At 42.4% G+C, this 72,089-nt stretch overlaps 1 protein-coding gene across 1 annotated transcript; it reads left to right on the top strand.

The window, feature by feature from the left end:
• Nucleotides 1-13,140: 13,140 nt before the first annotated feature.
• LOC117193934 lies at nt 13,141-30,390 on the top strand. The gene is made up of 3 exons (XM_033398598.1): nt 13,141-13,160; nt 13,804-14,699; nt 30,184-30,390. The coding sequence occupies exons 1-3, from the start codon at nt 13,141-13,143 to the stop codon at nt 30,381-30,383; spliced, it is 1,116 nt and encodes a 371-aa protein (XP_033254489.1). The 3' UTR covers nt 30,384-30,390.
• The last annotated feature ends 41,699 nt before the right edge of the window (nt 30,391-72,089 follow it).

Genomic DNA, 72,089 nt, shown 5'->3' with positions numbered 1-72,089 from the left:
AAGGGACAAGGATCGGATCTGGGCCAGACACAGTGGCAGGATAGCGCAGCCTGGAATCGTAAATCGCTGCGACATAAATTCAGTGCACTTTCTAACGTTTTGTTTGCCTCTAGGAGCATGTGGACGAGGACGAGGAGGCGTCCTCCTACCTGGCTGGATGGCGGCGGTACCTGACACAAAATTTTCCCTGCTTCTGCTTCTGGTTTTCCGGGCCAACGCGCACGCTAATCTCTGTAAACAAATCACTGACTCTTTGTGTCCTGCGCCTGCCAGCCTGCCTGCCTGGGCGGCGTGTCCTTGGGGACATGTTGCTTTAATTGCTGCCAGACGTCGGAATTTATGGCCATCAATAAAGTGTCAACTTTTGTGTGTGTGTTTCTGTTTCTGCCAAAGCGAAAAACGGCCAGAATAAAATGCGCTTCTGGCTGTAAATCATCGCGAAGCGACTTTCCTGGAAACTAGCTGTGGCAAGGGAATCGGCCACTGCCACAGCCACACAGCCTCTGACTCTACCACGGACTCTGCCTCTGTCTCACTGGCTCTGTGGCGATGCTTAACTTACCTGGGACACGCTAGCCTGAGACGCTGCTGGACTGGCTTTGGACTGAGTTTTGGCATTTGCATTTCAATTGAAGCGAGTAATTAATGTATCGCATATCTGTAGAATTTTAATTGCCAAGTCAATGCACTGGCCCGGGGACCAAGATCAGATGCATCTGCATGTGCAGCAAAGTCTTCCATTTTTTTTGGATGTGCAACACTCGAGGGCAGGGCTCTCCACTCCGATGGCTCGATGTGGTGTAAGAGGCGCGCGTGTGGTCTCGTCACGTACCACTGTGCTTAGCCCCGCAACGCCAGCTGCCGCACAGAGGACCCATGAATTAAAATATGAAAGGGTTCTTTTCTCTGCCATAAAACTAAAACCAAAACTATTCACGTTGTAAGCTGACAAAACCGCAAAGCCGAAGGAGCATCGCCCCGGCATCCAACTGACCAACCAAATCCCTGGAAAATCATGAATCCCTGCCCTCCACTGGCTTCCCGGAGTTCCTTGATCCGGGCTGTATTACACAGTGTTTGTGGAAAACCAACAGGGGGAAAAAAATGGGAAAACAAACGCAGCAAATGCTCTTGGACTGCCTCCGCTGCCTCTGCTGCACGTGATGATTGCATCATTGTAACAGCTTAGTACGTGCTCTACTACGGGCTTGTAGCATAAAAAATGGCATACAATTCTGGGGCATTCAATGCAGTTCCAGGAGCCCCCCATCCCATCCCAATATTCATCCTCTCCACTCCGGAGCACTAGAAACATTTGCAAGCAGTGTGATTTCTGTTCTTTTTGAACAGATGTTTGGTGAAGCCAGATAGAAACAAAAAAGGAATCTGGAAATGTCTTGTTTTGCCAACTTGTAGTGAGGTCTACAAGAAGGTCACAACTGGAGGATAGAGGGGGACAAAGGACTTGATACTTGCGTCTTGGGATTGGGTCACAAAACGGGTCATGATCCGTTTTTACTTGGAGCAAATTCCGGCAGTTAAAAGGTGTGTTCCTAAGAGTTCCCTGTTACGACTTCCATAGTCCCTTTTATAGTGAGATCTACAGTTCGTTCCCAGTGACGCCTCAGCGTCTGGCCCGAGTTTTGTTCTTTAAAGGCAATGCCTAAAGAATATTTTTATACGCTGACCGATATCCGCTTTATTGTTATGCAAAATCCGGACATTGAATTCATAAAAAGTGATGTTAACGAGGGGGAACGTTGTGAGTTGCTGCGGACACCGCAACTCTACAGTGATACCCGATACTAAGTCAGTATGGCTCTCCTCCGGCAGACGCTGCTAATACTAAACGACACGACAAAGAGTGCGTGCGAGAGAGACAGAAAATCAGTCTGAGCGTGACGTCGGGCGCTGCGTAGCCAGTGCAAATTGATTTGTTCCTTTTGGCTATAAAAATTATCTGATCTGATCCAGATTCAGCAATCTGATAGATATGGTGGCTATCTATGATTCTGCGTTTTATACCCGTTTTTTATACCCGATACTCAAAATGAGTATTGGGGTATATTAGATTTGTGGTACAAGTGGCTGTGTCTAACGTCCAGAAGGAATCGTTTCCGACCCCATAAAGTATATAAGTTAACACCCTAAGAGTTCAATACTCTTATTTTCAATTAAAACAGAAAAAAGTATAAAAATTCTTGCCCAATAGTTTATTACCCCATTGTAATAACAATGCGCAAGAATTCTGTCACAATTTACACAAAAAGTAAAAACCATTTCCTGCCTAAAACAAGAACCGAAACATTGTATTTCTGGAAGTGCTTATGCGCTCCACTTCAAGTCAGCACTTCACGAGAAACCATCGCCCCCACCCCGTCTTCGACGTCGCGACTGCGATAATGTCGACAATGCATTTTTGATGACTCCGCTGTTCTTCACCTCCAACATCGACCAGCAACATTGACTTCCTATTGCCGGTCAATAACTGCAACTCCGCTGTCGCCACTGACGCCGCCGCCTACAATAATTCTGAAGACCCCAACAATTCGGCCTCTGCCGAAGTTCCTCTGCCGCGTTCATCGATAGGTTTCTTTAAGAATTATAATTCTAGATTTAAGCAGTCACATTCTGATATTCAATAAAAGCACTTCGCTTAAGTGAACAGAATCAAAATAATCTTTTATTTTGTCCTTCGAATAAGGATAAAATTAACTGGCGCCCGAGCAGGGACCTGACTAGTGAACAACACAGCAAAAAGTTTAGTACGTTCGCGAAAACTGCAAAAACTTGCAGCCGTCGGTCTCAATAATAATTACCGGTGTGACTCACAATATTTTGTAATATTGTCCGGTATAACCCATCGGTGACTCCAGTTCCTGAAAGTTCCGTACTCAGGAAAACCAACCAAAAAGGAGCGAAGTCCAGGAACCTCAGTAAGGTGATACCATCATAAAAGGGACGAGTTCCGGATCGCCCGTTGGAGGAGCCACATCCAACATGTTAAGGTAAGTAAAACAAAAACAAAACGACGAAAACCAAAAAACATTTTTTTCAAGTGAAAATAAAATTAAGTGAAGGAAAAAATTCACAAAAGTGAAACAATTTAAAAAAAAATAAATTTTCCGCGCGATAAAAAAAATTATAAAACGGGAAACAAAAACCCCAAAAGGAAAAAGAAAATAAAAACCCAAACCTACGAAAGCTAAAACAAACAAAATACCTATTCACATATTTCAAAAACCATATTCATATCTTACAAATACTTAATACTTGCACATAATGGCAAATCCTAATAACCTAATCAGACCTGCCGTTCTGGTTCAAGACCCCAAAGCTGGTACAAATATGAGTAGGCAAGGAATTACATCCTTGGTAACCAATTTAGTGAACACTTTATTCGAACGAGCCTCACCTAACCCTAACACCGACTTCCTCAACGCAGTTGATCAAGAAGTAAACCCTGCACTTCCTCACCATGCGAGTGACTACGACAAAATCCCAGACTTAGTGAAAAGTATTCGGGAATTTTCGGGAAGCTTAAACGAATTTAGGTCCTGGAAGAAAGGAGTAGATAGGATTCTAGGGGACTTTGCAGACATAGTAGGAACCCGAAAGTACGTTGGGATCCTTCAAGTCATTCGAAACAAGATGGTCGGAAATGCCGATACGGCATTAGAATCATACAACATTCCTCTTAATTGGAATGCTATTTCCAAATGTTTAACCCTACACTATGGTGACAAGAGAGACCTGAGTACATTAGAGTACCAGATGACCATGCTAGTGCAGGGAAATCAACAGTCAGTGGAAGATTATCATCAAGTCGTTTATCACCAAATGTCACTGATTCTAAATAAAATAGGTTGCATGGAATTAGGAAGGGAATGGGGGAGCAAAGGTAAAAATTTACACCGACCATCAACCCTTAACCCATTCCATGAGCGATTGGAATGGAAACGCGAGAATAAAACGATGGATAACATTTTTGGAAGAGTACGACTATCAGCTAATCTACAAACCAGGAAAAGCCAATGTAGTAGCTGACTCTTTGTCCAGAATCAAGGAGATAAACTCCATCACGACACAACATAGTAGCCAAAGTTCCTCCGAAAGGTTAATTCATAGTATGGAAATACCAATAAATGCTTTTAAAAACCAAATCTTTATTATTCCAGGAAACGAAAATAATTACAAATTTAGTATACCATTTCCAACATTTCATCGACATGAAATTACACAAAACACATTCACCGAAGCTGATTTATTACAAATATTAAAAAAATACCTTAACCCCTCCGTTATTAATGGAATTCAAGCAACCGAACATATTATGGGACAAATCCAAAAAATATACCCATCAAATTTCTTCCAATACAAAGTTAGATTCACACAAAGTAGAGTAGAAGATCTAAGTAACGAAAGCCAACAAGAAGAAGAGATCTTAAAAGTTCACAACAGGGCCCACAGGAATGCCGTAGAAAATTAAAAACAACTCATCGAAAAATTCTTTTTTCCAAAAATGAAACAGAAAATTTCCACTATAGTAAAGCAGTGTCAGATTTGTACGGAAGTAAAATACGACAGACACCCCACTAATCCCGAAATCGTGGAAACACCAATACCACAATATCCAGGTCACACTATTCACATTGATATTTATTCCACAGAAAGAAATTTAGTTTTGACAGCAATAGACAAATTTTCCAAATTAGCCCAAGGAAGAATCATCAAATCCAAATCCATCGAAGATATAAAACCATCCCTGCATGATATTCTGTTTTATTTCGGCGTACCAAAAAATGTAGTAATTGACAATGAAAAATCCTTAAATTCAGCTTCCATAACGTTTATGATGAAAGACCAATTGGGAATTCAGATATTTACAGCTCCACCCTACAAAAGCTCAGTAAATGGACAGGTAGAAAGATTCCATTCAACCCTCTCAAAAATAATGCGGTGTTTAAAAAGTAAAGGAATCTATAGCACATTTCAAGAATTACTGAATCAGGCCATTTACGTGTACAATTTCTCGATACTTTCAGTAACCAACAGAAAACCGTTAGAAGTATTCTTTGGTAGAAACGTAACAACAAATCCTGACCAATACGAAATAAGCCGACAAAATAATATTGACAAACTTAAAAACAAACAGGACTCGGATTTGAAAATCACAACAAGAAAAAAAAACCGATAATACTATACTCACCAGGTCAAGAAATATTTGTAAAAATAAACACACGGTTAGGATCAAAATTGTCTCCAAGATTTAAAAAAGAAACAGTAAAAGAAGACAATAGCACTACAATTAAAGCTGTGTCAGGAAAAATTGTTCACAAAAGTAACATAAAAAGTTAATAACTGTCCGATATTCAAAGGTCCATGTCCATGTCCGTATTAAAATGACTAAAGGTTATATTATATGAAATAACTACATACAAAACTAGTTCATGTCATAGATTTAACACTAATAAAACAAACTCTAGACCAAACTCTTTGGTACATAGAAAAATACCTAAAAAATAATGATTTTTATAATACCTTGGACAATGAAATAAACCAAACTTACCTTATATTAAACACACTTACACCCACTCGGCACAGTAGATCTATAGATATGATCGGCACGGCATGGAAATATATAGCCGGAAGTCCCGATCATGATGACCTAAATATGATCCAAAATAATCTTAATGATATAATTTCAAATTATAATAAGCAAATAGTAATAAATACACAATTTGAGAAACGAATAAACAAACTCACAGAAATAAACAATAAACTCTTGAATACAATAAAAAAAGACAATTCATTCAGCAACGAAATAGCCATTAGTCTACAAATTCAAACCCGACTTATAAAAGAAGAACTAATCAATGTAAAATATGCAATTCAATGGGCAAAAATAAATATAGTAAACACATTCCTTCTTAACGAAAACGAAATAGAGACAATTAAAAAAAACTTTAAGGAAATACTAACCCCACTCTATTCAATAGAAGAAATGCTTGAGTTTGCAGACGTCTCAATTTTATATAATAAAAACACATTACTCTATATTATTAAGATCCCTAAGTTAGAAAAAGAAACCTATAAAGATATCATTATTCGACCGGTCGTCCGAAAAAACCTCATTGTTAATTTACCTTTCCAAGAAATATTTATTAATGAATTGAACACTTACGGAATTAATAAACCATGTAAAGACTACAATAACGTAAAAATTTGCAAAACAAATAATGTAATCAACTTAAACCACGATAACTGTATTAGTAGATTATTGATAGGGAAAGATTCCTCGTGTAACTACAGCAATGCAGAACACATCGAACCTATAGAAGAAATAGATTCCGACTCACTCCTCCTAAATAAGTTCAACGGAACAAAAAAATGGCAAAACGGCTATGAAAAACTAAAGGGCACGTACTTACTAAAGTACTGGAACGATACAATAAACATTAACGAAAAGAAAGTTACAAACATTCACAAAACTATAACCAAACCACAAACTCCAATGGTACAAGTAGGCCCATTGCAAGAAAAACGCATAAAAATACTTTCTCTCAAAGCACTCGATGAACTTCACATCAACAATACGAAACACTTAAACTTCCTTCAAACTCACTCCTCAATAAATAGTATGACTCTTATTACGCTATTTACAATTGCAATAATACTGATCATAATATCACATGTGTGTCGAAAACCACAAAAAGTGATACTCAACATTCCTCCAGAAATACCAGACATCAAAATCAAAACCGATACAAAGATACCATCGTAGAGGATGACTGTATGTTCTAAAGTGTAAGATCTCAATCAGATCGTATAATTATTATAGCCAGAATCAAGAAAACAATTTCATTATTTCTAGCTCTGTCTCTCTCTAACACACAGGTTTCCTGGTCGGTTTTGCCAATTGCAAAATATGAGTTCAAGGATCTCAGAACCTATAAGAGCCAGAGCAACCAAATTTGGTATCCACACTCCTGTGATATCGGACCTTGACCGTTTTGTGTCAAAATTTCGCCACACCCCCTTCCGCCCCCGCAAAAGACGAAAATCTGGGGCATCCACAAATCTCAGAGACTATTAAAGCTAGAGCAACCAAATTTGGTATCCGCACTTCTGTTAGATCTCACTATAAAACGTATATCTCGAAATTTCGCCCCACCCCCTTCCGCCCCCACAAAGGACGAAAATCTGTTGCATCCACAATATTGCAGATTCGAGAAAACTAACGAGGGGGAACGTTGGGAGTTGCTGCGGACACCGCAACTCTACATTTATACCCGATACTTAGTCAGTATGGAAGTGCGGATACTAAATTTGGTTTTTTCTAGCCTTAATAGTCTCTGAGATTTGTGGATGCCCCAGATTTTCGTCCTTTGCGGGGGCGGAAAGGGGTGTGGCGAAATTTGGACACGAAACGGTCAAGGTCCGATATCACAGTATGGATACCAAATTAGGTTGCTCTGCCTCTTATAGATTCTGAGATCCTTGAACTCATATTTTGCAATTGGCAAAACCGACCAGGAAACCTGTGTGTTAGAGAGAGACAGAGCTAGAAATAATGAAATTGTTTTCTTGATTCTGGCTATAGTAATTATACGATCTGATTGAGATCTTACACTCTAGAAAATATAGTCATCCTCTACGATTCTGCGTTTTTGGTTTTATCGTATCTTTGAAAATGTGGATGCCACAAATTTTCGTCCTTTGTGGGAGTGGAAGTGGGCGGGGCGAAGTTTTGAAATATTTTTGTAGCAGTGACATATCACAGAAGTCTGGATCCAAAACATCGTTGCTCTAGCTCTTATAGTCTTTGAGCACTAGGCGCGGAAGGGGACGGACAGACGGACGGACGGACAGACGGACAGACGGACAGACAGACAGACAGGGCTCAATCGACTCGGCTATTGATGCTGATCAAGAATATATATACTTTATGGGTTTGGAAACGATTCCTTCTGGACGTTACACACATCCACTTTCACCACAAATCTAATATACCCCAATACTCATTTTGAGTATCGGGTATAAAAACGCATAAGACCTGGAATTCCGAGCAAAGCCATGACTTTCGCCCGCTCCCCACAAAGCCAGGCCCTATCTTATTTTGAGCTCCACAAAAGAGCGACCGCGAGAAAGAAGAAGTTTCTCAAATAATTTATGAGAAATGCGAGCATTTAACTTCATTAGATCGACATTTAAGGGGCCCCATTAAAAACAGGAGAAGAACCGAAACCGAAAAGTATCTTTCGCTTTTTGTTTGCAATTAGTTCGAAGCAGAAGCCGCATAAAAACTGGAACTGGAGCTGGAGTCGGAGCTGTAGCTGCTGCAAGTTCATTGAGGAAGCATCGAACCCAATATCAAAGGCGCACATACATTTATTTTTAAAGAAATGCCGAGGAAATGCACCCCCAACTGCGTCATTGTTGGCGGTTGCATTTGTCAAGCGGCAGCAGCAGCAGCAGCCGTCGAGCAACTTGCTCCCAGCGTGTGTTCCCCGTGCAGCTCCACACACAAAAAGAAATTGAAATTAAAATATTTTGGTAGTTTATGTGTGCTGTCGATGCTGGAGCTGTGCCTCTGCCTCTGGCTGTGCCTGGGGAACACCCACCGAAACGCTAGAGTCGCTCGATGGAGAGGTGGCTGCCATGTGTAAACATTTGGTGGCCCTGTCAAAACTAATTTGGGTGCCAGCCCCCCTTTCAATGGCGGGGAGTCTGTGCGTGATCAACCGAGGCTAGAGAGCTTCACAGCCTTACACTTGATGGCGAGAAGTGTTGAAAATATCATAAATTTCATTGCCATATGCGGAGATTGGGGCTGCGCCCCCCTCCCCCTGTGCAGATGTGGCCGCATGTGGAGGGCCCTTGGGGCCGCATGTGGAGGGCCCTTGGGGCCGCATGAAAATGGCATCAAGGAGGCGTAACACTTCAGCCTGCAACTGGGCCTCTTCGTCTGCTGCTACTTCAAAACTCAACACCCTGCTACGATCCAGGCGATTTTTCACGCTACCTAAACACGCGTTTGCCTTACGGGCCCGACGACCTTGACCAATGCGCGGCGTGAAGCGGGCCATAAAGATCAATTGAGAAAATTCTGATATTTTGGGAAAGTTTGTCACCCCATGGGAACGGGAGCAGGATCTCCCGGCCGGCGTGTGTCGCGACAAGCAAACGATCTGTCTGGAAATAGGTGGACATATACCATATCCCTGGAAATATTAGCGGCTCTCAGCTATCGCTCTGTTGCCCTTCGATTTGTCATGCTCGAGTGTCCTCTGACGTCTTGACTTGGCCCGAAACAGGGTCTCGGGCGTGGTAGGACTGCAGCTCCTCTATTGAATGGCCATAAATCAGGAAAGGTGTATGCAGGACGCGAATTACGCCCATTCCTTGGCTCGAGGCGCGTGCCTTCTGCCTTGCGCTGCCCTGCCGTTCGCCGAACTGCAGTCTAATGCCCTTTGGCGCTTATTTTACGAGCACATCCATTCTCAGAAGTCCCCGTACCTGTTGCCACGGCAACAAGTGTAAAACTAGCTGCCATTTTGCTCGGACATCAATTCCCGGCTCTGGAGCAACCTCCCCAAAGTCAAACTAAAGCTGGAGAGCCACTGAATGGACCACAAATCAGAGCCAGAAACAACCTTGAGTCGAAACGGGAGGTGGAGGTGGAGCTGCGACTGGCCTGGGATGGAGGGAGCAGCAAGCATCCATCGCGTAAATTGTGGCAGACACTAAAGAGCCGAGACAAGATTAAATGTTAAATTACGTTAAGGCAGCGTAGATAAGCCGTGGCAGGAACAGGAACGGAACCCCTTACCTCGCTCGTTGCAGACCCCAGAGTGCGTCTGCTCAGGGAGTGGCGTGTGGTGGCTGCTCCGCGCTCAGGTCCAGGTCCAGGCCCAGGTGATAATGATAAGGAAATGCAATCGAGTGGAGTTCGCCAGCGACGATTCGCGCCGTGGAATCTCGGAATGGGAATGGGTCTCGGGCGCTATTATCAGGGACCTGGGCGCGTATAAAGTATGAAAACTGATGCGTGGCATAAATTATCAGCACTTACAGTGGGCTGTGTCCAAGAAATTTCATACAAAATCTATGTGAACTTAAAAGAGAAACAACATTAAGAATCCCTGTAGATCCCAATGGGACCGAATTATGGAGAGAAATTCAAAGAAAAGTCTTATAGGAGTGAAGATAAGATATTTCAACTTCTATTTCCTCTGTGAACACAACCCGCGGATCATTCGCAGCCCAATATTCGTACCCTTCTTTAGCAACTGAAAGAATGATCTGTGGGTTTGTTTTCTGGCCCAGAGTCTTGCTGATTCGCCCACTGCTCATCAGCATTTTGGCCTGTCCTGTCCCTATCTGCGCGCCCTGCTCTCTGCTGCCTGCTGCCCGCCCGTGTGTATAGATGCAGTAATGCACTTGAATCCAAATCACAGTCGGCATCGCTATCATCATCGTCCGGACTCCGGGGCAAGAGACGGCCAGCGCCAGCCGGGCCCCCTGCCCGAAGAGACGCGACTTGAGGACTGGCTGTGTGACCCAGGCTGACTGACTGATAAGCGAAATTGGTTTTTGGAATTATTTTCAGCATACTCGCGGCTCGGAAAATGTGGCTGGAAAATGTGTCAAGCGACGACGACCTCATAATTTTATGATTAGTTGAAATGCTTGTCAGTGGGCAGCAGCAGCGTCTGCCTTGAGTCCAGGCTCCTCCTCCACGTTGGCCAAAGAAGGCAGCTCTTTCGTTGCGGAAAACCTTTGCAAGAAAGACCGCCGCGCCGATTGTCCGTGATAAATTGCAATGATAGCAAAAGTACTTGACTGTTGCTGTTGCCAGTTCCCTCTCTCTCTTTCTCTGTTGCCGAAAAATAAAACGAAACATTTTTTGGCAGACGTGTCCCCGGACCGGCAACGCGGTAACGCGGCAAGAAAGCAAAAATTAACCCCCGGCAACGGCGAAAGAACGCTTCGTGTTGCATGTACGAGTCAGTCAGTTTGCAAAGAGACCCAAAAGATGATATATCCGAAAATTCCATATAATGACTGCCAGGCAGCAGCGCCGCAGCAGCAGCGGCAGAGGCAGCGGCGGCAGCAGCAATAACGGCAAGTATCCAACGCGCATTAGAAGGAGGAAAAAAAAAGAAGAAAAACCCCCGACCCAACCGGCGGCCCAGACATGGGAACTATTTTCATGGCAGCCAGCCCCGACCCGACACCAGCAACAGGCACGACACCTTTTTGTGGCATGTTGCTGTTGTAGCTGTTGCTGCTGCTGTTGCAACGCCCCGGCACTCTGGCCTGGACAGTCATCCCAGCCTGCTACCCAGCCAGCCAGGCGCGCTGATATATCAAAGCCAAACCATCATCATCTTATTAAAGAGTGCCAACTTAATTTGCTTCTCCATGTTGCCAGACAAGTTGTTGCCATTGCCGTTGCCGTTCCTGTAGCTGTGGCTGTTGCTGATGCTGTTCCTCCTGCTGCTGATGGTGCTGAATGGGGTTTGATTCTGTGGTTCTGTTGTGGTGCTGGTGCTGGTCTAGGTTTTGCTGAGGGGCGTTGCTGCAGACAGTTAGAAATGGGAGAGGAGTCGAATTCTGAAAAGACGAAGAACCAATATCCTTGCCTGCAAATTAAGGCAAAGAGCTCTACACATTTATTGGAAATACGACGGGGAATTTCCTTCACATCGAATCGGTTTTAATTTTCGTTTATCATGTATCATTGACCATCTTATGGACACCCAGAAACATGCTCAGAATCCGTTTTCCTGATGGCCGTTCTGTGCGTGTCCCAAAATGTTGGATCCTGAGCGACCCTGCCACATCGCGGAGAGCCACTTCACCTCCACCCACTGGCAGTGTGCACTCAACACCTTTTGGGCTGCTGCCGCGCTGAAAGCTATAATTAATAGATTATCGTCGACAACGTTTTAAATTCGCATTAAACTCGCCAGCGAGCCAAATTGCAGCGCCAAAGTGGAAAATGGCAAACTATTTTCTAGAAATTTTTGCAGCATATTTTCCCCGCAGCTTCTTCTTCATCGTTTTGCTCCATTCCTGCCATTTTCCAGGCATTATTCCTTTGACTGCTGTTCGCTTTGGTCACATACGCGGAAGTGATTTTTCCACTCCAGTGACGTCGTCATCCTCGTCGTTGCCATTGCTGTTGCCGTTGCTGTTGCCGTTGCCGTTGCTGTTTTCTGCTGGGTGCAACAAGTTGCAGCAGGTTGCAGGTTTTGTGGGTGTCTGCTGATGATGTTGCCTCATGTGCTGCAGCTACACCAACTGGCCTTTGGTACTCCTCTTGTGGCCGTCTCTATTGATAGACAAGATCGATGATGTAGCTGTTGCTGTTGCTGTAGCTGTGGATTCGGCTATAGTTGTGGATGTATTCCTTGCCAGTTAGTTAGTCGCTGGATTCTGATTAAGAAAAATGTTCCTTTGTAGCTGCAACTCCCTTGGAACGAATACCGTTTCGGTGCGGCTATTTATGCGTGAAATGTTACGGGACTCATTTGACCGACCTTTAGTGTAGGACTGCCTGTTGAGAGCGCATCCAGCGTAAGCCTTTCCGCACGAGCTCCACCAGTGGCCAATATTTGGCCAAGAAATTAACGTGATTGGGCTCATTAAGCAGTCAACTTATTTGGCCAGGGCCCACAAAAAGCGTCCCGTGTTTAATAAGCAAATATCAACACCTCTCGGAAAGGTGCTTGCATGCAGTATGCCGCATGCCGCATGCCGCATGCCTGATCTCACATAATGTTTTTGCCAATGCCATAGATGCCCTTCATCGCCACCGTGGTGTCGGGGCTGTGGAGAGGTCTGTCGTCAGAGAGTCATCCATCTGCAGGGTCTCGTACTCCTCCTCGTACACAGCAATCAGCAAAGAAAACAATCTCCAACGACGACGACGACGGATGGGATGATGACGATGCTGATCACTTGAGTAAATATAATTTTTCAAGATCAATGTTTGTTTACAGAGCCAGAGCGTAGGCCAAAACTGCATTATTGGCAGCATATTATGCCCCGAACCGCTCCTCAAAAAAAAAAAACTCAGAGGAAGTACTCGGGGAAATATGAACGAAAGAAAGAAAGAAACAAAGACAAACAATGGCCAGAAGCAGCAAGCAGTAAGCTTTGGGACACGCAATTGCAATTAATGGTAACAGAAAACCCAGTGGATGCCGAGACGCCGTCAAGTGTGTGTGTGTGTGAAAGTCTGGAAGGTCTGGAAGGCGTCACTGCACGCACACACACCAAGGTTGTGGCTGGAGCAGATGTGGCCAGCAGATGATGAAGAAGCCTCCTCAAGTGCTTTGGCAACTTGACGGCGACGGAGACGGCAGCCAGAGAATTAAGACGTCAAGCGACGTCAATTGCCGCTGAACCCGGAAAAAAGTCTATAAAATACTCGCATAAACAACGGCATTGATGAGGATGCTGATGATGATGGTTCCGATGATGACGAGACTGCTACGAGTGTCACGAAAGGCTCTCCAACAAGTTCAATGGCCAAGGATGTGTGTCTCAGTGCCTCAGACAGAGACAGAGTCAGCGACGGCGAGAGAGAGATATAAACAATAGTCAGCAATTGCGTGCCACATGCATCAACAACGGAGTTGCGGCCACTGCAACTGCAACTGCAACAATATGAGATGCTGATTAGGCATCTGGTCAGGTCTCAGTCGCAGTCGCCAAAGCTGCAGACACGCATGTCCATAAATCGCTAAATGCATATTGGAAAAATAATGATGACAGCTGCGCCTAACTAAGCCGCACACACACACACTCGCACACACATCCCCCACAATGGGCACAAGATAGCAGACTGTCCAAACAAGGCAACCTGCTTCGTCTGCGCCGGGAGAGGCCGAGAGGACAGAGGCCATCAATCGGGAAGCCGGCAGTGTCCCTTCTCGAAGCTAGGAGAGGTAGCCGGAACAAGAGGATCGAAGTGATCCAGCTCAATCTGAATCACTGTAGGGCCGCACAGGACCTGCTCCTGCAGACGGTGAGAGAACTCAAATCGGACCTGGCCATACTCAGCGAGCCGTACAAATCAGGTGACAACGAATCCTGGGCGACCGACAGAACAGGGAAGGCATCCCTGTGGGCATGTGGAGGCGATCCCTGCAAACTCAGCAATGTGCTGGCAGGGGACGGATTTGTGCGCGCGAGAGCTGGCAACCTATGGGTATACAGCTGCTACCTAGCGCCCAGTCTACCCCTCGAGTCCTTCGCCCGAATCATTGAGGAACTAGCTGAAGACGCAAGAAACCGCGGGGCAGTCCTAATCGCCGGGGACTTCAACGCGTGGGCACACGAGTGGGGCTGTCGAGTCACCAACGCAAGAGGCCGAATCCTGCTAGAAACTTTAGCATCGCTAGACCTAGCGCTGCTGAACGAGGGCTCCCAGCAAACCTTCTGCAGGGGTAGCGCTGGGTCAATCATTAACCTAACGTTCGCGAGCCCTTCGCAGCTGCGCAATGCAAGGTGGCGAATAGGAGACGTGTACACCGGTAGCGACCACGAAGACATAGTATGCACCATTGGCGAACGCCCCAGACCCAGCAGATCAAGCGCAAGGAGCAAAGCCTACATCGTGGACACGCTCAACACCAGCGCTCTGGCTAGAAGCCTCGAGACGTGGGAGGCCCTCGGGGACACAAGTGTGTAATGTGCCAGAAATTCATATTCGTAGAGGTGTGAGATTGTATGTGCGGATGGAGGTTGTACATACTTTTTTTTGACGGTCAGACACCAATAGTATAGCAGGATTTTGGAACGTGTACCTCTAGCTATGCTCTAACTAGCTCGCCGGAATGTCGTGGGATCTTTCTTACTCTCCTATCTGCTATACGAACACATTCGCAAAGATGTTTTAGGTACACTTGATTTAATGTTCAAAAGGAACTCTACAAAAAAAATCGAAAAGAAAAGAATGTGAATATTATCTAACTGGTTAACCGACTACCGACAAATAGTCAGGCTATATTCCGTCGCTCTTGGGGAACTCAGATGACTTTGACCCCTTCTCTACCCTCCCTACCTTAAGTATGCCGTTTAATCGACAGCATAACCCTCATCGAGCGCATCTCTATTTGATCATCGGACTTCCTCAGGCTCTACTCAGGACAAACACGAAAGGTTTAATGTTCCATTATTATCTACTAATTATTATTTAATAATTCAAAATTTAAGGGTTTGGACTTCATGGTTTTCCAGATAAGTATAAACTTAGCATAAAGTAATTAAATAAAGAAGGAGGAAATAGTAGCAGGTTATACCTAGTTATATGTGTATATGTATATAGGACTTATGTGTAGAGAATATGGCGTAAAAGAAATTAAATTGGAAAGAAGAGAAAAATATGATAATTATATAACTAGAAGGCAAACGTGAAAGAAAAATTAGTGGCCGATCCGCTTTAAATTATGGCACGGATATGGTTGTTTTATATACCGGAATAGAAGTTTTATAAGACAGATATATATTTCGAAAATACTCGAGAATTCCGTTTAAGGAAGTTCGTAACTCACTCAAACTTTATACGAATTATCCAGCGTTTCCGTTGAGCTCAAGGGGCGACGTAGGAACATATTCTGAGGAAGGGAGAAAATTTATGAATATACAGGTCTTCACTTCTAATTCGGATGAAACACCGATTTTCTTTCCATTTCCATACCCGTACGACGACGATTTGCCACTCAACGGCTGATCTTAAAAAAAAAGAGGTTTTCATTTGCGCTAATTTCTAATTATGGGTAATTTTAAATTTAAATTTTTAAATCTATACAATACAAAAATAGTTAGTGCGTAGCCTAATCTTTAATAAATGGAAAATCTCACGACGAGACTCAAAACTAATACTTTGGTACATTTTCACACGACGACTATTAAACGGCAGTGTGGATGGATCGCCGCATAATAATGTTTTATTTTCACAGTTTGAGAGCCACTCCACACACTGCGGAGAACTACATGCGAAAGCCTTAGCCGCGCGCTTAATTCATAAGCGAGAAGGGTGACGAGTGCGGCATATTAGTTTCCCCGAATTCGCAAGAAAACCATTCTTCTCGTCTTACTCCAAAATGTACTTCAGCTCAAGTATGCATCCACATAACTTCGGGTTTCACTCTAGTATACCTTCGGACGGCTCTTTCTGGTTTATTTGGTTGTAGTTATCGTTGGTTTATGTATATGCTGGTTCCTGGGAAATCCGAGGTCTTTCCCAGATCTACTAAGAAGTCGATGGACTTTGACGACCTCGTTCTTGGAGGGGGGTCAATTGGTTTTTCTTTCCCAGTGTCGAACGTAGTAAGATATCCAGCCCTATGATACGAGACTGTTAAAGCTGTGTCACTATTGTAAGGTCCAAATACCTTTTATTTTTCTTAATCCAAAAGGAATAATGTAGTCCACCAGAACTTCAATTTACTTGGCACGTGTTTGATTGCACAACGTTTTCAAATTCACTTGGATCTATATATTTGTATAAAAAGACACATCCGAATTCGCACAGCTTCACTATAGCAATGATCTAGCCAGAAGTTCTATTACTTGCATTAGCCCTTACGATCGGAACTTTACCTTCCACAACCAACGGGGTAATCGTACGATTTTAGACAAAGCTTACACCTTGCTTCCCTAGATAACGGAGTAATCGTACGATGCTAAGCAAAGCTTACACATAGCTTCCACGACTAACGGAGTAATCGTATGATTTCTAGTAAAGCTTTAAAACATAACTCCCACATATCCACGCTGCTTCTCTAAATTAGACATTAAGCTCTTCAATGGAAGCTTTAACTACTGCTCTCTTGTAATTGATCTCTTATCTTGTTTTTGTAAAGAGAAGAGTTAATGTTAAACGCGAGGGCCGTACTTCCCAAGCTGTTCTCTGGAGTTTTAGAGTCACAACTGGCCACTACACCACAGTTGAGGAAGCGCTAGTTTTAACTGGCGAAGCCTAAACGGAAAAAGGACAGTTGCCTAGTGTTTTACTTGTATGTCTTTGAGGTGAAATATTCCTAAGTTTTTACCCTGTTCGTTCTTCAGTTGATAATAGGATGAGCCAACTCGTCTAGATACCAGGGCTGAAATAAAAACCGGCGCTAACTTTGCATTGAACTTTTTAATGGCATTGCTTTGGCAGAAATTGCGGGCAAGTACTGGCTCTCCAACCTTAAACTCTACTTTTCGACAGCGTAGATTATATCGCCTAGAGTTTTGTTCATGTGACTCTTTCACCTTTTTCTTTGCCGATTCGCGAATAATTTGTAGTGCTTCCGGATAACTAATGCGGCTATCCTCCGATAAGAGTCTTAAGCGGCGAAGCAACTCATAGTCTTTGCCATTCAGAATCATATTTTGTCCAAAGGTTAGGAAATAGGGCGACTACCCGGTGCTTTGGTGAATGTTGGATCTGAGAGCAGCACTGATTTCCTGTAATTTGGTATCCCAAGTGGAATGATCCCGGCTTATGTAAGCTCTTATAGCTGCTAACACCGATCTATTGAGTCTCTCACTGGCATTCGCCTGTGGTGAATATATCGCCGTACGAATATGTTGTATCCCAAAGCGGGTTAGAAAATCCTGAAAGGCTCCAGAAACGAATTGAGATCCGTTATCTGTTAATATCACCTCGGGGACTCCAAATGTACAGATCAAATAATTTTCGAGGTAATCGCACACCCGATTGGAAGTAAACACCCTAAGGGGGCATAGGAAATGAAATTTTGTGAAGTGATCTACGATAATAAGTAAACCAATATGCCCTTTCTTGGATCGGGGATATGGACCCAGCAAATCCATATAAAGCTTTTGAAACGGACGATCAGACACCATTGGTTTTCCCATGGGTGGTTTCAACACGGTGTTCGGGTGTTTGGTGTGACGACACACTTCACAATGAGTTACATACTCACGTATTTGCTTGTTCATTTTTGGCCAAAACAAATATCTTTTAATCTTTTCGATGGTTTTCCCTACTCCACTGTGAGCGGCATTGGGCGGATCATGGGCCCGCGAAATTACACCTTGGGTGAGTTCCCTAGGAATCCATAATTTCCAAGATAGATTATCTACACCATTATTTCCCTGATCAGGTTCGGTTCTTTTGTAGACAAAATCATTGAGAATCTTCAAGTCTGGTAATTTGTGTTGCTTAGCGCGAATATTATCAATTAAGGTCATATATTCTGGTGATTTAAATTCTGCGGCAGATAGATCAACTATCGGACCCTGCTCTTCCATTTCAGAAACAGTAATTTCCTCTTTACGCGATAGGGCATCCGCTACCACGTTTAGTGAGCCCTTCCGGTGCGTTATCTCAAAAGAGAATCCCTGTAGTTTTATGGCCCATCGAGCTAATCTACCAGACAACTCCTTCTGACGCATAAGCCATTGTAATGAGGCATGATCGGTTATCACCTCGAATGCCTGACCTTCTACATAAGCACGAAACTTTTTAATTCCCTTTATCACCGCTAAACATTCTAATTCCGTGACTGAGTAGTTTTTCTGAGCTTTAGATAGCTTCTCGGACATCAATGCTACGGGTAATTCTTCTCCTTCTTCGTTTTTCTGAGCTAACACACAACCAATTCCTACAGTACTAGCATCACATAACAGCAAAAAGGGATTTGAGAAATCAGGAGTAGACAAAATGGGAGCTGACGTCAAGCACTGTTTAAGTTTTTCAAATGCCTGATTGGCCAAAGGGTTCCACGCATACGCTTTCGGTTTCTTTAATAGTTCTGTGAGGGCGCAACTTACCGTTGCATAATTGTCGACGAAACGACGGTACCACCCGGCAAGACCAAGGAATCGTCGCAATTGTTTCACCGTCTTGGGGAACGGGGAATTCTTTAATAGCTTCAATTTTACTCGGATCCGTCTTTACCTGTCCGTATCCAATGATGAACCCCAGATACTTAATCTCACGCATGCAAAAGTGCGACTTGGCAATGTTTATCGTAAGATTAGACTTTCGTAAGTGTACTGCAACTTCTCTCAGTAACATTAAATGGGATTCGAAATCGTCTGATAAAATTAGTAAGTCATCGAGGTAAACAAACACTCTCGTACGCAAGTTAGCAGGTATTACCTTATCCATTAAACGACAGAGGGTTTGTGAGGCATTGGTTAGACCAAAAGGCATAACTTTGTATTGATACAGCGGTCGGTTAGGTATGGTAAACGCGGTGTATTGGCGTGAAGACTCCTCTAGGGGAATTTGCCAATAAGCATGCTTCATATCGAGTCCAGTTATGTATTTGGCAGGTGGCAATCGACTGAGTATCCCATCTATATGGGGAAGGGGGTATGCATCTTTTCGGGTATATTTGTTGATCTCTCGAGAATCAAGGCATAACCTATTCTTGTTCCCTTTCTTTACTACGACGCAATTGCCACTCCATGGACTATTTGAAGGTTCTATCACGCCCAGCTTAATCATCTTCTCTACTTCTTCGAACATCACTTTCTCTTTCGCGGGGGAAATGGGCCAATGTCGTTGTTTGACGGGTACTTCGGCATTGATAACCATAGAATGTTGTATTAGGTGTGTACGACCTAGTCCGTCGCATTCATATGACGGGAAAGTTCTTATTACCGCCTCTAATTGGTTCCTTTGTTCTTCATTTAGGGAATGCATTTTAGGCGTTTCCTTCATAATCGTATCGTCTCTATTCTCCAAACAGCTCACAGTTGCTTCTCGGATCAATAATTGGGATAGAAGACCGAAATCTTTCCAAAAGTCAACTCCTAAATAAACATCTTGCTTTAAATCTGGTATGATAAAGAACTCTACTTCCTTAACTATTTTACGGAATTCAATCGGAACCACCAATTTGGATACTACGGTACAAGCTTCGTTGCTGGCAGTGCGTATGGTTCCCAAACACTTCTGAGATTGTGGGTGATGTGCTAAAAAGGTTGCTGCTCTCCCACCCAAACAACTAATGGTTGCTCCTGAACCCAGCAAAGCCTTATAAGTTTGCCCTTCGATCATTACTGTAGGAAACGAAGGAAAGAGAGAGACACGAAGCGGTCGTGTTTTCGTCGTGTCGTCGGGATAGAGCAGTAATCGGCTCTGAGAGAGCCGATAGCAAGAGAGAGAGATCAGTCAGTTGTCAGTTCAGCCACGCATCAGACGTACACGCATATAATTATTCACAAACATACTTGTAAAACTTGGAGCTGTTATAATTTTAAGTCCAACATACTTATCAAATAAATGTTACTCGTTGCCATCAAGCAACTTAAACTACTACAAATTGGGGGCTCGTCCGAAAATAAGCCCAAGACAACAACATTTGCAAGTGAGATTTGTGCGTGTATTTGGAAATTTTGGCGAACACGAGACTGGTGACACAAGAGATCGGTCGCGGTGCGAAATTGAATTGCAGTCTGGCCTATAAGTGCGAGAGAGACACTTGTCGAAGAAGGCGCATTAGTGTGAGCAGACATTCAAGAGAGCTGGAGCGACAAAACTACGGCAGACGGCAGCAAACACAGCAAGAATCAAAACCTTCGTTGTTGTTGTTGTGCATTGCGTCTGAGAGGCTAGAGCTACAAGGAGACAAGCGGCACAGAGACGACAATCTGAGCGCGTTCGTTCCAAAGAGAGCAGAAGCGACAAAACGACGGCAGACGGCAGCAAACACAGCAAGAATCAAAACCTTCGTTGTTGTTGTTGTGCATTGCGTCTGAGAGGCTAGATCTACAAGGAGACAAGCGGCACAGAGACGACAATCTGAGTGCGTTCGTTCCAAAGGAAGCAGAAGCGACAAAACGACGGCAGCAAACAGCAAGAATCAAAGAACATTGATTGTTATTGTGTTGCACTGCGTCGGACGGAGACTACAGCTACAAGAAGAGACAAGCAGCAAGGAGACGACCATTTTGTAACAGCAGAAGCAGCGACGATTCGGGAAGCGACAACGAGTTAACGGCGAACAGCGAGAGCAAGGCAAGGCAACAAAGAGAGGACGGCAACAGCGACATCGACAGGCAAGCGAGATCTGGATGTGGTGGTGTGTGTGCGTCAAATTTGGAGTCTGGAAAGTTCTGCGCAGAAGCGAGAGTTAAAAAGGGTAAACCCATAGTAAGGTGAGCGTTAACAGAGAAGCGATCGTTAACAGTGACGACTTTAAAGGCGTTTTCGGAGTCGATGTTAACTGGAAAATTGTTAACAGGCCAGCAGTAATAAGGTTGTTTAAGTTGATTTAATTACATTTTCTTAGATATATGTAAGCTAATATCAATTATTTTGTATTTAAATCGTCACGATGCAAGTTGAAGAGATAATGACACTGAGAGTCGCAGATTTGCGAGAGAAGTTAAGAGAGCTTGCGTTGCAGACGACGGGACGAAAGCGCGATTTGCAAGATAGACTATTAATACATCACGGCTTTCCAGTTGAGAATGAAGAAAAGTCAGAGGATGAGTCCGTAGTAACAGCAGTTGATGATACCGTAGCAGTTCAACCAGGTACGCGACAGGCAGAGTATAAATCTTGGTTTACGCTAAAAGACGTGGAAGGTAGTGTGTCACAATTTTCTGGTTCTAATAACCCCGACATCAATCAATGGATAGAGGAATTGGAAGAATGCGCAGCTACTGTTCAATGGAGTCAATAACAATTATTAATTTATGCCAAGCAGTTGTTAGTTGGTGCAGCAAAATCTTTCGCTCGTAGTTTGCGTGATATTCGTAACTGGAATTCGTTGAAGGCAGCTCTGTTGGATGAGTTTAGTGTTAAACTGTCGTCCGTAGAAGTACATAGAATGTTGAAAAAGCGCCAGCAGAAAAAAGGAGAGTCGTTGCATGAGTTTTTGTATGCGTTAATGGAGATAGCCAAGCCAATTAAACTAGATGATGAGAGTTTAATCGAATATTTTGTGGATGGTATACCAGACGCTAGGGCAAGTAAGGCAATGCTGTACCAAGCTAGAAACTTAAAGGAGCTTAAATTTCAGATCGATGTTTACCAGAAAGCTAGAGGCGGATCCAAGCCGATGAGTAAGAATTGGCCGCTGAGTAATAAAAGTGAGAGTTCGGTGAAAGGGTCGATGGCAGAGAATCCAGAAAGCTAGAGGCGGATCCAAGCCGATGAGTAAGAATTGGCCGCTGAGTAATAAAAGTGAGAGTTCGGTGAAAGGGTCGATGGCAGAGAATTTTAGGAAATGTTTTAAGTGTGGAGATAAATCGCATTTGAGGAAAGATTGTCCCAAAAATGATTTTTGTTGTTTCAAATGTGGCCAACCAGGACACCGTGCTGCAAGCTGTAATGTCAAGGTCGAAACCAGACAAGAAAAGAGATCGAATACGAACATTATTCGAGATAAGGAAGTCGTCAATAAGCCGTCAGGTATTTTCACTCCATCAGGTTTGTAATTAAAGGATATTAAGTACGCGAATTTGGTATTCCAAGGTTTGATTGATACTGGAGCAGATTTGTGTTTAATTCGCAGGAGGGTATTTTTGAAATTTGGAAATCTTGAACTGATCGGCCAGGAGAAATGTTTAACAGGTATTGGAGATAGTCAAGTTGTAACTTTTGGTAGCTTTTCGGTTTTGAAGCCATTTTAGGAAGGACTATTCTGGATCATGTGGACATGCAAGTTTCTAAGACAGGAACAAGATTTGTTCGTAGAGTTTGTGGCGAGGATAAAGATAAGAAACTTGATCAGGTAGCATCGTCCTCATGCGTGGAATTGTTTAATGAATATAAAGGCATTTGCATGTCAAGTATTGACGAAGTTGAGAAGGAGTTTTCAATTGATGTTGGTCATCTCAGTGAAGCACATGCTAGAGAGGTTAGGGGTATGGTAGGAAAGTACCAACCTCAGAGAAATGTAGATGCGCCGATAAAAATGAAAATTGTATTAGTGGATGAGATACCAGTTTTCCAGCATCCAAGACGATTACCGTTGTGTGAACAGGAAATCGTGGACAAGCAAGTGGAAGAGTGGCTGGCTCAGAAGATTATAAAGCCAAGTACATCGGAGTATGCATCACCAGTAGTGTTGGTACCGAAAAAGAACGGTAGCAAGAGACTATGCTGTGATTACCGAAAGCTGAATGAGAAAATAGTTCGCGATAACTTTCCAATGTCACATATGGATACAGTGTTGGAGAAACTGCAGGGTGCAAAGTATTTCACCACTTTGGATTTAACGAATGGTTTTTTCCATGTGCCTGTAGAAGTCGAGTCTCAAAAATATACGTCTTTTGTGACTCAGAATGGTCAGTTCGAATTTTTATATGTACCATTTGGAATTTCAAATTCTCCAGCGGTGTTTACCAGATTTATAATGGCTGTGTTGAGAGATTTGGTAAAGAATAATGAAGCAGCAGTCTATATGGATGACGTTATTATTTGTAGTCAAGATATAGAAGAGGGTTTGTTAAAGTTGAGAAAAGTACTGAAGATAGCGGAAATGAATGGGCTACGTATAAATTGGAGAAAGTGTCAGCTGTTACGACAAAAGGTTAATTTTCTGGGGTATATAATAGAAAAGAATACGATAAGACCAAGTGATGAGAAGACGAGGGCAGTCGAAAAGTTCCCAGTGCCAGTTGATAAAAAAACAGTGCAGCGTTTCATAGGATTGACTTCTTATTTCCGAAAGTTTATTGAGGGTTATGCTGTTATTGCAAAACCATTGACAGATCTGCTGCGGAAGGATGTTAAATTTGAATTTAAGGAGATACATCAGGTTGCGTTTGAACAACTAAAGGTAGCATTGATTAGTAGACCTGTTTTAGAAATGTACAACCCGAAGTTGGAGACAGAAATCCATACTGATGCATCAAAATGGGGGTATGGAGCCGTGTTACTGCAAAAGAGTTTGGAAGACAGCCAATTCCATCCAGTTCAATATATGAGCCGTAGGACTAAGCCATGTGAAGAGAAATATCCTGCTTATGACCTTGAGGTTCTGGCAATTATCGAAGCTTTAGCGAAATGGCGTGTATACGTTTTGGGTATAAAGTTCAAAATTGTCACAGATTGTAATGCATTTACAATGACGATCAAAAAGAAAGCCGTTCCTTTGAGAGTAGCACGTTGGGCCATGTACCTACAAGATTTTAATTATGTTATAGAACATCGCTCAGGAACGAAGATGAGGCACGTTGACGCGTTGAGTCGTGTATCTTGTTTTATGGTGACCGAAAGTATAGCTCATCGTTTGAAAGAAGCTCAGCTAACCGACGATTGGGTTAAGGCTGTTAAAAGTATTGTGGAGGACAAGGAATATGAGGATTATTATATTCAGAATCAGATTTTGTTTAAGGATCCGGATAAGGATCTCATCGTAGTACCAGCTCAGTTGGAAAATGAGATTATATCAATAGCACATAAGCAAGGACATTTTTCAGTTAAAAAGACACAAGATATCATTGAAAAGTCGTATTATATTCCGAAGTTAAAAGACAAAGTATGGCGCGTAATAAATAGTTGTGTCGAGTGTATCATTGTCAATGAAAAGACAGGAAAACGTGAGGGTTATTTGCAACCAATAGACAAGGGTGATAGGCCGTTACAAACGTATCACATTGATCACGTTGGACCAATGGAAATGACTAAAAAACAGTACAATTATATACTGGTTGTCGTTGATGGATTTTCTAAGTTTGTTTGGTTATATTCTACACGTAGTACAGGTGTTGAAGAGGTCGTTAAGTGTTTGGAAATTCAGGGGACTAGTTTTGGTAATCCGAACAGAATAGTGACGGATAGGGGTGCAGCGTTTATGTCCAATTTGTTTCGTGAATATTGTGAGAGAGAGAAAATACAGCATTTAATGATTGCCACAGGCGTTCCACGTGGGAATGGTCAAGTCGAAAGGATGCACAAGATAGTGGTGCCTATGTTGTCGAAATTGTGTCAGGGTAATTCCGGTAGTTGGTATAAGCATCTAGGAAAAGTACAGCAAATGATCAACAGTGTTGAGCCGCGAAGTACCAAGGTAACACCTTTCAAGATATTGACTGGGCTAGACATGCGTATAGGAATGGATCCAAAAATAAAAGAAATATTGGAAGAATCACTTATCGAAGAGTTGAACAAGGACCGCGAAAAAATTAGAAAGGAAGTAGTTGAAAACATTGCACGGTTACAGCAGGAAAACAAGAAGAGTTTTGACTTAAAAAGGAAACTAGATAGACAGTATGAGGTTAATGAGCTAGTAGCTATCAAGCGTACTCAGTATGGTACTGGATTAAAGCTAAAAGGAAAGTATCTAGGGCCGTATAAGGTGGTTAGGGTAAAGAATCATGGAAGGTACGAAGTCGAGAAGATTGGGGATACTGAGGGTCCCTATAAGACCTCTACAGTTTCAGAATATATGAAACCTTGGCTAGACCCATCCGAGGCGAATGGTCCGTCAGGACAGCCGAATGTAGGAAACGAAGGAAAGAGAGAGACACGAAGCGGTCGTGTTTTCGTCGTGTCGTCGGGATAGAGCAGTTATCGGCTCTGAGAGAGCCGATAGCAAGAGAGAGAGATCAGTCAGTTGTCAGTTCAGCCACGCATTAGACGTACACGCTTATAATTATTCACAAACATACTTGTAAAACTTGGAGCTGTTATAATTTTAAGTCCAACATACTTATCAAATAAATGTTACTCGTTGCCATCAAGCAACTTAAACTACTACATTACCTCCGTGTACAATCGGTTATCTGAACTCAGAATAACTGCTGAGACTAAACGTTTTCGAACAGATTGGACCTTTTTCCAGAACGCTCGTCTCCGGACCGTCGATCGTTTGGGCTTAACTATCAATTTAAACCCCGTATTCACATTTTCTGAATCTAACTCTTTGCTCACCATCGTTTGAGTCGCTACATCTATATCTGTACAAATTTGGTGTAGTATCATATCCGGTTTTACGTCAACTACCCCTTCGGAAAGCCCTCTTAAGGTAATTGGTTTCCTTTCGTTTAGTTGCTGTTCTTGGTCGGATGTACTGACTGGGCTCCGGTCGGTACATCCCGTTTCAAGTTTTTCGCTGGGTTACATTTGACGCATCGAGGTTTATAAATATCCTTAGTACCACACCCATAGCAGAAAATTCGCCTTTCTCCTAAACAATCATCAAAACGATGCCCTTCCTGGTCGCAGTTCCAGCATACTAGTTTCTTACGATAAATCTGCGAAACGTCTTCTTCCTCCATATCTTCATTGTCCGTAAGTATTTCTGCTACATTCGGTTTGCTGAATTTACCTCGTGGAAAAGGGTTATGGTTGTCTTTACAGAAGTTTTCGTGCTTGCGAACTTCTTCTCTCAGGCCAGTTCGATCGCTGATTTTGAGATGCAAGAGTTCATATCTGAGGGCCGTTTTTGCGTTACGTTTTAAAATGTCTACTAACTTATTTTCGCTAACCTCGTGTGAGAGCCTGGACAATAATTCTTCGACGGCCGTCTGGTAATCGTCAAACGATTCACCCTCTCTCTGACGGCGTTTCCTAATCAACTCCCACAAGTCGAAATCATCTTTAGCATCATCGAATCGTTGTCTAAACGAGGCAGAAAAAGATTGCCAAGAAAACTGTGGGTTCTTTCTATGGAAGTTCCAAAACCAATCGCTGGCTTTAGACGAGAAAAGCAGATGCATATTGTCACAGAGTAATTCGTAATCGTTATTTAAAGTGGAGGATGTAAGTGAACGAACCCTGTACAGGAATTCGTCGACGTGCATAGCGTCTTTGGATCCGTCAAACTTTAGTCGCCAACTGGCTAAGATATTAGCGGCCTTCCCAGGAGCTATTGCCCTGTTAGATACATTTGGATGTGGTAATCCCCTTTCCCTTCCATTTTCTGAAGACAACGAGTTTCCTGTTATATTTGGCTCGTGATTTTGCCTTGTCGCTTGCACAGGCGTGCTATCTGAAGCTATAGTCATCCTACCTAATTGTCCGCGTAGATTTTCTTCGATCAAATTCTTAACGAATGAACTTAGCTCCACCATCATATCTTTCTGCTCACCTTTTATCAAGGCTTGTATAACCTCAAGGGTTCTTTCCGGCATATCTCCTTCGCCCGACCTATGGCTGATACTGCCCCAAGAATTATCCCGAAACTGTTGAGACTGCAACCTAGTATGCATCTTTCTGCGCGATGTAGTTCCCCGTCCCTGTTTAGGCCTAGCCCCTCTTGACTTTTGATGTCCTCTCTCTGAAGCGTTTGACTCCGGGTTGGATCCCCCTTCTAACGGCACTATACCCGAACCCCTGTCGGGTGGTAATTCGGCTGCTAGAGTATTCTCATCAAACGAAAGTTTCTCCGGATTCAACTCCGCCCTACATACGGGGCAATTTCTGTTATTTTTCACGAATTCTTTCATGCAAGTATCATGATACCGGTGCCCACAAGACGCAGTACATATTAGTTGACTTCTTCTTATGGCTTCTTGACATATACCACAGATCTGGGCGTCCACGTCACCCGACGCCTTGCCCCCTGGGGTACGTTTTACTGGTGACATGTTAAGGTAACCCAGTAATACGAGTTCTGATCACTAAATGTGGAAATCCCTAATTATAGGACCAAAGCTTCAATAAATTCTACAAAATTTTCCTAAATACCTAATATTTGTCCTTTTCGAGCTTGACTCCTTCCGATATACGCTTTCGCTTGTCGCCGGAATATAACCCCAATGAAATCTAAATTGGTCTATGGTATGTATATGTGGTCAGTAACCTTGGCAGTGGCTAATTTCCAAATCTGTATCTAGAAAATTAGACTTCCGAAAGCCATCGATACTCTTCCTTCATAAACTATTTTGGGGTTATCCTATTATAATTTGGCCGACCTATCCGCCTTTGTGAATAGCTGTCGTATATTCGCAAATTAATTCTGGTAACAAAAAAAATATCAGTTTCCATCCCTTGCTACCTGGCGGATTCTATTTGGTTAGGTTGGAGGTTGTACATACTTTTTTTTGACGGTCAGACACCAATAGTATAGCAGGATTTCGGAACGTGTACCTCTAGCTATACTCTAACTAGCTCGCCGGAATGTCGTGGGATCTTTCCTACTCTCCTATCTGCTATACGAACACATTCGCAAAGATGTTTTAGGTACACTTGATTTAATGTTCAAAAGGAACTCTACAAAAGAAATCGAAAAGAAAAGAATGTGAATTTTAACTAACTGGTTAACCGACTACCGACAAATAGTCAGGCTATATTTCGTCGCTCTTGGGGAACTCAGATGACTTTGACCCCTTCTCTACCCTCCCTACCTTTAGTATGCCGTTTAATCGACAGCATAACCCTCATCGAGCGCATCTCTATTTGATCGTCGGACTTCCTCAGGCTCTACTCAGGACAAACACGAAAGGTTTAATGTTCAATTATTATCTACTAATTATTATTTAATAATTCAAAATTTAAGGGTTTGGACTTCATGGTTTTCCAGATAAGTATAAACTTAGCATAAAGTAATTAAATAAAGAAGGAGGAAATAGTAGCAGGTTATACCTAGTTATATGTGTATATGTATATAGGACTTATGTGTAGAGAATATGGCGTAAAAGAAATTAAATTGGAAAGAAGAGAAAAATATGATAATTATATAACTAGAAGGCAAACGTGAAAGAAAAATTAGTGGCCGATTCGCTTTAAATTATGTCACGGATATGGTTGTTTTATATACCGGAATAGAAGTTTTATAAGACAGATATATATTTCGAAAATACTCGAGAATTCCGTTTAAGGAAGTTCGTTACTCACTCAAACTTTATACGAATTATCCAGCGTGTCCGTTGAGCTCAAGGGGCGACGTAGGAACATATTCTGAGGAAGGGAGAAAATTTATGAATATACAGGTCTTCACTTCTAATTCGGATGAAACACCGATTTTCTTTCCATTTCCATACCCGTACGACGACGATTTGCCACTCAACGGCTGATCTTAAAAAAAATGTGGTTTTCATTTGCGCTAATTTCTAATTATGGGTAATTATATACATTATTGGTTTTTTTTTTCTTTTTAATCTATACAATACAAAAATAGTTAGTGCGTAGCCTAATCTTTAATAAATGGAAAATCTCACGACGAGACTCAAAACTAATACTTTGGTACATTTTCACACGACGACTATTAAACGGCAGTGTGGATCGCCGCATAATAATGTTTTATTTTCACAGTTTGAGAGCCACTCCACACACTGCGGAGCCTTACATGCGAAAGCCTTAGCCGCGCGCTTAATTCATAAGCGAGAAGGGTGACGAGTGCGGCATATTAGTTTCCCCGAATTCGCAAGAAAACCATTCTTCTCGTCTTACTCCAAAATGTACTTCAGCTCAAGTATGCATCCACATAACTTCGGGTTTCACTCTAGTATACATTCGGACGGCTCTTTCTGGTTTATTTGGTTGTAGTTATCGTTGGTTTATGTAGATGCTGGTTCCTGGGAAATCCGAGGTCTTTCCCAGATCTACTAAGAAGTCGATGGACTTTGACGACCTCGTTCTTGGAGTGGGGGCAATTGGTTTTTCTTTCCCAGTGTCGAACGTAGTAAGATTTCCAGCCCTATGATACGAGACTGTTAAAGCTGTGTCACTATTGTAAGGTCCAAATACCTTTTATTTTTCTTAATCCAAAAGGAATAATGTAGTCCACCAGAACTTCAATTTACTTGGCACGTGTTTGATTGCACAACGTTTTCAAATTCACTTGGATCTATATATTTGTATAAAAAGACACATCCGAATTCGCACAGCTTCACTATAGCAATGATCTAGCCAGAAGTTCTATTACTTGCATTAGCCCTTACGATCGGAACTTTACCTTCCACAACCAACGGGGTAATCGTACGATTTTAGACAAAGCTTACACCTTGCTTCCCTAGATAACGGAGTAATCGTACGATGCTAAGCAAAGCTTACACATAGCTTCCACGACTAACGGAGTAATCGTATGATTTCTAGTAAAGCTTTAAAACATAACTCCCACATATCCACGCTGCTTCTCTAAATTAGACATTAAGCTCTTCAATGGAAGCTTTAACTACTGCTCTCTTGTAATTGATCTCTTATCTTCTTTTTGTAAAGAGAAGAGTTAATGTTAAACGCGAGGGCCGTACTTCCCAAGCTGTTCTCTGGAGTTTTAGAGTCACAACTGGCCACTACAAGTGCCAACGAATCGGCCAACCAGCTCGCCTTGCGAATGGAGGAGGCCTGTGACAGGAGCATGAGACAGCGGAAGCCATTCATACGGCACCACGAGCCAATCGTGTGGTGGAACGCCGACATCGACAGGCTCCGGACAACGTGTCTAAGGGCCAGACGAGCAGAGAGCGCGACGCACGACTCGGTTCGTCACATCGCATGAGGAGTATAGGACCGCCAGGAAGGCACTGAAGCATGCAATTCGGAGCAGCAAGCGGGAATGCTTTCTCCAGCTCTGCGACACAGCGGAACAAGACCCCTGGGGCAGGGCTTACAACATCGTTATGAAGCGGCTAAGTGCCGGGAGCAAGGCGCCAACGAACCCTAGCACCCTCGAGGACATAGTGCACACCCTGTTCCCCAGCGAGCAACAGAGGCGTCCAGGCCCCTTAGAAAGCGACGCACCGATCACGGGCATCGAAATGATCACGGAAGCGGAGATCCTGGAAGCCGGTAGGAGCCTGCCCAGCAAAAAAGCCCCAGGCCCGGATGCAATCCCAAATAGGGCTTTAAAACTGGCATTGGCACTATAGCCATCCGCCTTCGCCGAGGTCTTCAATAAGTGTCTGCTAGAAGGTACCTTTTCCGATAGGTGGAAGATTCAAAACCTACTGCTGCTCAACAAGCCAGGGAAACCACCAGGCGAGCCTTCCTCGTACAGACCAATTTGTCTCCTGGACAACACGGGGAATGTATGCGAAAAGCTCATTGCACGTAGGCTCAGCCGTGCCATTGAAGATGCTGGCTTGTCGCCCAACCAGTATGGCTTCCGGAAAGGCAGATCAACCCTGGATGCCATTGGCATAGTCACCAACATAGCGGAGAATGCAATAAGTGGGACCCGCTGGAGAGCGGGCCAAAAGCAGTACTGCCTGCTGGTTACCCTGGATATAAAAAACGCTTTCAACTCTGCGAACTGGGGTAAAGCGATGGAAGCCCTACGGAGGCTACGGATCCCGGAATACCTCCTGAGAATAGTGGACAGCTACCTCAGTGAGAGGGTGCTGCTGTACGAGACGAGCGAAGGGATAAGATCATATAGAGTGACTGCTGGAGTCCCGCAGAGGTCGGTGCTGGGGCCGCTCCTGTGGAATACGATGTATGATGGAGTTCTGCGACTGAATCTTCCCGAGGGCACGACGGTCTTCGGTAGCCAAGGACCTTGCAGCAGTTGAAGCAGCTGCAAACGGGGCAATCCGTGCCGTGGAGACGTGGCTCGCCATAGCGGGATTACAGCTGGCGGCCCACAAGACCGAGGCTGTTCTGATTATCAGCAGGAAGAAGGTGGAGACGGCCCGAGTGTCGGTCGGCGGACACGACATTACTTCGCAAAGGGCTCTTAAATACCTAGGAGTAATGCTGGACACTAGGCTTTCATTTAGAGAGCACTTGGAGTACGCCAACACAAAGGCCGCACAGACTTGCCGAGCACTCTCGCGAATCCTGCTCAACACCAGGGGGCCAAAGCAAGCAAGGAAGAAGCTGATCACCAGCGTCGTCTCCTCTCAGCTCCTGTGTGCTGCCGCAGTGTGGTCCAAAGCGACGAAGGTGCCGAGCTATATGCGAGGAGTCGAAGCAACGCACCGCTAATGTGCCATCAGGATCGCCTGCGCGTTTAGAACCATATCTGACGACGCAGCACTGGTCATCGCGGGACTAGTCCCAATAGCAGAGCAAGCGAGGGAAAGGGCCGAGGTAGTACGAGCTATCTCGCAGGGACACCCATAATCCTCCCACCGGAGTCGAGAGAGAATCACCCAGGCACGAGACTGTCAGGAGGTGGCAGATGAAGTGGGATTCCTCGACTAAAGGACGCTGGACCCACCAGCTGATTCCGGATATCAAGCTGTGGTTGGAGAGGAAGCACGGACAGGTGGACTTCCACCTCACTCAGATGCTGAACGGCCACGGATGCTTCAGATTGTACCTGAATCGGTTTGGACACGAAACGGAGGACTGGTGCCCATCATGTGGTCGAGCTATCGTGGAGGACGCTCACCACGTCTTCTTTGAATGCCACCGTTTCGAGTACGAGAGGCGCCAGCTAGAGGATGAGCTAGCCACCAGCATTAGCGTCGGAGGGATCGTGCCGCTCATGGTAGCGAACCCCAAGGCGTGGGATGCCACCACTAGGTTCGCCGCCACTATAATTCGGGAACTACGGAGAGCGGAGAGGGAAAGGAAAAACCCTATATAAGAACTAGTATTAAAGCATAATAAAAGTAATAGAATACAAAAAAAAAAACACACACATCCCCGTCCTCGGCCATGCAACAGACACTTAACAAATTAAGATGCTGTGCCAGACAGCTAGGCTTCCATCGGTAATGAAGATGCTGATGACACTGATCAGCAAAGAATGGGTAATCGAAGAAAGTTCTCTTCTCGCAGCCAAACCTGATAGTTGCATCCAGGTTCTGCCCATATTGGTGGATTTGCAACACGAGACAAGCCTTGATTCGTTTCGAGTCGACACGGTCTTTGAGTCTTTGCCTATGTAGAACAACGTACGAGTACACGTACAGCTCCGAAACGCTGTTGCACAGTGTAATTGAAGCTGAAATTGCCTGCACCTTATGTCACATTACGACAATGTTGACAATGCCACTGATGCCGGGTTGACGGGATGCAATGCTGAGAATTGGGTCAGTTGTGGGGCTCACGTCAAGGTGTTGTTGCAGCAGTTGCAGTTGCCACATATTGCTGACGAGACAAGAGACAAGCGACTAAGCTGCATCTTAATGACAGCCAGACAAGCGTGGAGGCCAGGCCAAACAGACGCAGTGAGGAAAGTTTTGTGGCAAACAATTGCAATTGTCTCATTAGCGAGACAGAACCGGGCGTTGTCTCCTCTCCTCTCCCACCCACTCTGCCATCCATCCCAACTTGATTCAATTGCAGCTGCTGTTTGTGGATATAAGTTAACACCCTAAGAGTTCAATACTCTTATTTCCAATTAAAACAGAAAAAAGTATAAAAATTCTTGCCCAATAGTTTATTACCCAATTGTAATAACAATGCGCAAGAATTCTGTCACAATTTACACAAAAAGTAAAAACCATTTCCTGCCTAAAACAAGAACCGAAACATTGTATTTCTGGAAGTGCTTATGCGCTCCACTTCAAGTCAGCACTTCACGAGAAACTATCGCCCCCACCCCGACTTCGACGTCACGACTGCGATAATGTCGACAATGCATTTTTGATGACTCCGCTGTTCTTCACCTCCAACATCGACCAGCAACATTGACTTCCTATTGCCGGTCAATAACTGCAACTCCGCTGTCGCCACTGACGCCGCCGCCTACAATAATTCTGAAGACCCCAACAATTCGGCCTCTGCCGAAGTTCCTCTGCCGCGTTCATCGATAGGTTTCTTTAAGAATTATAATTCTAGATTTAAGCAGTCACATTCTGATATTCAATAAAAGCACTTCGCTTAAGTGAACAGAATCAAAATAATCTTTTATTTTGTCCTTCGAATAAGGATAAAATTAACTGGCGCCCGAGCAGGGACCTGACTAGTGAACAACACAGCAAAAAGTTTAGTACGTTCGCGAAAACTGCAAAAACTTGCAGCCGTCGGTCTCAATAATAATTACCGGTGTGACTCACAATATTTTGTAATATTGTCCGGTATAACCCATCGGTGACTCCAGTTCCTGAAAGTTCCGTACTCAGGAAAACCAACCAAAAAGGAGCGAAGTCCAGGAACCTCAGTAAGTTGATTCCATCAAAAATGGGACGAGTTCCGGATCGCCCGTTGGAGGAGCCACATCCAACATGTTAAGGTAAGTAAAACAAAAACAAAACGACGAAAACCAAAAAACATTTTTTTCAAGTGAAAATAAAATTAAGTGAAGGAAAAAATTCACAAAAGTGAAACAATTTAAAAAAAAATAAATTTTCCGCGCGATAAATAAAATTATAAAACGGGAAACAAAAACCCCAAAAGGAAAAAGAAAATAAAAACCCAAACCTACGAAAGCTAAAACAAACAAAATACCTATTCACATATTTCAAAAACCATATTCATATCTTACAAATACTTATTACTTGCACATAATGGCAAATCCTAATAACCTAATCAGACCTGCCGTTCTGGTTCAAGACCCCAAAGCTGGTACAAATATGAGTAGGCAAGAAATTACATCCTTGGTAACCAATTTAGTGAACACTTTATTCGAACGAGCCTCACCTAACCCTAACACCGACTTCCTCAACGCAGTTGATCAAGAAGTAAACCCTGCACTTCCTCACCATGCGAGTGACTACGACAAAATCCCAGACTTAGTGAAAAGTATTCGGGAATTTTCGGGAAGCTTAAACGAATTTAGGTCCTGGAAGAAAGGAGTAGATAGGATTCTAGGGGACTTTGCAGACATAGTAGGAACCCGAAAGTACGTTGGGATCCTTCAAGTCATTCGAAACAAGATTGTCGGAAATGCCGATACGGCATTAGAATCATACAACATTCCTCTTAATTGGAATGCTATTGCCAAATGTTTAACCCTACACTATGGTGACAAGAGAGACCTGAGTACATTAGAGTACCAGATGACCATGCTAGTGCAGGGAAATCAACAGTCAGTGGAAGATTATCATCAAGTCGTTTATCACCAAATGTCACTGATTCTAAATAAAATAGGTTGCATGGAATTAGGAAGGGAAGCAGAACAATTAATGACCAAACTATACCGCGATAAAGCTTTAGATACTTTTGTCAGAGGACTACGAGGAGATCTTCCTCGTCTCCTGGGTATGAAAGAACCCACTATTGGATTTAGGGGATCAAACCAAAAACCAATTCCAGCACCCCGATCAAATATCAACTATAATAACTTTAGGCAACCTCTTCAGTACCACCAGTATAATCAATATAAACCTTCAGTTCCTCCCAGACAAAACTATAATTACCAAACACCTCAAGTTACACAGAGTTATCCCCGTCAACAATTCCCTCAGAATAACATTCCGAATCGTCCGATCGCACCAAAGCCAATGCCAAAACCAGAACCAATGGAGATAGATCCAAGTCTCCATACTAAAAATGTCAACAATATGAATCGTCCGCATTTTCAAGCAGGAAAACGACCCCCAACAACTCAAAATGTAATAGAAACGAGGGGGAACGTTGTGAGTTGCTGCGTACACCGCAACTCTACAGTTATACCCGATACTAAGTCAGTATGCCTCTCCTGCGGCAGAAGCCGCTAATATTGAACCACACGACAAAGAGGGCGTGCGAGAGAGACAGAAAATCAGTCTGAGCGTGACGTCGGGCGCTGCGTGGCCACTGCAAATTGATTTCTTGCTTTTGGCTACAAAAATGATCCGATCTGATCCAGATTCAGCAATCTGATAGATATAGTCATTATCTATGATACTGCGTTTTTAGTTTTCTCGAATGTGCAATATTGTGGATGCAACAGATTTTCGTTCTTTGTGGGGGCGGAAGGGGATGGGGCGAAATTCTGAGATATACGTTTTATAGTGAGATCTAACAGAAGTGCGGATACCAAATTTGGTTACTCTAGCCTTAATAGTCTCTGAGATTTGTGGATGCCCCAGATTTTCGTCCTTTGCGGGGGCGGAAAGGGGTGTGGCGAAATTTGGACACGAAACGGTCAAGGTCAGATATGTGGACGTTGACATGCAATGACTGCATCTTTCAAGAGGCGATGCAGTTACTGCACCGTCAAGTGGCCCGTGTGACACCAGCAGAAGGCTGTTACGCGCGGATCCCAGGCAAAACGCAGCCCTCCTCCCGCCCAACCGACCGAGGGGCGCTGCCGCATGACGCGCGGTGCGTAGCCGAACCAAACGCGAACATGCAAGAAATATAGGTATTAGACTAACATTCGAGGAAAATTAGTACTAAACTTACTAAGAAACTAAGCATGCAATCAAAGTACAAATACCACTACAGTTACTAATTAATAGAAAGGTGTGTAAGGATTAATAATTTAATAAGAGGAAGAGAATTAGTGGTGGATATAATATGGTAGAGGGAATTATAATCCGAGCATAAGACCCTAAACGGTTCATGCAAGGAATAATTCTACTTACAAAGTGGAAGGAACAACGGTATAAAATTTCTAGTCAGTCTAATAGGAATCGTGAAGTTTATGCGGCTCAACAGATCAGGGCTGTCTATGTCACCCCTGATCAAGTTGTGCATAAATATCACACCAAGCATTTTTCTACGGTTAACTAAGGATGGGAGGCTTACTAATAGTAGTCTACTAGAGTAAGATGGGAGTCTTACACCCGCATCCCAGTTAAGGCCCCGCAGAGCAAAGAGTAAAAAGTTTTTCTGTACTGATTCTATACGGTCCTGGTGTACTTTGTACTGAGGGCACCATACACAGGAGCCGTATTCTAAGATCGGACGAACAAGCGAGGTATAGAGAGGCTTTGTTATATAGGGGTCGTCAAATTCCTTTGACCACCTCTTTATAAACCCAAGCACGCTCATGGCCTTATTTACCATGGTAGAAATGTGTTCGGAAAACTTTAACTTGGGGTCTAACATAACACCCAGATCATCCACCAGGGTAATTCTCTCAAGAGAACCACCAAATAGGGTGTAAGGAGCCAACAAAGGGCTAGAACGATGAAATGTCATAACTTTGCATTTCGAGGCTTTAAGGTGTAACAAGTTTGCACAACACCATGACTGAAAGTTATTGAGATCGGATTGCAAGCGAGGATGAAATGAAATGTCCTTGTACTGGACACAGAGTTTAACATCATCCGCATACATAAGTACTCGAGAGTATGTTAATACTGAAGGTAAGTCATTAATAAAGAGTGTGAAGAGTAAGGGGCCTAGATGGCTGCCTTGTGGTACTCCCGAAGAAACCTTTACTGGGAAAGAGAGGGAGTTTTTGAAGAGGACTCTTTGAGACCTAGAACAAAGATAGCTAGAAATCCATCTCAGGAGGTTGGGCGGAAACCCTAAAAGGTCAAGTTTATGCGCTAAAAGGGAATGGTCGAATGCTTTACTAAAGTCGGTGTAAATAACATCCGTCTGTAAGTTACCTTGAAAGCCTTTAATAATGAAAGAGGTAAACTCTAACAAGTTCGTGGTGGTTGATCGCCGCCTTATAAATCCATGCTGAGTTGGAGATATAAGTGACTTGCAGAGATGTTGCAAGTGCGGAGTTAAAACCTTCTCAAACATTTTAGGAATAGCGGATAACTTTGCTATACCTCTATAATTTTTTGCATCAGACTTGCTACCTTTTTTATGGAGAGGAATTATAAACGATTCCTTCCAGATCGGGGGGAAGCAAGAAGAATCAATGGATAGGGTGAATAGTTTAACCAAAGGTCCACACAGAGCCTCGGCGCAGTACCTGAGTACACAACCTGGCACCCCGTCTGGACCCGGTGAAAACACCGGATTAACTAGTCGAAGATCATGAAGTAGGGAACATTCATTTAACAAGGGACTGAAAATGCCGTTCGACCTCGGTAAACCGTATGGGTACGGGTGACCAGAGTAGCTTTCCTCAGAATAGGTGGTTTGGAAGAATTGGGCAATAAGATCGGCAATTGCCTGATCATTATTTGCCGACGTATTACAAAATGATAGCGAGGATGGGTGTGCGGACGTTCTACGCTTACTGTTTACGAAGCTGTAAAACTGTTTAGGGTCCTGAGAAAAACGTATCCTGCATCGAGATAGGTAGTTCTTATAGCATTGAGCATTAAGAACTGAAAAGTTTGACCGAGCTAATACATAGCGAGAGTGAGAACTAGGAGAACCCACTTCTTGAAATTTTTTATATAGTCTTGATTTTAAGTTTTTTAGACTGGATAACTCTTTGGTAAACCAAGGGGGTTTTCCAGATCTAGTCGGACAAGAAAGCGGGACACAAGAATATCACAGGAGTGTGGATACCAAATTTGGTTGCTCTGGCTCTTATAGGTTCTGAGATCCTTGAACTCATATTTTGCAATTGGCAAAGCCGACCATGAAACCTGTGTGTTAGAGAGAGACAGAGCGAGAAAGAATGAAATTGTTTTCTTGATTCTGGCTATAATAATTATACGATCTGGTTGAGATTTTACACTCTAGAACATATAGTCATCTTCTACGATTCTGCATTTTTGGCTTTATCGTATCTTTAAAAATGTGAATGCCACAGATTTTCGTCCTTTGTGGGGGCGGAAGTGGGCGGGGCAAAGTTTTGAAATATTTTTGTAGCAGTGACATATCACAGATGTCTGGATCCAAAACATCGTTGCTCTAGCTCTTATAGTTTTTGAGCACTAGGCGCTGAAGCGGACGGACGGACGGACGGACGGACGGACGGACGGACGGACGGACGGACAGACGGACAGACAGACAGGGCTCAATCGACTCGGCTATTGATGCTGATCAAGAATATATATACTTTATGGGGTCGGAAACGATTCCTTCTGGACGTTACACACATCCACTTTTACCACAAATCTAATATACCCCAATACTCATTTTGAGTATCGGGTATAAAAAGACAAAGACAATTCAATATCCAAACTGGCGAAACCGACGAAACTCAAACGAACTCTTCGCCTGATGCAATAAATTACGCAACTTTGGCTGAATACGAACAACTGAAAGATGAGTATGAAAACGAAAATGACTTTGAACAAACACTTGAGGAGTATGCTCAAGAGCCAGATACAGACAATAACGACTCGAATCTCGAACAACTAAGTGACTTACATTTTTTTGAATACACAACTCCTCACTACCCTATATAGAGTGTAGATTGAGGAGTGGACAAACCTTAAAAATCTTAGTAGATACCGGCTCTAATAAAAGCTATATTCAACCCCAACATGTTAATAACCCAATTTTAAACCAAAAACCTTTTAACGCTATCACCGTTAGTGGTAGCATAAAAATAACACACCATAAAATTGCAAACCTTTTCAATATCCCTAATATTAATGTAAAATTCTTTCTGTTACCCACCTTAAAATCATTTGACGCCATACTAGGAAATGACTACCTCAAAGAATTAGGACATAAAAAAACGAACACTAACAATAAACAATGGTCATGTTATTCCGATAAAGGAAAAATTCTTGGAAGCAGTGAATGTCATATTCAATAGGACATAACATCTAACAGAAACACAAAAACTAACCCTTGAAAACCTCTTTAAAACACACTCTAATTTGTTCGCAGATCCAAACAGAAAACTTACTTACACCACAAACATTAAAGCAGATATCCGCACCACCTCTGATACTCCAGTTTATTCACGATGTTACCCCCTACCAGTGGAATCCAAAAAAGAAGTAGAGAAACAAATAAAAGAACTACTAGATGACGGGATAATTAGACCCGTATGGCTGGTTCCGAAAAAAATGGATGCCTCTCAAAAGAAAAAATTCAGAATAGTCATCGACTACAGGAAACTAAATTTAGTTACTGTTGCCGATAAATATCCCATTCCAAATATAAATGAAGTTTTAGCACAACTAGGAAACAACAAGTTCTTTTCAGTACTAGATCTTAAAAGTGGTTTCCATCAAATTCTATTAAAAAAATCAGATATCGAAAAAACTGCATTCTCCATCAACAACGGTAAATACGAATTCACACGTCTCCTCTTTGGACTAAAAAATGCACCGGCAATATTCCAACGACCACATATTGGTGAAATCTGCTATATTTATATTGACGACATAATTATTTTTGGGAAAGATGAAAAAACACATGCTAACAATCTTGCGACCATATTCGATACCCTTGAACAAGCCAATATTAAATGCCAACTCGACAAATGCGAGTTCTTTAAAAATAAAGTAGAATTTTTAGGATTTATTATTTCCGATAGAGGCATAGAAACCAATCCTGCAAAGGTGGAAGCCATTTCCAAGTATCCTTGTCCGAAAACATTAAAGGATCTCAGATCATTCCTAGGATTGTCCGGTTACTATAGAAGATTCATAAAGGACTATGCAATGCTAGCCAAACCACTTACCTCATTATAAAGAGGGGAAGATGGTTTCTAAAAACAATTCGAGCAAAAAAATCATTCACCTTGACCCAGAGGCAATGGAAGCTTTCAAAAAACTCAAGAACACCCTCATTTCGACAGAAGTCATTTTACAATACCCAGATTTCAATAAAGAGTTTCAACTCACAACAGATGCCTCAAGTTTCGCATTAGGAGCAGTTCTTGCTCAAAATGACAAACCAATATCCTTCATTTCCCGAACCCTTTCGAAAGCCGAAGAAAATTATGCAGCAAACGAAAAAGAAATGCTAGCAATAATATGGTCATTGAAGTCTTTGAGAAATTATCTCTATGGGGGAGCAAAGGTAAAAATTTACACCGTCCATCAACCCTTAACCCATTCCATGAGCGATTGGAATGGAAACGCGAGAATAAAACGATGGAGAACATTTTTTGAAGAGTACGACTATCAGCTAATCTACAAACCAGGAAAAGCCAATGTAGTAGCTGACTCTTTGTCCAGAATCAAGGAGATAAACTCCATCACGACACAACATAGTAGCCAAAGTTCCTCCGAAAGGTTAATTCATAGTATGGAAATACCAATAAATGCTTTTAAAAACCAAATCTTTATTATTCCAGGAAACGAAAATAATTACAAATTTAGTATACCATTTCCAACATTTCATCGACATGAAATTACACAAAACACATTTACCGAAGCTGATTTATTACAAATATTAAAAAAATACTTTAACCCCTCCGTTATTAATGGAATTCAAAAAACCGAACATATTATGGGACAAATCCAAAAAATATACCCATCAAATTTCTTCCAATACAAAGTTAGATTCACACAAAGTAGAGTAGAAGATCTAAGTAACGAAAGCCAACAAGAAGAAGACATCTTAAAAGTTCACAACAGGGCCCACAGGAATGCCGTAGAAAATCAAAAACAACTCTTCGAAAAATTATATTTTCCAAAAATGAAACAGAAAATTTCCACTATAGTAAAGCAGTGTCAGATTTGTAAGGAAGTCAAATACGACAGACACCCCACTAATCCCGAAATCGTGGAAACACCAATACCACAATATCCAGGTCACACTATTCACATTGATATTTATTCCACAGAAAGAAATTTAGTTTTGACAGCAATAGACAAATTTTCCAAATTAGCCCAAGGAAGAATCATCAAATCCAAAACCATCGAAGATATAAAACCATCCCTGCATGATATTCTGTTTTATTTCAGCGTACCAAAAAATGTAGTAATTGACAATGAAAAATCCTTAAATTCAGCTTCCATAACGTTTATGATGAAAGACCAATTGGGAATTCAGATATTTACAGCTCCACCCTACAAAAGCTCAGTAAATGGACAGGTAGAAAGATTCCATTCAACCCTCTCAAAAATAATGCGGTGTTTAAAAAGTAAAGGAATCTATAGCACATTTCAAGAATTACTGAATCAGGCCATTTACGTGTACAATTTCTCGATACTTTCAGTAACCAACAGAAAACCGTTAGAAGTATTCTTTGGTAGAAACGTAACAACAAACCCTGACCAATACGAAATAAGCCGACAAAATAATATTGACAAACTTAAAAACAAACAGGACTCGGATTTGAAAATCACAACAAGAAAAAAAAACCGATAATACTATACTCACCAGGTCAAGAAATATTTGTAAAAATAAACACACGGTTAGGATCAAAATTGTCTCCAAGATTTAAAAAAGAAACAGTAAAAGAAGACAATAGCACTACAATTAAAGCTGTGTCAGGAAAAATTGTTCACAAAAGTAACATAAAAAGTTAATAACTGTCCGATATTCATAGGTCCATGTCCATGTCCGTATTAAAATGACTTAAGGTTATATTATATGAAATAACTACACCCAAAACTAAAAGATTTATCCGATTGCGGGTTCCATCCGATTATAGCACCACGAATCGGAAAATACCCGAAATTACAATTTTTTTACGATATTCTTCATTCTCTTCCAGATTGATAACATCATTACTCCTCCTACAATTAGTAGCTGGATCTATCGAAATAACCAACTATACCGATAGCCATGTTTTAACCATTCATACTAAAACAGGCAAACTAACCTCAGAACATACAAAACTAATTCATGTCATAGATTTAACACTAATAAAACAAACTCTAGACCAAACTCTTTGGTACATAGAAAAAGACCTAAACGAGGGGGAACGTTGTGAGTTGCTGCGTACACCGCAACTCTACAGTTATACCCGATACTAAGTCAGTATGGCTCTCCTGCGGCAGAAGCCGCTAATATTGAACCACACGACAAAGAGTGCGTGCGAGAGAGACAGAAAATCAGTCTGAGCGTGACGTCGGGCGCTGCGTGGCCACTGCAAATTGATTTCTTGCTTTCTTTGCAATTGGCAAAGCCGACCATGAAACCTGTGTGTTAGAGAGAGACAGAGCGAGAAAGAATGAAATTGTTTTCTTGATTCTGGCTATAATAATTATACGATCTGGTTGAGATTTTACATTCTAAAACATATAGTCATCCTCTACGATTCTGCGTTTTTGGTTTTATCGTATCTTTAAAAATGTGGATGCCACAGATTTTCGTCCTTTGTGGGGGCGGAAGTGGGCGGGGCGAAGTTTTGAAATATTTTTGTAGCAGTGACATATCACAGAAGTCTGGATCCAAAACATCGTTGCTCTAGCTCTTATAGTCTTTGATCACTAGTCGCTGAAGGGGACGGACAGACGGACGGACGGACGGACGGACGGACGGACAGACGGACAGACAGACAGGGCTCAATCGACTCGGCAATTGATGCTGATCAAGAAAATATACTTTATGGGGTCGGAAACGATTCCTTCTGGACGTTACACACATCCACTTTTACCACAAATCTAATATACCCCAATACTCATTTTGAGTATCGGGTATAAAAAGACAATTCATTCAGCAACGAAATAGCCATTAGTCTACAAATTCAAGCCCGACTTATAAATAGAGACAATTAAAGAAAACTTTAAGGAAATACTAACCCCACTCAATTTAATAGAAGAAATGTTTGAGTTTGCAGACGTCTCAATTTTATATAATAAAAACACATTACTCTATATTATTAAGATCCCTAAGTTAGAAAAAGAAACCTATAAAGATATCATTATTCGACCGGTCGTCCGAAAAAACCTCATTGTTAATTTACCTTTCCAAGAAATATTTATTAATGAATTGAACACTTACGGAATTAATAAACCATGTAAAGACTACAATAACGTAAAAATTTGCAAAACAAATAATGTAATCATCTTAAACCACGATAACTGTATTAGTAGATTATTGATAGGGAAAGATTCCTCGTGTAACTACAGCAATGCAGAACACATCGAACCTATAGAAGAAATAGATTCCGACTCACTCCTCCTAAATAACTTCAACGGAACAATAAAATGGCAAAACGGCTATGAAAAACTAAAGGGCACGTACTTACTAAAGTACTGGAACGATACAATAAACATTAACGAAAAGAAAGTTACAAACATTCACAAAACTATAACCAAACCACAAACTCCAATGGTACAAGTAGGCCCATTGCAAGAAAAACGCATAAAAATACTTTCTCTTAAAGAACTCGATGAACTTCACAACAACAATACGAAACACTTAAACTTCCTTCAAACTCACTCCTCAATAAATAGTATGACTCTTATTACGCTATAGACGTAACCTATAGAAGAAATAGATTCCGACTCACTCCTCCTAAATAACTTCAACGGAACAATAAAATGGCAAAACGGCTATGAAAAACTAAAGGGCACGTAGTTACTAAAGTACTGGAACGATACAATAAACATTAACGAAAAGAAAGTTACAAACATTCACAAAACTATAACCAAACCACAAACTCCAATGGTACAAGTAGGCCCATTGCAAGAAAAACGCATAAAAATACTTTCTCTTAAAGCACTCGATGAACTTCACATCAACAATACGAAACACTTAAACTTCCTTCAAACTCACTCCTCAATAAATAGTATGACTCTTATTACGCTATTGCAATTGCAATAATACTGATCATAATATCACATGTGTGTCGAAAACCACAAAAAGTGATACTCAACATTCCTCCAGAAATACCAGACATCAAAATCAAAACCGATACAAAGATACCAACAAACACAAACCAAAATCTTGAATTTAATAACATACCATATTTCTAAAAATTCATTTGAGGACAAATGAAATAAGAGGGGAAGAGTTAACACCCTAAGAGTTCAATACTCTTATTTCCAATTAAAACAGAAAAAAGTATAAAAATTCTTGCCCAATAGTTTATTACCCAATTATAATAACAATGCGCAAGAATTCTGTCACAATTTACACAAAAAGTAAAAACCATTTCCTGCCTAAAACAAGAACCGAAACATTGTATTTCTGGAAGTGCTTATGCGCTCCACTTCAAGTCAGCACTTCACGAGAAACCATCGCCCCCACCCCGTCTTCGACGTCGCGACTGCGATAATGTCGACAATGCATTTCTGATGACTCCGCTGTTCTTCACCTCCAACATCGACCAGCAACATTGACTTCCTATTGCCGGTCAATAACTGCAACTCCGCTGTCGCCACTGACGCCGCCGCCTACAATAATTCTGAAGACCCCAACAATTCGGCCTCTGCCGAAGTTCCTCTGCCGCGTTCATCGATAGGTTTCTTTAAGAATTATAATTCTAGATTTAAGCAGTCACATTCTGATATTCAATAAAAGCACTTCGCTAAAGTGAACAGAATCAAAATAATCTTTTATTTTGTCCTTCGAATAAGGATAAAATTAACTTATATGTACCAGTACATGGTTACTGGTTTTTCTGTGTGTTTTCAGCCCCGTAATTAATTTGCGTCTCGTAATGATTTCTGTAAATTGTTTCTCACACAAAATTTGCATAATTGTTTCGCATGGTTCATGGCTGTCGCGTGGGTGTTTCGAGCCCGACTCTGGTCGAGTTTGCGGGCGCTATCTCGTATGGCTAATTTCGCCATTGCCACTCGCAACTAGCCTCGATTAATCAAGCCTCGATTAATTAAAACAAAAGCCGACTGCTCGCATGAACCGCGCCCACAGTCCTCCAGTCCTCCAGTCCGCCAGTTCGCAGTCCACAATCCCCATCTGAGTCTCCTCCATACAGAGTTCTGTTTGTTTATTTTGTGCGAATTTTCGCTGCATTTTTCACAGCATTGCGCATTTGCACTGTAATTGATCATGTTTGCGGCCGCCTGGCAACCGTATCTAACAATTGTGCTCGTAAATTTTCCGTTTGCCCAACAGGAAATTATGGTTAGAAAATTCGCTTGTTTGTGTTGCTGCTGTTGTTGTTGTTGTGGTTTTTTTCGTTGCATATGCACTCTGTATGGCCATTAGCCTGGTTTACCCATTAATAATCAAGTGATGGCGCACTAAAGTTTGGTTGAGCAACCGTATTGACGTTTCGAATGCAGTGCTGTTAAACGATTTAAAGTGGAAATTAACTAATTTTTATTTCAAAGAGAATGCGAATACATTTACAGGCGCAATTGTTATTCTCCCCTTAGTGTTGCTGCTTTCTATGCAAAATGTTTTGTACGACGCTATTCGGGGCCACACGTTCCGCCCTCTCTCTCTCTATCTCGTGCTTGCACTCAGCATACGACCGACGACAGCTCGTATCGGCTTGCATTTATGATCGTGTTTGATCGTGTCTGTCCCTCAATACGCACTCTCCCAGCAATACGATACACTGAGAATAATCTCGTAGTCAATTTATTCACAGCCAAATGATTATAATCTAATCTGAAAATAATCCAACGATACGACACCTTCTAATATGCGGTGGGTATACGAAGGTTGATTAAATTGTAAACAAAATTGTAATTTAAAAGATAATTGATCCATCATCACACCCCTAGTCAATTCATTTCCACTTTTCACACACATAATAACCTATCCACGCTCATCTGCATTACATTTTCTGTATTAGATAAGAGTGTCCGTCAAAAATGGATTTTGAATAGAGTTGCTGTGGCTTTTAATTAACTTTACCATATAATGTTCGATTTTATGGCCTTTTGCTGTGCCAAAATAAATTGCAGCGTTAACCAGTTTTCCCCCCCCAAAAAAAAGGTGGTGGCGCCCACCGTCAGTTACAATTGCAATTTCAATTGCACCACTGAACCACTTTCCACTCATGTGGAGCGTAGTCGTCGGAGGCGGTACGGTGCGGTAGGGGCGGTGCTCGGCTGGCACTCTGCATATGCGAACCGACCCCCACATGTGGCATGCGTGATATATATTTTCAATTAGTTGGCAACATTTTGCAGCAAAAACTAGTTGTGCTTGAGTTACTTTTTTTGCTAGCCAGCAATTATTTAAAGCTTAATTTGAATGGTTAACTTTTTGCATGCCCTGCACCGCGCAGCATTTTTCCAGCGCCAGCGGCAACATCGACCTCTCGCTATCTCTGAAAATTCCTTTTTATACCCGATACTCATAATGAGTATTGGGGTGTATTAGATTTGTGGTAAAAGTGGATGTGTGTAACGTCCAGAAGGAATCGTTTCCGACCCCATAAAGTATATATATTCTTGATCATCAATAGCTGAGTCGATTGAGCCATGTCTGTTTGTCCGTCTGTCCGTCCGTCCGTCTGTCCGTCTGTCCATCCCTATTAGCGCCTAGTGCTCAAAGACTATAAGAGCTAGAGCAACGATGGTTTGGATCCAGACTTCTGTGATATGTCACTACTACAAAAATATTTCAAAACTTCGCCCCGCCCACTTCCGCCCCCACAAAGAACGAAAATCTGTGGCATCAACAATTTTAAAGATACGAGAAAACCAAAAACGCAGAATCGTAGAAAATGACCATATCTTTTAGACTGCAGAATTTGAATAAGATCGTGTTATTATTATAGCCAGCATCAAGAAAACAATTTCATTTTTTCTCGCCCTGTCTCTCTCTAACACACACGTAGCATAGCCGGCTTTGCTTAGAGTAAAACATTAGCGCCTAGATCTCAGAGACTATAAAAGCTAGAGCAACCAAATTTGGTATCATTTTTATAGCCAAAAGGAACAAATCAATTTGCACTGGCTACGCAGCCCCCGACGTCACGCTCAGACTGATTTTCTGTCTCTCTCGCACGCACTCTTTGTCGTGTCGTTCAATATTATCGGCGTCTGCCGGAGGAGAGCCATACTGACTTAGTATCGGGTATAACTGTAGAGTTGCGGTGTCCGCTGCAACTCACAACGTTCCCCCTCGTTAGCTTTGGTTTCATTGAAAAACTCTCGGATCTGCTGATTTATGAATTTTCGTGCACGGCCACAATAAATTCATACATACATATATCGAGCGGCAAAGTGAATGCAAATAATTTCAGCACTTTGACTCATTAACGCGACGGGGAGTTTTCATTAGCTCTCCGGCGGTGGATCGCTTGGGGCCCTGACTGGGGTCTGGGGCAGAGGCAGAGGCTGGGCCAGTGCATTGTTGGCCATTAAAAAGTTCGGTTGAAGGTGCGGCACAGTTCGGTTTTTATGATGCGAACTTTTTCAATAATAATTATAATTATAACGAAATGTGCTGGGGGCTGTGCGCTGCTGATAGTTGCACAGATTACCGAATACCATTTGAAAGTTGGCCTGAAATTGGGTGGAGGCCGGTGACCGTTTAGCCGCAAATAGTTTACAGGAGCCCATCCATTTACTCACCTTTTTCCATGGGCTCTAATCCAATTATAAGATTTTTCGGATGCCTGTCAGTGGGGCATTGGAATTTTTTAATTTTTGCAGATGCGAATGCCGCCACACAAGTAATTTTCACACTTGAGTTTTCTTGCCTTCGAATCGACAAAGGAAAATTTGTGCCCAAAAGGATTTTCACGCTTTGCCATTGTCCAGGTCCGAGGCTAGGTCATGTCCTGTTTTTGTCGTTTTCCCGCTGTGTATTCGTCATTCGTTCCAGAACGCATTTCAAATTGGATTTTGAGCTAGACGAAATTTCGTCTTTTGCCAGTTGGCCAAAAGCGAGGGAGAACAGCGAGCCTAATTTCAGAATTGGCAGCTGCATTTGCCCACAAAATCTGTATGATGGGGATCCATCATTGCCGGCAGTGACAATCACAGATTTAGAATACAACATCAGGCCTCTGAGATTTGGCGAGCCTAATTTCAGAATTGGCAGCTGCATTTGCCCACAAAATCTGTATGATGGGGATCCATCATTGCCGGCAGTGACAATCACAGACTTAGAATACAACATCAGGCCTCTGAGATTTGACGACTAGTGTTTTCACAACTAATGAACTTTGATTTGATGGCCCTTTGTAGTTGGCCAAGCGGGAGATTTACGCGCGCCTTTAATGGCCGATGAGAGACGAGATATCCGTCTTTCTGGAGGGGCAACACATGCTGCGCTTTTGCTCAATACTTAACCTGGTTTTACTTTTAATTAAAAGAGCCACAAACAAATCTCAAGTTAAATTTCGAGTCCATAAAAAGCCAAACGCAACGGGCATCGAAAGGAAAGTGTTGAGGTTGGTACTGGCTTCGGTTTTGGGTTTTGGACTAGGCTTTGTTTATGGATCTACCTGGAGACCGCCCTGCGCCGCCTGTTGCCAGCTTATCGACCCGACTGCGATGCGATAATGTTAATGATGGCCTTTAAATTATTTTATGTACTTTGAAATGTGCATACAAGTTCGTTGGAGCTGCAATGCTGTGGCTGGCAGTTAAGTCGAATTTGATTTTAATTTTTATACCCGATACTCAAAATGAGTATTGGGGTATATTAGATTTGTGGTAAAAGTGGATGTGTGTAACGTCCAGAAGGAATCGTTTCCGACCCCATAAAGTATATATATTCTTGATCAGCATCAATAGCCGAGTCGATTGAGCCATGTCTGTCTGTCCGTCTGTCCGTCCGTCCGTCTGTCCGTCTGTCCCTCTGTCCCTCTGTCCGTCCCCTTCAGCGCCTAGTGCTCAAAGACTATAAGAGCTAGAGCAACGATGTTTTGTATCCATACTTCTGTGATATGTCACTGCTACAAAAATATTTCAAAACTTCGCCCCGCTCACTTCCGCCCCCACAAAGGACGAAAATCTGTGGCATCCACATTTTTAAAGATACGATAAAGCCAAAAACGCAGGATCGTAGAGGATGACTATATGTTCTAGAGTGTAAAATCTCAACCAGATCGTATAATTATTATAGCCAAAATCAAGAAAACAATTTCATTCTTTTTCGCTCTGTCTCTCTCTAACACACAGGTTTCATGGTCGGCTTTGCCAATTGCAAAATATGAGTTCAAGGATCTCAGAACCTATAAGAGCCAGAGCAACCAAATTTGGTATCCACACTCCTGTGATATCGGACCTTGACCGTTTCGTGTGAAAATTTCGCCACACCCCCTTCCGCCCCCGCAAAAGACGAAAATCTGGGGCATCCACAAATCTCAGAGACTATTAAAACTAGAGTAACCAAATTTGGTATCCGCACTTCTGTTGGATCTCACTATAAAACGTATATCTCAGAATTTCGGCCCACCCCCTTCCGCTCCCACAAAGGACGAAAATCTGTTGCATCCACAATATTGCAGATTCGAGAAAACTAAAAACGCAGAATCATAGATAATGACCATATCTATCAGACTGCTGAATCTGGATCAGATCGGATCATTTTTATACCCAAAAGGAACAAATCAATTTGCACTGGCTACGCAGCGCCCGAAGTCACGCTCAGACTGATTTTCTGTCTCTCTCGCACGCACTCTTTGTCGTGTCGTTTAATATTAGCGGCGTCTGCCGGAGGAGAGCCATACTGACTAAGTATCGGGTATAACTGTAGAGTTGCGGTGTCCGCAGCAACTCACAACGTTCCCCCTCGTTATGACAAGTTTTACTTTTCTCAGCGTGTAAGTGTACGTGTAAGTGTGTGTTCGTATCGGATATGATGTATAGATCGATCCAATATTGAGTGGAGCAAGTAAGACGACATATTTGATAAGCATCGGGCGACAAGGGAAAGCACTCTGATTCGAAACGAAACAGATTAGATAATCCTAACCTGAATAATAAAAGTTGAAAGGGAACTGCAGTCGGATGTTGGTTGGTTCGCCTTACACGTTTCCATCATCGCTATAAGGTGGCCCCCACAACCTGCAGCACAGTTCTGTCTGAAGTGGCAGACCTCACCCAGATCCCACTGCCTTCCCACTCCCATTCATTGCCCGCTAATGTGCTGTAATCTAAAGCTAAGGCGCTTTGGAAATCAATTACAAATGTCAGTCATTGTCGGTATTGTGCCCAATACCTCAGACTCGGAGTGTGACAGTTTGGAGAGACAGACAGACAGACAGACAGACGGAGAGACAGTTGGGTAAGCCAGTCAGTCGCAGTCGCAGGTCCAGTCGTCATTTCAGTCGGCAAATTCCCCAGACACATGCGCGTACTTATTTTTACCAATTGCATTCCTACTCCCAACTGTCTCTGGCATTTGAGGTGTAGTTAGCTTATGACTGATGGGTTGACCTTTGGGTGGCTGCAATTGGGGCTGAATCGGGCATTGTGCTTGGTGCTTGGTGCTTGGGAACTGAGGATTATGTCTGGCGGAAGGGGAACGAGCGACGAGGTCTTGGCCACACAGGGCTCCAAGTTCATTTATCAACTTGGCGAACTACTCTTCACTGACGATGACTTCCAATAAACAACAATTAATCAATTTGTAAATAATATTTCTGCGCCTACGCACAGCCACAAAGAACGAACTCAACTGGAGCTGAAACTGAAACTGGATGTGGAGGTGAGGATGGAATTGGATGAGCATGTGGTCTCGCAATGGAGTGGGCCACAGAGCTGTGAGCAGTTCATCAATTAGGCGGCGACTCGCCGGCAACATGTGCGCCTGATGGAGCAGCATCCCAATCCGAATGGCGCCACAGCTGAGAAAGGGGACTGGGACGGGGTCTCAGCTCGTTAGTTGTCCTCGGTTTCATTTTTCATAATTTCCACACTTGCCGGGAGTGTCCGGAAAACCCAATGCCAAAACTTACGACTTCCGCTTGCAATTGATGGCTAGTCCCGGCCAGGGGATAAGAGTGGGCTGCTGCTCCTGCATTGCCAATGCCAGAAGTCAACTTAATTAATTTCAGAGCCAACAGCGCCGCCGTGCACTCTGGAGAGCTGCTGCTGCTTCTGCTCCCGTGCTCCCTGTCTGGTCTCTGCCACTTCAGCTAAATCCATTTCGATTCAAGATAAAGCCACAGAACTGGCGATAGAACGTTGGGGCCAGGCCCTGGTCCATGTCCAAGCTCTTGAAGCGACTCCCGGCTCACACACACAGGAAGTGCAGGCGTTTGGATCTGCTGCTGCTGCTTTTCTTTATCTCGTTATTGCCGCTCCAGGAGCTGAAGCTGCAGCTCGCGTCGAGGCCGTGGCCGGGGCTGGGCCAGGCGGGCTGTGGCAGGTGTTGCAGATATCGCCGATTAAATGGCGTACGCCATTGGGAAAGGAAACAACGGGAAGTCTGATTAACATTCACCCGCTGGGTGGCTGGCAAAAACTACTCACGAACACAAGCCAAGAATTTGAGTAGCCGACGATGAGGGATTACGATGAAAGGAGGAGCTGTTTGCTGATGATTCGTCATGCCATAATCATAGATATTCAACCGGATACTTCCGGACCACCCAAGCCCCGAACTTTCTTTCTTTGGAAAACACTTGGAGAGTGAAACCACTGGCATCAGTTGTTTTAAACATCAAACGATGAGACCTCAGTGCCATTGAAAGTGAATGTAGGCCGCTTTGATGGGCCGCTCGCTCCATTTGCCTTCTTGGGCCAAGTGGTCGACTGTACCTCTAGTTTCCTTATGGACGGGCCAGACCGCTTGACGTCTCCGTTGCATACCACCCCGACGGTGCATGCTTAGCCCATCTCTCCGTCTCACATGTCTGCCAGCCGAAAACTGCCAAAAGTCACACATTCTCGTAACGAATTGTCAATTAGTAATGCCCGAGGAGACAACTTTCCGGCTTTGGTTTGGCTCTGAGGCTACGACTACTGTCATCGGCCGCAGGCAAGATGAATGAGGCTGCCCCTGCTACAGCACACTCGATCGATGATGTGGACCTACCGCAAATACAATCATTGCCAAAAGACAAAAAAGAAAGGCCACAATGCGGGAGTCAGGAGTCAGAGTCGAGCCGGAAGATGCTCGGGCAGCGTGTGAACCGTGTAACAAGTGTAGCAAATTTCCCGGCGTGCAGCACACAAAAAATGTGACACAAATTAGTAACGCCCCGGGTCCCGGGCCCATTGTCCCTCGTTTGGGAGTCCTCTCTTTGCTCCTGTCGTGCGTGGGTGTCGTCTCTATGTCTCCGTCTCTGAAGCTGCCGCCTGGGTTGTCTTTGTGGATTGTGAGACACTTTCATCACTTCTTACAGCAACTGCATGTCATCCGTGCCGACTCTCGACTCTCGGATGTGTAGGGGCCGAATTTAGGGAAAGAGTATGGAACATCACGGGTAAGCACAGTTTTCTTTTGGTAATGCTTAAAAGTGCAGATACTTAGTAACTTCGAAAGTGGATCGTAAGCTGCAAGCTTACGCGCGCAGCGCACGCATTTAAGCGAAAGACGTCACGTTTACCTTGACCCAAGAGAGTAGCGTAGCGTAGGGAGAGCATAGATTAAAAGCTTGACCAAAATTTCGCTCAATTGGGCGAAAGATCATCCGATTATGCAGTTAAAGTTCCTAAGATCATCCGATTATGCAGTTAAAGTTTCCAAATATCATCCGATCTTCGAGCTTATGGTTCGGTACCGCTTAGCTCAACTTGCAGAAGTTGGGCTGGAGTTATTGACTGAGAATCGATTGATAAAAGCGGACGTGTTTACTCGGGAATAAATAAATAAATATATGTATATATATATATATATATTTAGCCAACGAACAGTTCTGGCATCCACGCCATACCTCTTGAGTTGAGTTTCAATTAAGACCGAGAATCAGGAGATTTACCCAGGAAAGCAGTGTAAAGAAAAACCTAGCTGGTATGTCCGTGATTAGTTTGGAAAGTGTTCGTGGTAATATATATGTAGGTAATGAAGGAAAGAGAGAGACACGAAGCGGTCGTGTTTTCGTCGTGTCGTCGGGATAGAGCAGTAATCGGCTCTGAGAGAGCCGATAGCAAGAGAGAGAGATCAGTCAGTTGTCAGTTCAGCCACGCATCAGACGTACACGCATATAATTAGTCACAAACATACTTGTAAAACTTGGAGCTGTTATAATTTTAAGTCCAACATACTTATCAAATAAATGTTACTCGTTGCCATCAAGCAACTTAAACTACTACAAATTGGGGGCTCGTCCGGGATAAGCCCAAGACAACAACATTTGCAAGTGAGATTTGTGCGTGTATTTGGAAATTTTGGCGAACACGAGACTGGTGACACAAGAGATCGGTCGCGGTGCGAAATTGAATTGCAGTCTGGCCTATAAGTGCGAGAAACTTGTCGAAGAAGGCGCATTAGTGTGAGCAGACATTCAAGAGAGCTGGAGCGACAAAACTACGGCAGACGGCAGCAAACACAGCAAGAATCAAAACCTTCGTTGTTGTTGTTGTGCATTGCGTCTGAGAGGCTAGAGCTACAAGGAGACAAGCGGCACAGAGACGACAATCTGAGCGCGTTCGTTCCAAAGAGAGCAGAAGCGACAAAACGACGGCAGACGGCAGCAAACACAGCAAGAATCAAAACCTTCGTTGTTGTTGTTGTGCATTGCGTCTGAGTGGCTAGAGCTACAAGGAGACAAGCGGCACAGAGACGACAATCTGAGCGCGTTCGTTTCAAAGAGAGCAGAAGCGACAAAACGACGGCAGACGGCAGCAAACACAGCAAGAATCAAAACCTTCGTTGTTGTTGTTGTGCATTGCGTCTGAGTGGCTAGAGCTACAAGGAGACAAGCGGCACAGAGACGACAATCTGAGCGCGTTCGTTCCAAAGAGAGCAGAAGCGACAAAACGACGGCAGCAAACAGCAAGAATCAAAGAACATTGATTGTTGTTGTGTTGCACTGCGTCGGACGGAGACTACAACTACAAGAAGAGACAAGCAGCAAGGAGACGACCATTTTGTAACAGCAGAAGCAGCGACGATTCGGGAAGCGACAACGAGTTAACGGCGAACAGCGAGAGCAAGGCAAGGCAACAAAGAGAGGACGGCAACAGCGACTTCGACAGGCAAGCGAGATCTGGATGTGGTGGTGTGTGTGCGTCAAATTTGGAGTCTGGAAAGTTCTGCGCAGAAGCGAGAGTTAACAAGGGTAAACCCATAGTAAGGTGAGCGTTAACAGAGAAGCGATCGTTAACAGTGACGACTTTAAAGGCGTTTTCGGAGTCGATGTTAACTGGAAAATTGTTAACAGGCCAGCAGTAATAAGGTTGTTTAAGTTGATTTAATTACATTTTCTTAGCTATAAACTAATATCAATTATTTTGTATTTAAATCGTCACGATGAAAGTTAAAGAGATAATGACACTGAGAGTCGCAGATTTGCGAGAGAAGTTAAGAGAGCTTGCGTTGCAGACGACGGGACGAAAGCGGGATTTGCAAGATAGACTATTAATACATCACGGCTTTCCAGTTGAGGATGAAGAAGAGTCAGAGGATGAGTCCGTAGTAACAGCAGTGGATGATACCGTAGCAGTTCAACCAGGTACGCGACAGGCAGAGTATAAATCTTGGTTTACGCTAAAAGACGTGGAAGGTAGTGTCACAATTTTCTGGTTCTAATAACCCCGACATCAATCAATGGATAGAGGAATTAGAAGAATGCGCAGCTACTGTTCAATGTAGTCAATTACAATTATTCATTTATGCCAAGCAGTTGTTAGTTGGTGCAGCAAAATCTTTTGCTCGTAGTTTGCGTGATATTCGTAACTGGAATTCGTTGAAGGCAGCTCTGTTGGATGAGTTTAGTGTTAAGGTGTCGTCCGTAGAAGTACATAGAATGTTGCAAAAGCGCCAGCAGAAAAAAGGAGAGTTGTTGCATGACTTTTTGTATGCGTTAATGGAGATAGCCAAGCCAATTAAACTAGATGATGAGAGTTTAATCGAATATTTTGTGGATGGTATACCAGACGCTAGGGCAAGTATGGCAATGTTGTACCAAGCTAGAAACTTAAAGGAGCTTAAATTTCAGATCGATGTTTACCAGAAAGCTAGAGGCGGATCCAAGCCGATGAGTAAGAATTGGCCGCTGAGTAATAAAAGTGAGAGTTCGGTGAAAGGGTCGATGGCAGAGAATTTTAGGAAATGTTTTAAGTGTGGAGACAAATCGCATTTGAGGAAAGATTGTCCCAAAAATGATTTTTGTTGTTTCAAATGTGGCCAACCAGGACACCGCGCTGCAAGCTGTAATGTCAAGGTCGAAACCAGACAAGAAAAGAGATCGAATACGAACATTATTCGAGATAAGGAAGTCGTTGATAAGCCGTCAGGTATTTTCACTCCATCAGGTTTGGAATTAAAGGATATTAAGTACGCGACTTTGGTATTCCAAGGTTTGATTGATACTGGAGCAGATTTGTGTTTAATTCGCAGGAGGGTATTTTTTAAATTTGGAAATCTTGAACTGATCGGCCAGGAGAAATGTTTAACAGGTATTGGAGATAGTCAAGTTGTAACTTCTGGTAGCTTTTCGATACCAGTGAAAATCGATGAGATTGAAACGGAGGTAGAATTTCATGTCATTCCAGACGAGGATATTGGTTTTGAAGCCATTTTAGGAAGGACTATTCTGGATCATGTTGACATGCAAGTTTCTAAGACAGGAACAAGATTTGTTCGTAGAGTTTGTGGCGAGGATAAAGATAAGAAACTTGATCAGGTAGCATCGTCCTCATGCGTGGAATTGTTTAATGAATATAAAGGCATTTGCATGTCAAGTATTGAAGAAGTTGAGAAGGAGTTTTCAATTGATGTTGGTCATCTCAGTGAAGCTCATGCTAGAGAGGTTAGGGGTATGGTAGGAAAGTACCAACCTCAGAGAAATGTAGAAGCGCCGATAAAAATGAAAATTGTTTTAGTGGATGAGATACCAGTTTTCCAGCATCCGAGACGATTACCGTTGTGTGAACAGGAAATCGTGGACAAGCAAGTGGAAGAGTGGCTGGCTCAGAAGATTATAAAGCCAAGTACATCGGAGTATGCATCACCAGTAGTGTTGGTACCCAAAAAGAACGGTAGCAAGAGACTATGCTGTGATTACCGAAAGCTGAATGAGAAAATAGTTCGCGATAACTTTCCAATGTCACCTATGGATACAGTGTTGGAGAAACTTCAGGGTGCAAAGTATTTCACCACGTTGGATTTAACGAATGGTTTTTTCCATGTGCCTGTAGAAGTCGAGTCTCAAAAATATATCTTTTGTGACTCAGAATGGTCAGTTCGAATTTTTATATGTACCATTTGGAATTTCAAATTCTCCAGCGGTGTTTACCAGATTTATAATGGCTGTGTTGAGAGATTTGGTAAAGAATAATGAAGCAGCAGTCTATATGGATGACGTTATTATTAGTCAAGATATAGAAGAGGGTTTGTTAAAGTTGAGAAAAATACTGAAGATAGCGGAAATGAATGGGCAACGTATAAATTGGAGAAAGTGTCAGCTGTTACGACAAAAGGTTAATTTTCTGGGGTATATAATAGAAAAGAATACGATAAGACCAAGTGATGAGAAGACGAGGGCAGTCGAAAAGTTCCCAGTGCCAGTTGATTAAAAAACAGTGCAGCGTTTAATAGGATTGACTTCTTATTTCCGAAAGTTTATTGAGGGTTATGCTGTTATTGCAAAACCATTGACAGATCTGCTGCGGAAGGATGTTAAATTTGAATTTAAGGAGATACATCAGGTTGCGTTTGAACAACTAAAGGTAGCATTGATTAGTAGACCTGTTTTAGAAATGTACAACCCGAAGTTGGAGACAGAAATCCATACTGATGCATCAAAATGGGGGTATGGAGCCGTGTTACTGCAAAAGAGTTTGGAAGACAGCCAATTCCATCCAGTTCAATATATGAGCCGTAGGACTAAGCCATGTGAAGAGAAATATCCTGCTTATGACCTTGAGGTTCTGGCAATTATCGAAGCTTTAGCGAAATGGCGTGTATACGTTTTGGGTATAAAGTTCAAAATTGTCACAGATTGTAATGCATTTACAGCGACGATCAAAAAAAAAAGACGTTCCTTTGAGAGAAGCACGTTGGGCCATGTACCTACAAGATTTTAATTATGTTATAGAACATCGCTCAGGAACGAAGATGAGGCACGTTGACGCGTTGAGTCGTGTATCTTGTTTTATGGTGACCGAAAGTATAGCTCATCGTTTGAAAGAAGCTCAGCTAACCGACGATTGGGTTAAGGCTGTTAAAAGTATTGTGGAGGACAAGGAATATGAGGATTATTATATTCAGAATCAGATTTTGTTTAAGGATCCGGATAAGGAGCTTATCGTAGTATCAGCTCAGTTAGAAAATGAGATTATATCAATAGCACATAAGCAAGGACATTTTTCAGTTAAAAAGACACAAGATATCATTGAAAAGTCGTATTATATTCCGAAGTTAAAAGACAAAGTATGGCGCGTAATAAATAGTTGTGTCGAGTGTATCATTGTCAATGAAAAGACAGGAAAACGTGAGGGTTATTTGCAACCAATAGACAAGGGTGATAGGCCGTTACAAACGTATCACATTGATCACGTTGGACCAATGGAAATGACTAAAAAACAGTACAATTATATACTGGTTGTCGTTGATGGATTTTCTAAGTTTGTTTGGTTATATTCTACACGTAGTACAGGTGTTGAAGAGGTCGTTAAGTGTTTGGAAATTCAGGGGACTAGTTTTGGTAATCCGAACAGAATAGTGACGGATAGGGGTGCAGCGTTTATGTCCAATTTGTTTCGTGAATATTATGAGAGAGAGAAAATACAGCATTTAATGATTGCCACAGGCGTTTCACGTGGGAATGGTCAAGTCGAAAGGATGCACAAGATAGTGGTGCCTATGTTGTCGAAATTGTGTCAGGGGAATTCCGGTAGTTGGTATAAGCATCTAGGAAAAGTACAGCAAATGATCAACAGTGTTGAGCCGCGAAGTACCAAGGTAACACCTTTCAAGATGTTGACTGGGCTAGACATGCGTATAGGAATGGATCCAAAAATAAAAGAAATATTGGAAGAATCACTTATCGAAGAGTTGAGCAAGGACCGCGAAAAAATTAGAAAGGAAGTAGTTGAAAACATTGCACGGTTACAGCAGGAAAACAAGAAGAGTTTTGACTTAAAAAGGAAACTAGATAGACAGTATGAGGTTAATGAGCTAGTAGCTATCAAGCGTACTCAGTATGGTACTGGATTAAAGCTAAAAGGAAAGTATCTAGGGCCGTATACGGTGGTTAGGGTAAAGAATCATGGAAGGTACGAAGTCGAGAAGATTGGGGATACTGAGGGTCCCTATAAGACCTCTACAGTTTCAGAATATATGAAACCTTGGCTAAAGGACCATCCGAGGCGAATGGTCCGTCAGGACAGCCGAATGTAGGAAACGAAGGAAAGAGAGAGACACGAAGCGGTCGTGTTTTCGTCGTGTCGTCGGGATAGAGCAGTAATCGGCTCTGAGAGAGCCGATAGCAAGAGAGAGACATCAGTCAGTTGTCAGTTCAGCCACGCATCAGACGTACACGCATATAATTAGTCACAAACATACTTGTAAAACTTGGAGCTGTTATAATTTTAAGTCCAACATACTTATCAAATAAATGTTACTCGTTGCCATCAAGCAACTTAAACTACTACATATATATTTAGCCAACGAACAGTTCTGGCATCCACGCCGTACCTCTTGAGTTGAGTTTCAATTAAGACCGAGAATCAGGAGATTTACCCAGGAAAGCAGTGTACAGAAAAACCTAGCTGGTATGTCCGTGATTAGTTTGGAAAGTGTTCGTGGTAATATATATATATAAGAATTTCTGTTATAGGACGGCGGCCCGTAGCCACGGTACTGCTCGTGCGATCATCCGTTGCATAGGAGTGCATATACAGTGTGGTCTACGAGAGTTGTGGGGCGGATCGAAAAGACCAGTAGTGAACCCGCGGGAAAACATCGAACAGCTAGACCTACAGCTTGGCGTTGTCTGTCAAAAGCCTCAACAACCGTGTGGATGCACGGCGAAAACCAAGAGGCGCCTCCGGAACTTTACTTTTGGCGTCATTGATGCCACCCGTTATCGAGCCTCAAATGAAAGTGTAGTCCGCAGACCGACGTCGAATCGGATCGGCAACCTGAAGTTAAGCTAAGGAGCTAATGTACCCCATCGTCAACTGATTTAGCTGCGCCAGCGACACCCTTTTTTCTTTAGATTTCATGTGCCAGGCTAAAACCATTCTCTTTCGTCACACGATGTATACAGTTTTATAGTTAGTTATGTAAACCAGCCAACATAATGGTTTTTGGAAACTAATGGGTATGAGAGGAACATTAATTTTTCTTGAGATTACAAAGCAGTACACTCTAGTAAGCTCACGTGCATATATACTCGTATTAAATATCTTTTCTTTTCCTTAGAAGTATACACCAACGTCATCATTGAGCTCAACGATCACGGATGGAATAAACGGTACTAGCCTACCAAAAGCGCTGTGAGTTTGTAAATAAGAACAATTACATATATGCACTGAGCTGGGAAGTAGCCTGCGTGTTACATCAAAATGAGTATTGGGGTATATTAGATATGTGGTAAAGTGGATGTGTGTAACGTCCAGAAGGAATCGATTCCGACCCCATAAAGTATATATATTCTTGATCAGCATCAATAGCCGAGTCGATTGAGCCATGTCTGTCTGTCCGTCTGTCCGTCTGTCCGTCCGTCCGTCTGTCCGACTGTCCGTCTGTCCGTCCGTCCGTCCGTCCGTCTGTCCGTCCCCTTCAGCGCCTAGTGCTCAAAGACTATAAGAGCGAGAGTAACGATGTTTTGGATCCAGACTTCTGTGATATGTCACTGCTACAAAAATATTTCAAAACTTTTCCCCGCCCACTTCCGCCCCCACAAAGGGCGAAAATCTGTGGCATCCACAATTTCGACGATACGAGAAAACGCAGAAGCGTAGAAGATGACTATATCTTCTAGAGTGCAAAATCTGAACCAGATCGTATAATGATTATAGCCAGAATCAAGAAAACAATTTCATTCTTTCTCGCTCTGTCTCTCTCTAACACACAGGTTTCATGGTCGGTTTTGCCAAATGCAAAATATGAGTTCAAGGATCTCAGAACCTATAAAAGCCAGAGCTAACCAAATTTGGTATCGACACTCCTGTGATATCGGACCTTGACCATTTTGTGTCGAAATTTCGCCACACACCCTTCCGCCCCCGCAAAGGACGAAAATCTGAGGCATCCACAAATCTCAGAGACTATTAAGGCTAGAGTAACCAAATTTGGTACACACACTCCTTTAAGATGTCACTATAAAACGTATATCTCAAAATTTCGCCCAACCCCCTTTCGCCCCCACAAAGGACGAAAATCTGTTGCATCCACAATATTAAGGATACGAGAAAACTAAAAACGCAGAATCATAGATAATGATCATATATATCAGATTGCTGAATCTGGATCAGATCAGATCTTTTTTATAGCCAAAAGGAACAAATCAATTTGCACTGGCTACGCAGCACCCGACGTCACGCTCAGACTGATTTTCTGTCTCTCTCGCACGCACTCCTTGTCGTGTCGTTTAATATTAGCGGCGTCTGCCGGAGGAGAGCCATACTGACTTAGTATCGGGTATAACTGTAGAGTTGCGGTGTCCGCAGCAACTCACAACGTTCCCCCTCGTTTCTATTGATATCACCTTTATATATCCGTAACCATAATGTATTGGTACCTCTCTCCCCTTTAGAATCTGTTACCCATATATAATGGTCATTTTTAAATCTTTATTTTTCCTAATATTTCTTCTCAATTCGTTACATATATATTAAGCTATCGAGACACAGCAAAAAAATGAATTTAATTATAAGTTAAGAAAACCCCCATCCAAGAATTTAATTAGATGATTAGGGATTTATTGAAATATACATATAATGATATTGATTTTGAAGTACAACCATAATATGTTCTAAATTCAGGAGTCCGTCCTCAGAAAGGCATGATCAAGGTGGTGGGATGATAACTGTTTAACGTTATTCAAGGGTCTATACGGTCAGGTTACCTGTATAGCATAGGTTGGGAGGGTAGAGAAGATAGAGATTCTCACTAACACCGGAGTTTCTCATCATTTGAGTAGAGTAATTGATAAGTATGTCCACACTTTCCACAACCAACTTGTTAGTCCCATAACCAATTCCTTGCTCCGGTTAAACCTGGATTCTGTTGTTAGTTTTATGTTTGGTTCTTCTTTTATTTTTAATTTTTAAATGTGCACCTAAAACATTATGCGAGTGTGTGTCAGTATGTGATAGGAGAGAGTAGAACGAACCCCGACAATCCGGCGAGCTTAGTCAGAGCATAGCTAGAGGTGCACACGAAATCTCTTCATACTAGTATGGGTAAACGACAGCTATCCCACACCTGCACGCTACATAATTGGCGCCCAACGTGGGGCCCGAAGGGATATGATCTCTCGTAAAGTTGGTACTTAACTTTAGTACCAGAGGCATGTCATTCTGGGGCTAGGCTCCACCATAGCTCTATATTCCATCCAAAACAATAATTCTCTGGTAATGCCATACTGATAGATCTCTCCGGGTGGGAGTACGACAGCTGTTGCCTACGGAATCTACGACTATTTTTCATGGTTGGAAAAGTCGACCTATGTATAATCTGTTGTCTCTTACGCCGGATGGACTAGCTTATATAGGTAGTTGCAATATGCAAATATCACGATATAGGACTCCCCCAACGAGATAACTAAAGATGTTGACTTAGGGAACTGCGGGAGTTATTCGAAAGACGGATACCCCGACTCAAAGTTATATTAATTAAATTATCTCGAGCTTGGCTGTAGAGATTTCCTTATCAAATTCTAGTTTGTGTTAGGAAAAAGTCACAGATTTTAGGAATCACGATCGTCTATTTATGATAAGTAGAGACTGTCCATTATCCGGACTTATACCTTCGAAACTGGTAATAGAACTGGCCAACATACCCAACTTAATTACTCAACTATTCAAATGGAAACGTACAGATAGTAGTAGACCATCTAGATCATGCCTGGAGAGGGCGAACATATTAATTATTTACCGACGGAAATAAGAAAAATTTCATATTCAATAACTCATATTTGCATATTAGTTTCATAATTTTATTTTCATTATTATTATTATTTTTTTATTTATTATTATTAAGAAATTCATACAAATCATGGCGGTCCACCGTAGTAATGAAAATTTAGCTTCGGCATTGATCAACCAAGACTCGTTTTGCATTATTTGCCAGGGAAATTTTCGGCAAGACCAGTTGATAGCTACCACGCCTTGTCACCACCGAATTCATAATACGTGCCTATGCGAACATTTGAAAAGCGAAAAGTCTTGTCCAGTGTGCAAGGCGGAATGCGAACCTGGTAGGCTGCGCTACGAAAATAATACTCTAGCAGCAGAATTACACCTAAGATCAGGCTCCATACCACCTAATGTTCAGGGAAACAAAGCCAATGGGACGGTACAACTAGATCCAACCTTATTACGTAAAAAAGGGAGAACAAACAGCAGAGGTCGAGGCCGAGGAGCAACCCCTAAAAGAGGAATGCAAACAAGTTATCATGCTAGTTTAGATCAATATTTATCCGAAAGTCGACAGTCGGTTAGTAGCAACGGAAATAGGTCACCTAGTAACGCTCAACCTGAAAACCTTACGAATTACATCCATTCGGTCATGCAAAACCAGGAGAAATCTATGATGGAAAACCTTAGTTCGTTCATAAAAGCTTCCATCGAACAAACTATACAGACCCAGTTTTCCAATATGAATTTAGCCACAGCCGCTACTACGGGTAACGGAGGTCCCTCAGAGTCACACAGTAATGTTAGACGAGAGGTAGACAATGATAGTTACATGGTTAGAGGCGATTCCCAAGGAAGAACTCCTAGGAGTGGTCGAACAGCCGGAAATGTAGCACCGGCAAAGGCGGCAAATATCCTACTAAGCTGGCGTCTTAAATTTGATGGTTCTCGAGACGCAATGCACGTAGAAGAATTTCTATATCGCGTTCGTGCCCTTACGGGACAGACTCTGGGGAATGACGATCAGTTACTTTGCGACAATCTGCATCTGCTTTTCACAGGCAAGGCCAGCGATTGGTTCTGGGATTTTCATCGAAGAAACCACCAATACTCCTGGCCATCGTTCTGTACAGCGTTTAGACAAAGATTCGACGATCAGAAAGATGATTTTGACCTTTGGGAAATGATACGGAAACGTCAACAGAAGGACAACGAATCCTTCGAAGATTTTCAGTCAGCCATTGAAAAGTTAGTGGCACGACTTTCACATGAGATAAGCGAACTCAAGCTGATCGATATTCTTAAACGGAATGCGTAAAGTGCTCTGCGATATGAGCTGTTGCATTTAAAAATACAGAATAGAAGTGAGTTGAGGGAGGAAGTTAAAAAGCATTAACACTTCTGTAAAGATGCTGGCAACTTTCTACAGAGAAACCGGGTAACTAGACCCCACGTATCAGAAATTCAGAGTGGGGGAGAAGAACTCGAAGAAGAGAGTATCTCCGAACTACGCCGCAAGCGGTTTGTTTGCTGGAATTGCGACAAAACAGGCCATCGGTTTGAAGATTTCGTAGCAGAACGCCGAGTCTTCTGTTATGGCTGCGGGGCGAAAAATACTTTTAAGCCAAAGTGCGAAAAATGTAACCCATCGGAAAACCGAAAGCGGGATGCGCAAACCAACACCATTCTGGCGCATCGGACAATGATGACAGAATGAAAGAGCAAACTTTCCAAGAAAACACCTCCAACTTCTATTCACAATTGGTGTTGTTACAAGAGGTAGCGATGCATTTGCGTAAGGCAAATCTCACGATTAATATAGCCAAGTCAAACTTTTGTATACTTGAGATTAAATATCTGGGGTTCATAATAGGTTATGGTCAGTTAAAGACAGATCCGGGGAAAATAAAATCCATAATGGAGTTCCCGATCCCAAAAACCGTGAAACAGATAAGGAGATTTCTAGGACTTTCTGGATGGTACAGACGCTTTGTCGATAACTATGCCACCGTCAGCTACCCCTTAACGGAACTACTAAAAAAGCATCAACCACTTAAGTGGAACGCATCAGCCGAAGAAGCTTTCAATAAACTCAAATCCTGCTTAACATCTGCTCCAATCCTAGCTACCCCCGATTTTAAGAAACCCTTTTTGTTAATATGTGACGCAAGCAATTTTTGTTTGGGCTGCGTACTAGCTCAATTAAACGAGGAAGGGATAGAGTTACCTATAGCTTTTATGTCCGAGAAACTTTCCAAGGCGCAACGAAACTATTCGGTCACCGAACTCGAGTGCTTGGCAGTGATTAAAGGAATAAAGAAGTTTAGAGCTTACGTAGAAGGACAGGATTTCCAAGTTATAACGGACCATGCGTCCCTTCAATGGCTTATGAGGCAAAAAGATTTGTCAGGTCGCTTAGCCCGCTGGGCTATAAAATTAGAGGGATTTTATTTTCAAATATCACATCGTAAAGGGTCCGAAAACGTAGTGGCCGACGCGTTGTCACGCCAAGATGAGCCCGAGGTACGAGAGTTGAACGGCAACGGACCCATAGTCGACCTTACTTCTACAGAGTTTAAATCGAAAGAATACATGGATCTAATAGAACACATAAGGCTTAATCAACTTAAGTTACCCGATTTGAAGGTTGACGATAATTTGGTGTATAAAAGAACCGAACCATCCTCAGGGGACGCGATAGCAGATAAACAAACTTGGAAGCTTTGGATTCCATCAGGTCTTACCAGCGATATAGATTCCAGGGCTCATGACCCCCCAGACGCTTCCCACAGTGGTATTGGGAAAACCGTTGAAAAAGTGAAAAGGTACCTGTTTTGGCCAAAAATGGTTACACAAATACGAGCCTATGTATCACAATGCGACGTTTGTCGCCAGACCAAAAGTGCTAATGTCGTCTTAAGACCACCAATGGGTAAGCCAATGAATTCAGAATTACCTTTTCAAAAGCTTTAACTGGATTTGTTGGGCCCGTATCCGCGTTCCAAGCAAGGGATTATTGGTATCTTAATAATCATAGATCACAACACCAAATTTCATTTCTTATGTCCGCTCAAGAAGTTTACCTCAAGTAAGGTGTGTGACTTCCTAGAAAATATGTTATTTAGTTCTTTCGGGGTCCCTGAGACTATACTCACCGATAATGGTTCGCAGTTTGTTTTTGGGAATTTCAAGTAATTTTTTACCAGATTCGGGGTAACTCACCGTTGCACTGCAATATACTCACCGCAAGCCAATGCCAGTGAACGGTTAAACCGATCCGTGTTAGCGGCTATAAGAGCGTACGTCGGCAAAGATCATACTAATTGGACAACAAATTACCTGAAATTAGTGCGGCGTTACGAGCCAATATCCATAGAAGCACAGGGTATTCGCCGTATTTTCTTGCATTTGGGCAGAATATGATTCTTAACGGAAAGGATTATGCACTATTCAGACGACTAAATCTCCTATCGGATGACACCAGAGTCGAATATCCAGATGTAGTACAAGTATGTCGACAAGCCGCTCAAGAAAAGGTAGCTGAATCACACGAGCAGAATGCGAGGACATACAATTTACGTAGCCGGGTCCGTCAACTTAAAGTTGGAGACGTCGTGTATGCCCGGAATTTTTGTCAGAGCAACGCTTTAAAAAAGTTCAGCGCTAAACTGGCGCCTGTGTTTATATCAGCCAAGGTTATTCGCCGAGTGGGGACAATGTATTATCAATTAGCTAGCGAAGATAAGAAAAACTTAGGAGTCTATCACTTAAAAGATATTCAGCTTAAATCTTAGTAAATGGCCTTCTTCAGTTTAAGTCTCATTGTAAGAACAATTACGTCTTCAACTGTGGTGTAGGGGCCGAATTTAGGGAAAGAGTATGGAACATCACGGGTAAGCACAGTTTTCTTTTGGTAATGCTTAAAAGTGCAGATACTTAGTAACTTCGAAAGTGGATCGTAAGCTGCAAGCTTTCCGAAAAGCTTTCTAAAGAGAGTTGGCGCGCATCGCACGCATTTAAGCGAAAGACGTCACGTTTATTTTAACCCAAGAGAGTAGCGTAGCGTAGGGAGAGCATAGATTAAAAGCTTGACCAAAATTTCGCTCAATTGGGCGAAAGATCATCCGATTATGCAGTTAAAGTTCCTAAGATCATCCGATTATGCGGTTAAAGTTTCCAAATATCATCCGATCTTCGAGCTTATGGTTCGGTACCGCTTAGCTGAACTTGCAGAAGTTGGGCTGGAGTTATTGACTGAGAATCGATTGATAAAAGCGGACGTGTTTACTCGGGAATAAATAAATAAATATATGTATATATATATATATATATTTAGCCAACGAACAGTTCTGGCATCCACGCCATACCTCTTGAGTTGAGTTTCAATTAAGACCGAGAATCAGGAGATTTACCCAGGAAAGCAGTGTAAAGAAAAACCTAGCTGGTATGTCCGTGATTAGTTTGGAAAATGTTCGTGGTAATATATATGTAGGAAACGAAGGAAAGAGAGAGACACGAAGCGGTCGTGTTTTCGTCGTGTCGTCGGATAGAGCAGTAATCGGCTCTGAGAGAGCCGATAGCAAGAGAGAGAGATCAGTCAGTTGTCAGTTCAGCCACGCATCAGACGTACACGCATATAATTAGTCACAAACATACTTGTAAAACTTGGAGCTGTTATAATTTTAAGTCCAACATAGTTATCAAATAAATGTTACTCGTTGCCATCAAGCAACTTAAACTACTAAAAATTGGGGCTCGTCCGGGATAAGCCCAAGACAACAACATTTGCAAGTGAGATTTGTGCGTGTATTTGGAAATTTTGGCGAACACGAGACTGGTGACACAAGAGATCGGTCGCGGTGCGAAATTGAATTGCAGTCTGGCCTATAAGTGCGAGAGAGACACTTGTCGAAGAAGGCGCATTAGTGTGAGCAGACATTCAAGAGAGCTGGAGCGACAAAACTACGGCAGACGGCAGCAAACACAGCAAGAATCAAAACCTTCGTTGTTGTTGTTGTGCATTGCGTCTGAGTGGCTAGAGCTACAAGGAGACAAGCGGCACAGAGACGACAATCTGAGCGCGTTCGTTCCAAAGAGAGCAGAAGCGACAAAAGGACGGCAGACGGCAGCAAACACAGCAAGAATCAAAACCTTCGTTGTTGTTGTTGTGCATTGCGTCTGAGAGGCTAGAGCTACAAGAAGACAAGCGGCACAGAGACGACAATCTGAGTGCGTTCGTTCCAAAGGAAGCAGAAGCCACAAAACGACGGCAGCAAACAGCAAGAATCAAACATTGATTGTTGTTCTGTTGCACTGCGTCGGACGGAGACTACAACTACAAGAAGAGACAAGCAGCAAGGAGACGACCATTTTGTAACAGCAGAAGCAGCGACGATTCGGGAACCGACAACGAGTTAACGGCGAACAGCGAGAGCAAGGCAAGGCAACAAAGAGAGGACGGCAACAGCGACATCGACAGGCAAGCGAGATCTGGATGTGGTGGTGTGTGCCTCAAATTTGGAGTCTGGAAAGTTCTGCGCAGAAGCGAGAGTTAATAAGGGTAAACCCATAGTAAGGTGAGCGTTAACAGAGAAGCGATCGTTAACAGTGACGACTTTAAAGGCGTTTTCGGAGCCGATGTTAACTGGAAAATTGTTAACAGGCCAGCAGTATGTAATGTGCCAGAAATTCATATTCGTAGAGGTGTGAGATTGTATGTACGGATGGAGAAAGAAAAAATGTGAATTTTAACTAACTGGTTAATCGACTACCGACAAATAGTCAGGCTATATTCCGTCGCTCTTGGGGACCTCAGATGACTTTGACCCCTTCTCTACCCTCCCTACCTTTGTATGCCGTTTAATCGACAGCATAACCCTAATCGAGCGCATCTCTATTTGATCATCGGACTTCATCAGGCTCTACTCAGGACAAACACGAAAGGTTTAATGTTCCATTATTATTTACTAATTATTATTTAATAATTCAAAATTTAAGGGTTTGGACGTCATGGTTTTTTAGATAAGTATAAACTTAGCATAAAGTAATTAAATAAAGAAGGAGGAAATAGTAGCAAGTTATACCTAGTTATATGTGTATATGTATATAGGACTTATGTGTAGAGAATATGGCGTAAAAGAAATTAAATTGGAAAAAAGAGAAAAATATGATAATTATATAACTAGAAGGCAAACGTGAAAGAAAAATTAGTAGCCGATCCGCTTTAAATTATGGCACGGATATGGTTGTTTCATATACCGGAATAGAAGTTTTATAAGACAGATATATATTTCGAAAATACTCGAGAATTCCGTTTAAGGAAGTTTCGTAACTCACTCATACTTTATACCAATTATCCGGCGTGTCCGTTGAGCTCAAGGGGCGACGTAGGAACATATTCTGAGGAAGGAGAAAAATTATAAATATACAGGTCTTCACTTCTAATTCGGATGAAACACCGATTTTCTTTCCATTTCCATACCCGTACGACGACGATTTGCCACTCAACGGCTGATCTTAAAAAAAATGTGGTTTTCATTTGCGCTAATTTCTAATTATAGGTAATTATATACATTATTGGTTTTTTTCTTTTTAAATCTATACAATACAAAAATAGTTAGTGCGTAGCCTAATCTTTAATAAATGGAACATCTCATGACGAGACTCAAAACTAATACTTTGGTACATTTTCACACGACGACTATTAAACGGCAGTGTGGATCGCCGCAGAATAATGTTTTATTTTCACAGTTATTATTTACTAATTGTTATTTAATAATTCAAAATTTAAGGGTTTGGACGTCATGGTTTTCCAGATAAGTATAAACTTAGCATAAAGTAATTAAATAAAGAAGGAGGAAATAGTAGCAAGTTATACCTAGTTATATGTGTATATGTATATAGGACTTATGTGTAGAGAATATGGCGTAAAAGAAATTAAATTGGAAAGAAGAGAAAAATATGATAATTTTATAACTAGAAGGCAAACGTGAAAGAAAAATTAGTAGCCGATCCGCTTTAAATTATGGCACGGATATGGTTGTTTCATATACCGGAATAGAAGTTTTATAAGACAGATATATATTTCGAAAATACTCGAGAATTCCGTTTAAGGAAGTTTCGTAACTCACTCATACTTTATACCAATTATCCGGCGTGTCCGTTGAGCTCAAGGGGCGACGTAGGAACATATTCTGAGGAAGGGAGAAAATTGGTTTTTCTTTCACAGTGTCGAACGTAGTAAGATTTCCAGCCCTTTTATTTTTCTTAATCCAAAAGGAATAATGTAGTCCACCAGAACTTCAATTTACTTGGCACGTGTTTGATTGCACAACGTTTTCAAATTCACTTGGATCTATATATTTGTATAAAAAGACACATCCGAATTCGCACAGCTTCACTATAGCAATGATCTAGCCAGAAGTTCTATTACTTGCATTAGCCCTTACGATCGGAACTTTACCTTCCACAACCAACGGGGTAATCGTACGATTTTAGACAAAGCTTACACCTTGCTTCCCTAGATAACGGAGTAATCGTACGATGCTAATCAAAGCTTACACATAGCTTCCACGACTAACGGAGTAATCGTATGATTTCTAGTAAAGCTTTAAAACATAACTCCCACAAATCCACGCTGCTTCTCTAAATTAGACATTAAGCGCTTCAATGGAAGCTTTAACTACTGCTCTCTTGTAATTGATCTCTTATCTTGTTTTTGTAAAGAGCAGAGTTAATGTTAAACGCGAGGGCCGTACTTCCCAAGCTGTTCTCTGGAGTTTTAGAGTCACAACTGGCCACTACACCACAGTTGAGGAAGCGCTAGTTTTAACTGGCGAAGCCTAAACGGAAAAAGGACAGCCTAGTGTTTCACTTGTATGTCTTTGAGGTGAAATATTCCTAAGTTTTTGCCCTGTTCGTTCTACAGTTGATAATAGGATGAGCCAACTCGTCTAGATACGAACTTTTTAATAGCATTGCTTTGGCAGAAATTGCGGGCACGTACTGGCTCTCCAACCTTAAACTCTACTTTCCGACAGCGTAGATTATATCGCCTAGCATTTTGTTCATGTGACTCTTTCACCTATTTCTTTGCCGATTCGCGAATAATTTGTAGTGCTTCCGGATAACTAATGCGGCTATCCTCCGATAAGAGTCTTAAGCGGCGAAGCAACTCATAGTCTTTGCCATTCAGAATCATATTTTGTCCAAAGGTTAGGAAATAGGGCGAGTACCCGGTGCTTTGGTGAATGTTGGATCTGAGAGCAGCACTGATTTCCGGTAATTTGGTATCCCAAGTGGAATGATCCCGGCTTATGTAAGCTCTTATAGCTGCTAACACCGATCTATTGAGTCTCTCATTGGCATTCGCCTGTGGTGAATATATCGCCGTACGAATATGTTGTATCCCAAAGCGGGTTAGAAAAGCCTGAAAGGCTCCAGAAACGAATTGAGATCCGTTATCTGTTAATATCACCTCGGGGACTCCAAATGTACAGAACAAATAATTTTCGAGGTAATCGCACACCCGATTGGAAGTAAACACCCTAAGGGGGCATAGGAAATGAAATTTTGTGAAGTAAGTAATAAGTAAACCAATATGCCCTTTCTTGGATCGGGGATATGGACCCAGCAAATCCATATAAAGCTTTTGAAACGGACGATCAGACACCATTGGTTTTCCCATGGGTGGTTTCAACAGTTCGGGTGTTTGGTGTGACGACACACTTCACAATGAGTTACATACTCACGTATTTGCTTGTTCATTTTTGGCCAAAACAAATATCTTTTAATCTTTTCGATGGTTTTCCCTACTCCACTGTGAGCGGCATTGGGCGGATCATGAGCCCGCGAGATTACACCTTGGGTAAGTTCCCTAGGAATCCACAATTTCCAAGATAGATTATCTACACCATTATTTCCCTGATCAGGTTTGGTTCTTTTGTAGACAAAATCATTGAGAATCTTCAAGTCTGGTAATTTGTCTTGCTTAGCGCGAATATTATCAATTAAGGTCATATATTCTGGTGATTTAAATTCTGCGGCAGATAGATCAACTATCGGACCCTGCTCTTCCATTTCAGAAACAGTAATTTCCTCTTTACGCGATAGGGCATCCGCTACCACGTTTAGTGAGCCCTTCCGGTGCGTTATCTCAAAAGAGAATCCCTGTAGTTTTATGGCCCATCGAGCTAATCTACCAGACAACTCCTTCTGACGCATAAGCCATTGTAATGAGGCATGATCGGTTATCACCTCGAATGCCTGACCTTCTACATAAGCACGAAACTTTTTAATTCCCTTTATCACCGCTAAACATTCTAATTCCGTGACTGAGTAGTTTTTCTGAGCTTTAGATAGCTTCTCGGACATGAATGCTACGGGTAATTCTTCTCCTTCTTCGTTTTTCTGAGCTAACACACAACCAATTCCTACAGTACTAGCATCACATAACAGCAAAAAGGGTTTTGAGAAATCAGGAGTAGACAAAATGGGAGCTGACGTCAGGCACTTTTTAAGTTTTTCAAATGCCTGATTGGCCAAAGGGTTCCACGCATACGCTTTCGGTTTCTTTAATAGTTCTG

Source organism: Drosophila miranda (assembly GCF_003369915.1).
Source record: "Drosophila miranda strain MSH22 chromosome Y unlocalized genomic scaffold, D.miranda_PacBio2.1 Contig_Y2_pilon, whole genome shotgun sequence".
In the NCBI taxonomy this organism is placed as follows: Eukaryota; Metazoa; Arthropoda; class Insecta; order Diptera; family Drosophilidae; genus Drosophila; species Drosophila miranda.
The sequence above is the reverse complement of the archived record's forward strand: the minus strand, read 5'-3'. Positions and strand labels throughout refer to the sequence as shown.

What these genes read in the sequence shown, in the direction of transcription:
- LOC117193934 (XM_033398598.1), top strand. Translation starts at nt 13,141, where the DNA reads ATGGCCAGAAGCAGCAAGCA. An exon ending in ATGGCCAGAAGCAGCAAGCA is followed by an intron (nt 13,161 to 13,803) that starts GTAAGCTTTGGG and finishes CGCCTAACTAAG; the next exon opens with CCGCACACACACACACTCGC. An exon ending in GGAGGCCCTCGGGGACACAA is followed by an intron (nt 14,700 to 30,183) that starts GTGTGTAATGTG and finishes TGGCCACTACAA; the next exon opens with GTGCCAACGAATCGGCCAAC.